This window comes from Amaranthus tricolor, chromosome 2 (assembly GCF_026212465.1).
Source record: "Amaranthus tricolor cultivar Red isolate AtriRed21 chromosome 2, ASM2621246v1, whole genome shotgun sequence".
In the NCBI taxonomy this organism is placed as follows: Eukaryota; Viridiplantae; Streptophyta; class Magnoliopsida; order Caryophyllales; family Amaranthaceae; genus Amaranthus; species Amaranthus tricolor.
The window spans coordinates 39,334,693-39,406,781 of NC_080048.1; the positions used below are offsets into that span (position 1 = coordinate 39,334,693).

The 72,089-nt window shown below is 32.6% G+C and overlaps 4 protein-coding genes across 7 annotated transcripts in view; 1 reads left to right on the forward strand and 3 right to left on the reverse strand.

Annotated features, from left to right (window-relative positions):
- Nucleotides 1-2,896: 2,896 nt before the first annotated feature.
- LOC130805972 (BEL1-like homeodomain protein 9) lies at nucleotides 2,897-10,886 on the reverse strand. The gene is made up of 6 exons (XM_057670837.1): nucleotides 10,586-10,886; nucleotides 10,067-10,145; nucleotides 9,147-9,967; nucleotides 4,703-5,103; nucleotides 4,550-4,610; nucleotides 2,897-3,957 (listed from the first exon to the last, which is right to left on the reverse strand). Exons 3-6 carry the CDS (start codon nucleotides 9,927-9,929, stop codon nucleotides 3,439-3,441), a joined length of 1,764 nt encoding a protein of 587 aa, XP_057526820.1. The 5' UTR covers nucleotides 9,930-9,967; nucleotides 10,067-10,145; nucleotides 10,586-10,886; the 3' UTR covers nucleotides 2,897-3,438.
- Nucleotides 10,887-16,807: 5,921 nt separating this feature from the next.
- On the reverse strand, nucleotides 16,808-21,862 carry LOC130805973 (protein LYK5-like). The gene is made up of 2 exons (XM_057670838.1): nucleotides 20,668-21,862; nucleotides 16,808-17,358 (listed from the first exon to the last, which is right to left on the reverse strand). Exons 1-2 carry the CDS (start codon nucleotides 21,717-21,719, stop codon nucleotides 16,929-16,931), a joined length of 1,482 nt encoding a protein of 493 aa, XP_057526821.1. The 5' UTR covers nucleotides 21,720-21,862; the 3' UTR covers nucleotides 16,808-16,928.
- Nucleotides 21,863-23,936: 2,074 nt separating this feature from the next.
- LOC130805974 (uncharacterized) lies at nucleotides 23,937-35,916 on the reverse strand. Of its 2 annotated transcripts, none has more exons than XM_057670839.1 (9): nucleotides 31,384-31,663; nucleotides 30,946-30,996; nucleotides 30,674-30,790; nucleotides 29,297-29,749; nucleotides 27,955-28,400; nucleotides 26,941-27,040; nucleotides 26,693-26,752; nucleotides 25,391-25,576; nucleotides 23,937-24,473 (listed from the first exon to the last, which is right to left on the reverse strand). In XM_057670839.1, exons 1-9 carry the CDS (start codon nucleotides 31,441-31,443, stop codon nucleotides 24,156-24,158), a joined length of 1,791 nt encoding a protein of 596 aa, XP_057526822.1. In that variant the 5' UTR covers nucleotides 31,444-31,663; the 3' UTR covers nucleotides 23,937-24,155. The 2 variants fall into 2 exon arrangements, with proteins under 2 accessions (XP_057526822.1, XP_057526823.1); XM_057670840.1 differs by lacking the exon at nucleotides 31,384-31,663 and adding an exon at nucleotides 35,637-35,916 and having other exon boundaries at nucleotides 23,995-24,473.
- An 11,281-nt stretch (nucleotides 35,917-47,197) lies between these two features.
- LOC130805975 (uncharacterized) overlaps nucleotides 47,198-72,089 on the forward strand; it is a 29,146-nt gene continuing 4,254 nt past the window's right edge. Inside the window, exons 1-15 of one of the 3 annotated variants that reach the window (XM_057670841.1) lie at nucleotides 47,198-47,630; nucleotides 47,792-48,279; nucleotides 48,353-48,848; nucleotides 51,704-51,779; nucleotides 55,816-55,952; nucleotides 60,129-60,307; nucleotides 60,566-60,696; nucleotides 60,819-61,094; nucleotides 61,221-61,361; nucleotides 66,339-66,590; nucleotides 67,706-67,846; nucleotides 67,931-68,224; nucleotides 68,783-68,962; nucleotides 69,779-70,694; nucleotides 70,785-70,993. In XM_057670841.1, coding sequence (XP_057526824.1) covers nucleotides 47,799-48,279; nucleotides 48,353-48,848; nucleotides 51,704-51,779; nucleotides 55,816-55,952; nucleotides 60,129-60,307; nucleotides 60,566-60,696; nucleotides 60,819-61,094; nucleotides 61,221-61,361; nucleotides 66,339-66,590; nucleotides 67,706-67,846; nucleotides 67,931-68,224; nucleotides 68,783-68,962; nucleotides 69,779-70,694; nucleotides 70,785-70,993 — 3,909 coding nt within the window. In that variant the 5' untranslated portion in view covers nucleotides 47,198-47,630; nucleotides 47,792-47,798. The remainder of the gene's footprint in view (nucleotides 47,631-47,791; nucleotides 48,280-48,352; nucleotides 48,849-51,703; nucleotides 51,780-55,815; nucleotides 55,953-60,128; nucleotides 60,308-60,565; nucleotides 60,697-60,818; nucleotides 61,095-61,220; nucleotides 61,362-66,338; nucleotides 66,591-67,705; nucleotides 67,847-67,930; nucleotides 68,225-68,782; nucleotides 68,963-69,778; nucleotides 70,695-70,784; nucleotides 70,994-72,089) is intronic. The other 2 variants (XM_057670843.1, XM_057670842.1) reach the window with 2 other exon arrangements.

Below are 72,089 nucleotides of genomic sequence, written 5' to 3' on the forward strand. Positions count from 1 at the left end.
TCATTATAGTGGTATGGAAAATATTGTTATTTGAGTATACTATTATATCTATTTAAATTTGTTATATTTTATTTTTAATTTATTACGTGTAGTTCAAAGCAAAAGTAAAAAAAGAATTAGCAAAATAATATATTGGTGTTTTTTATATATATTACTATGATAAGAATATAAATAATGACAACTAACTAACTTATGATTTATTAGGTTTAAATTTATCGATTCAAAACCAATTCGATCAACCAGTATGAATGGTGAACGTGTTAAGTAAAACAGTTGATAGATAATAATGAGTTTATTAAGTGATATTTAAGCATGCAAAAACCTAATAAGTAATGATTGCTTACTTAACAAAAATCATAATTCATAATGCATCTCCTTTATAAACCACTTCAAAAATGAACCATAATTATGCCTTACATCAGAACCCAATTTTCTAGCCTTTTTATTGACAATAATTAAATAATTTATTGTTTGAAGTGGAAATAATGTTAATGGAATTTACTATTTTGTGATGGATGAGCATTATCAAATCCAAAATAGTGTGTACATTTATATTCTAATTAAAACATAATAGTGATTAATTAATGCTAATATATGTTTATTTGAAAGGTAACATCAAAAATTCAATTTTACTTATCAATTTTTTTCCACCAGTCTACCTTGTAATCTCAAAATTAAAAAAAAAAGTACAAGAGTAAATACCTTTTATTTTGCAAATTATTTGTTTTCATTTACATCTTATTTTTATTGGGAAGAAAATCTCTTGACCCCTATCAAACATGTATAGTTAGTTGGGAAGAAATTCACAACCAACAGATAACTCAACCTCTTTAATAAACATATCAGATTGGGTCAATTAATTTACTTTTTTAGGTCTAAAAATCTCCAATCAAACGCATTTATTACTATATAACTATAATCTAGATACATATCAACTTAATATGTAGGATCAACTTTTGCAAGATCTAGTAATATATTACTCCCTTTGTTTCCTAATGTTCTTCTCATTTACTTTTTGCACAGTTTTCAAAATAAATTTTGAGCCTTAATATATCTAAATACGCATCATAAAAAACTATAAAAAATTATATAATAAAAAAGTATACATTAAGACGAATCTAACAAGATCTCACATGGATATATTTTACTCTCATTTATATATGTCTTAAAAATCTTAATTAAATTTTTCTCCAAAGTAAAATATTCTAAGCGGAAAGAACATTAGTAAACGAAAGGAATACTATGATGTAGGCCAAGTTCTTTTGACTTTTAAGTGATAAAACACTAATTTAATTTCATATTACATCATTAACATCCATTATTGTCCCCTCAAATGAACAAACATCTAATTATAGGAACAGGAGAACGCATTTTTGCCTTCTACTTCATCATGCTTCTCGATAGCAGCAAAAAAACATTCCAAAATATACGTCTTATGAAGCGAGTCGAATATACATCTTTATTAATATACTTTAAATTAAATTTATTATTATTTTATTTTCTCTTTTATATACTAGATTATCCTTAAGATTTTCGATCATATAAATTTCAAAAAATAAATTTTTAATTAAATAAATTTAAATATAATCTAGACAAATCCAAACCTGAAGTTTCTACCGTATAACAAGTTGCTAAATCCACTCAATCTTGTCTCATTTTGGTGGTGATCCCATCAGGAATCACCCATTAATTTTAAAAAATTTGTATATGATTACTCTTTCCATCACATGATGTCTAAAAAATTTATAGTTTTTATTTTGGTATTAAAACTAAACTAAATCGACTTATTAAAATATTTACACTTTTTATTTATGTAAAATTACATATAATATTTGTTACAATAAGTCAATCAGAAACAATCTTTTTATTAATCAGATCAATTAACAAATACAGGTGGGAGCCGGCTTAATGTGCAATCTAAGCTCCTCTATATAAGTATGCAACAAAATAGGAAAACCCAATATCTAAGTTTTGTAGCAAAACACAATAATGAAGCTTAAAGTATTAATATTGATAATCTTAATCTTCTACACCATGATCTTGTTTTCAGAAGGGAGAGTTATGATGGCTAATGATCAAGTAAATCACAAACCAAATATGTTGTTAGCAAGAGATGATAAGGAGGATAATCAAAATTTTGGGTATTTTGCAAGTAGTACACATAATCATCATGAGATCCCACGACAAGATTTTAATAACAACCCTCCTGGGGATGGAAAGTGAAGTTCGAAGAACCAAGATCATATCGTATTTAATGTCTCCTGTTCAAGCGCTTATATAGAAGCTATGAAGAAGAATGTAAGATATGTACTAACATATATAGGGTTCATGTCTTGGATTGTACATGAAGTTTGTTAATGTTTCAAGTCTGTCTTTTAGATTTTGCTATATTTTGACAGTTTAATAAATTTGATGTAGCAAATAAAGTTGGAGTTTCTCTTAAGCTTGAGTTTTTGGGATCAAACATTATTGAAAATTAAAGGGTTTTTTTGATATGTGATCAAAGTATCTACCATTTTTATGTTTTTCTATAATGACGAAAATAAAAGATGTTTTGTGTTTATATGATTATATTGTTATTTGATTTTTTTACGTTGAGTGAATTGGGATCGTAAAAAGTGAGTTCTTTTTTTTTAAAAAAAATCTAGTTTGTGATCCTAATTTAATTAATTTTTTTGGTGGAGTATATAACATGTTTTGGACTTAATCATCATTGAAATAGCATTATTTGACTCTAAAAGCTCTCACATAATTAAGTCAAATGATACAATTTCAATGAGACAGAAGGATATTTAACTTGGTATCAAAAGACAATATAACAAAAACTGATCACGAATTCGAATTCACTAATATCTACAATTCTAATTTGAAAGACTCCTATATAAGAGAACGTAATAGAATGATCTAAATGTACAACTATTATTCATTTAATCTTTTTCATAAAAGGGCAAGATGCGAACATTGACAACACAAGATTCGTATCTCTCGAAGTTTTTACATTCATCTTGACTTCTTGAAACGACCAAATTTCGAACTTGTCTAGTAATACAAGTACTAAACTCCTCATGAAATGACATACACATCTATAAATCATCACTAATCTGGAATTGAAGAAATGAATGATCTAAATGTAATCAACAAGCAGTTGTAAATAAAAGGCATTCTATTCCAAGGATACAATTACTCATCTGCTGAGTACTGACTACAACAAAATTTGAGTAACAACCTTGAAACTACATAGCGGAACCCTAAGTTCGAAAGCGAACAATCTAGCATGAACACATCATAACCATGTAATTATGATAGCTCTTACGAGCATTTGAAGTGTAAATACCACTTTCGGAACTCACAGTTTACTTCCGATATTATGAGATACTAACTTATCCACAACCATGCCTATTCGAGAACACACCATGTAAGGTTTTCTAAAAATCGATCTTAACCCGAAAAATCATGAATTACGTGACCGCCAAACGACATCCCTTGAGGTAGGAACTGGTGTTGCAGTTGTTGCTGAGAGGTCTCTGAACCGTGCCTTAGTCCTAGCGTGAGCGAGACAGCACCCAACCCACCAAGTTCAAGTCCTTGTCTTTGACAAGGCAAGAAACCGATGAATGAATTATCGATCTCGCTTGGAACATGATGATTTCCAATCCTAGAGCATTTTTGAAAGAATTGCTCGGTATTTGTTGTTTCGCCTCTAATTGGTCGTTCGAGGGATGTCGATGGTTCCATGCATTCTAACTGCTTACTATCACAAGCACCGATATTTACTGCTGGTTGGCAACCTGACTGATTACCGGCTGCTGCGTGATCTCTATTTTTCGCAATGACCGACATTACGGTATTGTTTGAGTGTGTTTCGGATCGTGAACCCCCCTTGGTTTCTAGCATGTGTATTTCTTCCACCATTGGTTTCCATAATCGCACTCGAGCATTGATGAACCAATTTGAGACCTGTATTCATTTTTGAAAGATCAAATATATATTTCTTAACGATGCAAGCAACCAACTTGATAAATTTGTTATCGGGCTTGTACACAACAGACCCACATAAGAGGATAGTTGGCTACCACATAGAGTCTTGCGTTCATTTGCAAACGCACTTAAGATTCTATATTATAATCATATTATTATCAAAAGTGTCTCAAACACGAATTGATGTAAATGGATCTTGCATATTTAGATATTCTTGTTCATTCTAAACACAAATTTAACATTCAATCTCAAAATTTGATACGTAAATTGTGCGACATTGTTTTCAAGTTCATACACTTGAGCATATGATAAATTTGGGCTTGAATACAAGGCCCAAACAAGAGACGAGTTGACTGCACACAAACCAGGAACCAATTGGTATCAAGAGGAGTAGCCCATCAAGTATATATGATGGCCAATCTCTCTCTAATTCTTCAATATGAGATCACAAGTGGGTTATTTTCCAACAGCATAAAACATCGAATAAATAAGGGATAACAAAAATAAAACGTCCAAGCGACACTACTAAAGCTTGTAAAATATTAACACAAAACGAAAATGATCCTCTCACCTGGTTTCGAGTTAAGCCCGTTTGGGTGGCAAGTAGCTGTTTGTCATTGTCCGTTGGGTAACTACAAGATTACGAAAGTACATGAGTTTTAATGACAAATTTTTTTCTATTATAAAGAGGACAACATTCGACTATACGAGGCATAAAACTCACGGGTGAAGGAAATGGTCGAAGAGCCAAGCTCTAAGAATAGAAACCGCACGCTCCGGAAGACCTCTTTGTGGCCTCCAAACATGGTTTTGGTGACCTCCATGAGCCATTTCACCAACAGAACCGGGTTTAACCTTTGCGAAATTTTGATCAAATCTCAAACTACTGCTATTACTACTATCCCCCTTCAGAAAGCTGGCAGAAGATGCAATGTCTTCACCCAATGCTCTCTTTATGAGCTTAATTTGGTCAGCAATTGCATTCTTGAGACACCTGAAATGCCTCGAGATAGTCTTGATTGATCGAGAAATATAAGGAGTCGCGTCACTGAGCCCCGGTACCGAATCAAATGCTGAAACCACCATCTGCATTTGTTGATGATATTGCTTGTGCCGTTTGCAAACCTTCACACATTATTTCAAAAGTATTAGGCAGTTTTCAAAGACATACTATTACTATAGGCAAATGTTACTACTCAAATGGACATCAAATTGGCATTATCGAACTGTCGAACAGCTATATTAGTGATTAATTCGTATGTAATTTGGTAAATTGTATCATCAATATCCATAGTAATCTTGATTCTTGTCTACCTCTATGCGCCTCTATCAATACAATATGTTCTCCCGCGGAAATAGATATCGGAGGTGTTTGGCAAATAGAGTTTGCAGCTAGTAGCTGATTACTAATTTGACCAACTGAATCTATTGATCGGTTTGACCGCCTAATTTTGAACCTTGTTCAAAAATAGCTTATTCATAACAATAAATTGTTTAAACCAACTAATTTACTAAATACTAGCGTTTGATAGTTTGGTCACCCAACATTTTTCTTGTTTAAAAATAAGCTAAATTTGTATAGTAAACCTTTTTGCAAAACACCCCATCTTCAGTTACGTTTTATTATCCTAATGTCTTTAAGTGGCTCCCCATAGCCAGGCTTTGGGGGTCGGAAATACAAATCATTTTCCTTGTTAGTGACAACAAAGAGGTTATTTGCAATCTACTCTTGTTAACAAAAAGCATGATATATCGAGTTATTTTAATATAAACCGCTATAAGACTAAACCAAAAAGCAATTAATCTTTTGCCCGATGGAAATAAGAGACGATAATAGATGTCTACAACTGATCTATGCTAATTTATTCACTTGTTTGATGTAACAAGTTGTCATAAATAATATCCTAATATCTTTAAGTGGCTCCCACGTAAGCAGCTTAAGGAGGCCAGAAATACGCATCTTTACCCTTGTTAGTGTCGAAAGTTCATTTCCTATCGACTCTGGTTAGCAAAGATCACATGCAACTTCACACAAACAAAAAACACGCCTATTTAACGAGTCATTTTGATATAGTCGCTATAATACGAAACCAAAAAACTATAAATCTTTTCCCTGAAGTCTATAACTGATTTATGCTAATTTATTTCAATGTTTGATCTAAAAAGTTCTCATAAATGTCACAAGCAAAGCTGTATGTCTTGTCACTGCAAGTTGATCATAAGTTATAAGATAGTCGTCCAAAGAGACAAAATATTTCACATCAATATTATAAAATCAGAATAGGCCACAAAAATAAAGCATGCATCAAAAGGTTTATATATGCTACATTGTTGAAAGATCTAAAGTGATTAGAACGGGCGAAATCGACCCATCAACCACATATGATGGACTAAAATATAAGTATAAGTATATCATCAAAAGTATTAAATAATTCCAAAGATTTAATGTTCCCGAGACATGTTTAAACCAAAATGACCCACAAATGTATAATTAAGGCAAAAACTAAAGCCCATGTTATCATCCAGAACTTTTTAAAGTTGAAAGCATGTTATAGAAACAGTATTACATTACAAGCTTTTCTCTACGATGTTAGGGATTGGGGCCTTCTCAAAATATATATAATCGTTTCTAAACTTATAACACGAAAACAAAGGAAGAGAATCTTTTTTTGCTTCTTTTGGCCGGAAAAGGGCGTGGGAAGAGGATTTTCAATACATCATCATACCCAGTGTATCCCGTTAATAAGAAATTATGATTAGGGTCTGGGGAGGAAAAAATGCGGTAACCCATACCACATAAAAGAGAATGTTGCCAAAGAGTCCCTCGGCTCGAGAAAGGACCTCAGAAAAATGAGATATGCTCAATCACTTTCAAGTTTAGAATATCGACCATAACGTGTATATATATATATATATATATATATATATATATATATATATATATATATATATATATATATGGATAATCTGAGTCAAAAAGCTATTTCAAGACTCCCTTTGAACATTTAGATAAACAAAAACTCTTGTGTGAGCGGTCTCATCGAGAAACATTCTTCACACATGGGTTAAATAGCCCAACTAAAATAATTATTAGCATATAGACTTCTTGTTTTAAGGTTGTCTTATTGAGAGAGTGTCTCTTAATTACAAGAGTAATTAGTAGATAAATTGAATTATATAACTTTAAAGGTTACTTGCTTAGCTCTAAAGCATAACTAAACAAGATTTTCAATACTTTATTAGATTTGAACTTGGGATATATTCCCACAATTATTAAAGGGACCAAATGTCTCTAATGAACTATTTTTATAACAACTTGGAATAGTTGATAAAATCCAAATAACACATAAATTATCAAGTCATATCAGTTATAAACATATTACCCAAAAAAAGCCTAACAAGTTTGTTTGATCTTGGATACTCTAAAAAAGAAGTTTGGAAGTGTATTAGTTAAACATATCTAATGGGACATCAATCAAGAGATTAATTCAAATAAACTACTTGCGAGATAGACAAGGGTGAAATTTCCAAATTAGGAAAGACTAAACACCGGGCTAACCTTCCACTAGAAATAGTACATTTCAATAATATTTACCCAACAAACGATTTTTATTACCACCATTTAATACTACAAATCAAATGAGCCCAAGGGTACTACACTACCTAGCGTACCGTTAGGGTAAATGCAATACACTCCAAATGAGGGTAATACACCCACATCACTCATGTAGTCCATTTTAATCATATCTCGACCATCATATTCTCCTTATATTAACCTCAATACCTTAATCATATTTACAACAACCTCAATACCTTCTATTAGTTCGACTTTCATTACCCTCGCAAAACATTACCTTAAATCAATGCGAGTATGTTATAGGTGATAACTTCAAAATAATAAATCGTTTTGATTTATATAATTAACATGACCATATATAATTCAACGAAAACATTCAAATGGTCATAGAACATAAAATGATTCTCTTAAAAGAAAAATACTATAAAACTTGGATATGAAACATATTGACATTACTAAGGCTAATATATGGATGACCTCTCATATAGTCGATTTCATATTTTAGAATTAACTGATTAAGACTTTGATATTATTAATGTGTATTCGGATTACACATATAAAGCTAAAAAAATGACGAATACATTTAAAAGTTTGAAAACTAATTAAACATATAAATCACTATAATTATATATATATGAGGTTAAAAACCATAATAACACGTCTAAACAATTGTTTTGAATTAATTATTTATCGATAAGACATGATTAGAAAATGAAATTTTAGAGCTTATATCTGAAAGGTCATTAAATAATGTTAGAAAGATACCAAAGTTGTAAAACAAGTATTTAAAGACGAAAGGATTGAGAGCAACACGAGTAACCCCTCCTAATAACTAGTCTTAATTACTCCAACAATTGAAAGTTGGCCAAATCTCATACGACAAACATACTAAGTTTTTTATTTCATTCGGTTGTCCCAATATCATCATGTGGCTCCTGTTGATAACGAGTTTGAAAGGGATGTATGTACACAACTTTAGAACAAAGAGCAAACATTTTGTAATCTCGTGTAAATAAAAAGTACATGTCATTGTACAATATTGGCAACTTTCAAAACCAAAAACAATATATAAGTTGTAACAATAAAGAACAAAGAGGAAGTAATGTAGCCTAAATAAAAGGCACCTTAATTTACGAGTCATTTTTACATTAGTCTCAACTTTCATAACCGAAAACTATAAACCATTAAAACGACAAGCAAAGAGGTCGTAATTGTTGGAAAATAACCCACATGTGATCCATATCGAAGTCCAAGCCTAGATTTATAAATAATCTTGCTTAAATAAAAAAGCACTAGATTTAGAGAGTCATTTTATCATAGTCTCAATTTTAAAAACCAATAACTATAAACCATTAGAACAAAGAGTAAAGAGGCTGTAAATCTTGTAATCTTTGTGAAGTGCAATTTAACGAGTATTTAACGAGTCATTTTAATTTAACGAGCCATTTTAATATAATCAGTTCGCTTCAACGAAAATAGACACAAATATACATACAAGTATGCACAAGAAAGATCAAAAATCCCATTTAGAATAAACCAAATGAATGAACATATGACAAAAAATAGTAAGGCAAGGAAAAAATGCACAAACCTCTTCTTGCATATTAAGAAGTGTTGCTTTCCTTTCATGGCAATCAGGCCTATAAGGTTCACAAGTTGAACTCCTACAACTCAAATCATTAGATCCATGGGTTTTCGAACCCGAGCCCGTATAGCAATTCCCAATATTTGGAACATTATGGCCATTCTCAGATCCATCATTCCCTCTCCATAACCCAGCAGCACTAAAGAACTCATCCAACAACACTTGAGCTGGTTTCAAAAACTTAGAACTCTTCAAAATCGCTGCGTAACCCGTAAAAGGCCCTAGTGGCCCGACATTTCGATCCATACTATGGATCGAAGTCGAACCACCACCCATATCCGGCACTTGACTAGTGCATTGTTTGGTAACAATAGATGAAATACCCGCGGGCTCAAACGGTTTCATATCCCGGGGATGGAGGTGGGGATCCGGATCCGGATCCCCATCCCCACCCTCTTGGTACCCACAAATTTGATTAGATGATAAAGATAAAGAAAGCCCACTTGAATCATTACCATGAGCAACAAAATTAGCCCAATTTGAAACATTATTTGGATAATCCATTTGAAAACTTGGTACCCAATTGGGATCACATGAATCGGAGCTAGATGGAGCAAAAAAACGGGTAGGGTGGATATTGGAAAACGGGTTAAAATTAAGCATTTCGGGTGGAAGTAAAAGTTGAGATGCGTTGTTATTGTCATCAAAATGTTGTTGAACTCTAAGTTTATCTCTTCTTCTTTGTTGTGCTACATGCAAATCTTGTATCAAATTATTACTCATTTCCATTTTTTTTCAATAATTCTTCTACTTATTTTATTTATTACCTGTAGAATCAACACACGAAAAGGTAAATATAATAATTATTTAAAAAAGAAAAGTTAAAAATTATTAATTTGCATGAAGAGAGGGGAAAAAAATATCACCTTTGGGAAGAAAATATGATTGGATTAAGAGATAATATGCTCCACATAGTACAGTTTCGTTGTCGGCAAGCTTTAGATCCTAAGACAACCACACAAATATTAGCATGATCATCTTGATCATATCATCAAAATAAAAAAAAATAAAAAGGGTTTTTTCAAAATAAAAATCTATCAGAAAAAGTGAAAAAAAACCCATAATGATGATCATGTCAAAAACCCTAAAATCAAAATTTCACATTTTTTTTTACAAAAACAAAAAAAGAAACTTTTTTTTCAATTTTCTTTTCTTTAGGGTTGATCTAGAAAATCCCATGTAAGTAAAATGAAAATCCAATCCAATGACAAGATCTTCTTAACTACCCACTTGTTTAATTTCAATGTATTTATATTATAATTAATATTTTTTTAGTGGATTAGAAAGACAAAAATCGTGGGTTAGTCTAGTGGTTAAGATCGAATGAAAGTATTCTCGTTCGATCAATTTTTTAATTAAAAAAATGAGAGAATAAAAATGAAAACCTGGAGATAAAGCTAGAAAGGATGAGAGGAAGGTGAAATTAATAATGGAGAAAATGAAGGAATAAGGAAGAAATGGTAATGGAAAGGTGAGAAGAAGAACCACACGTTAAGTAAAACAGTAGAGGAGAAGAAGTAGAAGAAGAAGAAGAAGATGAGGTATTAGTAGTCAGAGTTTGGCAGAGATGATAAGAGAAGAAAACAGATTAAAGGAAAGTGAAAGTGAAAGTGAGAGACAGCACACAATTGTTCTTACGCTAACTTTGCGTTTCTCTTCAATCTCCCACCAAATTTTTTATTTTGTATTACGTGGGTTCTTGTTTATGGTGTTTTATGGTTTTTTGGTTGATTTTTTAGTTAGGTTTTAGATTTCGATTTTTAGTTTGTTAGTTGGTCAAATAGTTAAAAGGAGTTTAGTTTTTGTTTTTTAAGCCAGTTGAAAAAAATATTTTAGTTAGTTTTTTTGGTTGGCTTTAGCTTATTAATTTATTTTTTCTCTAATAAACAGTCAGTATTCAATACCTAAATTTATTAAACATTTTTATAAACAATTGGTTTTTTTCAACTAGCTAAAAAGCCAACAAAAATAACTAACGATTTCAACTGATCATACAAGTTAATTAAAAAAACTATCGGCCAACAACCAGTTGTTAAACACCCCATACATAAATGAAAATTGTTGAAAATAATTATATTTTTTACACATGTGCTATGAGTAATTCTATATATTGATTATATTCTATTAATATCATTTTTATTATTTCTTTCGTTATGAAATATCTCTATGGTGATTTGTAATATTAGTTGTTGGAACTTATTTTATATTGTGGCTAATATGTAAGAAAATATATAATTAAGTGAAATTTTAAATTGTCTAAGTGCGTACTTTATAATATTAATTTTTAATAATTTTTAAATATACATAGTTTAATATATAAATAATTAAAATAAATACAAGAGATTGCATAAAAATTCGTCAGATTTAGAAAATTTAATAAAAAGATATATATTTGCTCTCAGCATATTTGTTTGGGAGGGAAGGGTAGTGGGATAGTACGGTTGTAAACTTGTAATGGTATACGGGAGGGATTGTGGTGGTCTGTGCTAGAAGCAAATATTTTTTGATCTATGTAAAGTTCAATTATTAAATTAAATATATTTTATGGAGAGTGTGAAAAATGTATAAATAATAATATGAGAAAAATATTTGCATATTTTAATATCAACAAAATTCTTATTGGATATTTTGATATTAACAATATTTGTTACATGGTTTTATATCATTGTGAGTTTTTTACCTTTTAATAGTTGTGACTTGCATGTTAATATTTATTTTTTAAATATTTTTGATATTAACAATTCATAGTACATCCACTCGGTTTTGATCTAATAAATTAATATTAGGAAAAATCTATTTTAAAAATTTTAGTTTTAAGCGTGTTTTTAATGTTTAAAATTTTCAACTTTGAGATATTATATAAAAATCAAAAAATGCAAATTATTCTAAAAATCTAAATTTGAAATATCTACAAGAATTTATGTTGAAATATTATTTGAAAATTTGAACTTTATAAATAATTATAAAACAAAAATATACATAGACTAATAAAATGATGTCACAAATTTGTTTTTACAACTTATAGATGTCATCTTACAAAGGCATACCAAAAATTAAAAAAAAATTAAAACTCTGCAATTTTAAAAATTATGATATTTTTATAAAAATTTTGTATCTTTAAACACTTCAAACATACTACGATATTAATATTAGGGCTCTCTACGGTTGAACATGTTAAACATACTCAAAACTTCATAATAAATAAATTTTTAAAATAAATATTCCTAAAATTGTGATTTCCAAAAACAAATATGTACAGTTGAGGGGTGTTTGGTAGTTATCTTTTACATTGGCTTTTAACTGTTAGTTTGTTATTTGGTTAAATAGCCAAAGAAAAGTAGTTGGTAAATGGCTTTAAGTCAAAATAAAAAGCTACTCCAGTTAGTTTTTTTATTGGCTTTTGCTTTGTTGATTAACTTTTTTTCTAATAAATAACCACAGTCAAACCTAAACATCTTCATAAATAGTTATCTTTTTCAGTTAGTTTAAAAGCCAACAAAAATAATCAATATATTCAACTGATCACACAAATCAACTAAAATAAGAGACAACCAATTACCAAACATGTTGAAGTTTTATAATTATAACCACCTAAATTAAGAGCTTTAAAATCAATTGTGTCTTAATAAGATAGCAAAATCAATGGTATTTATAGTACAAGTACAGAAATGATCCGTGATCTACTGCAAACTGCATGCTCTATTTCTCCCGCTACCATATAACAAAATCAATGAGTAATACTCAACTAGCTTTTCTTCCCAGATGCTTTTACTAAAGTCTAAAGCTAATATAACTCTCACTTTTTAATCATGGCTTTTCAAATTCATTATATTTATACTTCTATTTTTTACTACCTTTTTTTATCAACTTCATTTTTTAGTTTCCCTTTATTATAAATAATTGACTCTCTCATATTATAAAATATATTCTCTCTTATTCATCACAAGTGTTTAATTTATTTTTTTGGACATTATTCATTTTCTACTAATTTGTATTTTATTATTAAATTATAAGTTAAACATAGTCAAGTGTGATCTTGTTTGATTCGTCTCAATGCAAAGATTTTCCATAATTTTTAATTATGCATTAGATATATTAACAATTGAATAAGAGCATTGGATATAATGCATAAAGCAAATAAGACATTTTTGGTGAATAGAACAGAGTGTTTGAAACCTTAATTATTAACTTATACTTTTGGTTAAATTGATTTCTTAATATGGCACCAGAGTTAACGTGACAAGAAGTACTCCACTCACCACTCATTTAAAGTTAAACATTTCCCATTAAATATAAGAAGAGTATGTGTTGTTCACTTTTCTAACCCGAATAGACTCTCGTGTGAAAGGATATATTAGAGTATAAAAGATATCTTGAGATATAATCTTTAATTGAGTTGGTTTCTTGGCAGACTCATAATTAGTTGAATCCTCTAGTGCTAGTATACGTACAATTTAATAACTCATATTACAAAGCAAAATTATAAATTATATCTAAATTTAAATCAAGTTAATATCAATTTTGTACATAAAAATAATTTTTTGACCCTAAAAAATTTAGAATCTTGGGCGATAGCCCGCTTTACTTTTTGTTAATCGAAAATCATGTAAATTGCAATAGCATGACATTCTTCGCATGTTAAGAAAACAAATATGAATAATAGTAGATGGGATTAAAAGTAAGAGAAATTAAATAAACACGTGTTTATAAGAATTAAAGAATGTGGTGAAACCATTACCAAAAATTAATTTGTACAGCGAAGTTAAAATGGGAAAAAAAAGTATTGCAATAGTTTGGAACATAGAAAGTATAATTCTTAAACAATGCAACAAAAATAAAGAATTTGACTTGGGCACTACGATAGTAAAAGAAAAAAGTGAGATTATTTTTGTGTGATGTTTAAGAATTATAATTTTATTTAAAAATTTAAAAATGATTAAATTTATAATTGAATTTGTCTCGACTTGAGGGAGTCTCTGACTATATTTTCTATTGTGGATATGAGTTACTGTCTTATTTTCTTCCCCAAATTCTAATTATAGATTTTATGAGTCAGATATATCGGAGATGTAATTGAATTATAATTTTTATTTTGATTTTTAGTTCTATTATAATCCTAATGAGCTAAAGCCTAGTGAAATAAACGTTGGGTAGAGTGGAAAGAGTACGGATAGGTGCATCCATCAGTAAAACAGAATTAACGTCACTCTAATGGCCTAATGCTTACTGTAGTCAGCACTAGAGTAAATACAGTGACCCAGGCCGATACTCTTTGCCTATAAATGTTAAAAATGGAACCGATAATATAATATTTATTCGATGTTGAAATTAAACTCATTTTTAATCGACTTTAAAATAAATTTAAAATTATGTAAACATTAAATCAATATGGATGAAAAATTCGATTTGAAATTAATTAGAAATATGTAATTAGAATTTGATCCGATAACCCAAATAAACATCTTTGCTCGTATCTTATACCAAAAAAGAAGAAAATTTATTTATTATGATCAATTAAAATGATATTTGATCCCTTCTAATTTACTTGCAATGTTTGTATTTTCGCGCAGTTTAATGTACTAATTCAACCTTTAATATTTTTAATTATGTAAATAAATTATAAAATTTTAATATTAATAATTTTTGTAATGAAACAAATAAAATAAAATCTGATAATTTGACTATGTTTTAACCTATAGATTAAAAATTAATACCAAATTAAATATAATAAATAAATAGTGTGATGCAACTAATTTAAAACGAAGGTAGTAAATAGAAAAATTCATTGATGGAGGAAGCATACACTATACACAATCTAAGTCCAGTTTTGACAGTCATCATATCTTTTGCTTACGTCTAGTAGCCATTACTGCTACTACAATTGGGTAACCCTAAAGCTGATCATTTCCACTTTCTCGTTCATAGTCTCTCTATCTCGTATAAAGTGTGTCTTTTTATGTTAATTAAAATACCATTTTTTATTCTGAACAAAAATTAATTTGAGATTTGCATAAATATTAAAGTAAGATAGAAATAAAAAAAAAAGTATTAATATCTAAAAATTTATGATAAAATAATAGAAAAATAAGGCAAAAAGGAGACTATCACGGAAAATTGTCCACAAGTATACAAATTAAATCAAAGAGGAACCATAGCAAAAAAAAGTTTACACATGTTTTAAAAATTAAAAATTGGAGTATTATTGATGAAGTATGCACCATACACAATCTAATTTATCTTGTTTCTTTTTTATTTGTCCACTTTACTTTTTGCATGTATTTTATAGTAAATTTTGAACCTCGACATCTCTTAATACGATTCATAAAATTTGTAAAAATTATATATGAAAATTCTTTGTATCAAGACGAATCTACAAGATTCCACGTAAACATATTTTGTCTTCAATATATACTTTAAATATTAAATTTAAATTTCTCTCTCCTATAGTAAAAAAACTTAAAATAGACAAAAAAAATTAAAGGGATTAATATTTTTACCAAAAGTGTAAATTTATTACCATATTAGATGCTTTTATACTATACAAATTAATATTTTTTGGGAATCTATAAATAGAAAATATAATATTCTAAAAGAAATAGAGGGAGTGGTATAATTTAAATTGAGTATTATGGAAACTTGTGCAATACACCAATGTTTGTTAGTATATAAAAGTATAAATAAATATAAATTTTAAATAGAGATGCTATTACATATTATCAGTATAAAATTATAATATTTCTTATAAAATGGATAAGTAATTTTAGAATATATATAGTGTTTTTAATGATAGAAAATCTTGTTGTTAATATAAATATTAATTAAAGTTTTCATACTTTTTAAAACAAATATGAGTTAATCTTCCAACAAAGTTATCATAATGATTCTTAAAGTGATATTCAAATTAATTTTTGATTATCATATATTTTTTGTCTCTTTGTGAAATATTTTTAGAAATTAAAATTTGAATTAAGAAACTTTTTTAATTAGCAAGTACTTTAACAATAAAAAAGTAAATATATATTCCAAGAATATTTAAAATAACATATCTAATTGTAATATCCTACTTATATATTAAAGAATAAGTTGATGTTAACTTTGATAAGAGTTATTTTATATGACAAATTTCTATGAGAATGCCATATAAAATTTTAGTCTTTCTATTAAATTATATGATATAATTTTTGTGAATAATTTCGTCCTCAACTTCATCTTCATCTGATATCTTGTAAATTTTTTTATAGTGAATCAGTTTAATTTCCAATTTTACCTGGCTATCAAATGCATCAGGTAAAAATGAGCCGTTGAGTTTTCAAAGAGACCCATTCAAAAGAATAATGAAATTTACTAAACTAAGAAGAGGAACAAGTTGTTTTATTGAATCGGGTTGGCGATTTGAAAAAATTTTAGAAGTAAATTAAATAAAAGGTGAAACTTTTAAAGAATAACCCAAAGTAAATTAAACAAAAGGTGAAACATTTAAAATAAATTTACGCTTTATTTTAATAATTATTTTTATCATCTGATTAAAAAAATCTATTAAACGCTTTATTTTAATAATTATTTTTATCATCTGATTAAAAAAACCAATTAAACTATGAAATAACTAATTAATAAACACAACATTTTAACATATCATACGGTAGTAAATAAACAATACGAAATTAGTACACTAAAATGTGTATCCTTGGAAGTTGGAAATAGAATAAGGAGTAAAAACAGGACTTATGTCTACCGAGGAGCAAACGACGCCGTAATATCGGTGGGAATTTTCAAGTTCTCACACCAAGAATGGGACTCTAAATACAACCGTGAAATTTTACCGGCGACTCGTCGCATATCAGGTCGTTTATTAGGGTCAATTTGCAAACAATCAACTGCCAAGCGAGTTAACTTATCCGCAACCTGAACGGGGTAAGAATCTTTGAGCCTTTTATCAATCCATTTTCGCAACATTCCTTCTCTTTCTAACCCCCCTTGCTCCACCATTGCTCTAGCCGAGTCAATGGCGGAGATTTTAGTGTACTCTTGCTTTGCTTTATTGTACTTGTACTTAACCGCCTCTTCGCCGGATAATAGCTCTATTAGCACCACTCCAAAGGCATACACATCTGATTTTCGGGTTCCTATTCCTGTCATTTGAAACTCTGGCGACATATACCTGTGTTTACAAGTATGTATTTGGTAAATTTATGTTTGGATGGAAGAAAATAAATAATAAAAATACGATGTACATAAATCTTCCAAAGTTGAAATAAATCTTCCAAATTCCTTTTAAATAGTCAAATTAGTAAAGTTGTTAGATTAGTCGTGTAAAATAAGTTCGTTAATAAGTCTAGTAATTTAGAGAAAAAAATAATAGAGTTTGCAACTAAACCAATAGCACTAAGAACAACTTCAAATTGGCTCAGACCAATCGAGTGGTTTATTTAGCACAATGACCTCGAATTATTAAGACTCTTGCCTAACCTTGTTCGTCCCAATTTTAATAGCCCATTAAAAAGATCTAGTTTTGTATAAACCATGTTCAATTGGTCATCCCTCCAAGTCAATGACAGGCTACATTATAACCACTCACAAAATTTAAGGATATTTGACACAAGTTGGCCATTTGTGCATTAATATAAAGGTTTATTAATAAGTGTTTGAAATTTCTTAGTTCACTTTAAATTCATAGCTCAAGTCAACCCACATAAAAAAATCCACAACCTCAAGTAACCACTTGTTAATAGCTACCTTTTAGATGTGGGATATACTCTTTCTTCACGTGAATTTTGCTATATTTTTCACTTTAGTTTATCCTATTATTCACGTATTTACTGTATTTTTATTTTTATCACAACTTAAATATTTTTTTTAATATCCTTCCACACATTTAAATTATCTTCATCTCATTTACATACTTTTCTCAATTACTCATATAAGACATTAATTTTTATCTATTTTCTATGAAATTCCCACAACATTAATTTCAAAAATATAGTAGATGGCTCATTTGTATAAAAATTTGAAATAGATAAGATTATTTGTCAAAAAAAAGCACACAATAAGACACGGATGAACTTATTTTCATTTATAAGCGCCTCCATCCCCAAAACTCAAATTCGGTACAGTTTGCAGTTATTAACTAAAAACTGATAAAAAAAAGTCAAAATACCTGTTCCCATTACTAACTCTCTAACTGCGAACAGAGGGTTGACCTTGTTTGACCAGGTCTCTTCTGTTCGTAGTTAGTAAGTGGGAACAGGCGGTTTAACTTTTTTTGACTTGTTTGACCAGGTCTCCTCTGTCAACAGTCTGTTCGCACTTATTAACTATGAACATCCTCTTTAGTTTTTTTTGGATCAAAACACTTGTTCACAGTTAGAAAGTGCGAATAGCCCCCTATTCTTAGATTTGGGAATTAAGTGCTTATAAATGAAAATAAATTCATATGTGTCTTATTGTGTGTTTTTTTGATAAATAATCATATTTATTTCAAATTTTACATTTGTATCCATTTGTTTTGTCAAATAGGAGTAGCCCAATATGATTGATCATAACAAGTAGGAGTAGGACTATAGGAATAGCATCCTCACTCTCTCCGTCTCTAAGAAAACATTAGAATTGTATATTAAGACAAAGATTAAAAAATTGTAATATGAATAATATCAAATGAAAAATTGAAGCGGCATACGACGTGTTTACGGTTATCTTTTATCATTGTAAACATGAAACAAATACAAAAAGTGCAATGAATACCGTAAGAATAAGAAAAAGAACAAAGATGTGTGAAGCACCAACAATGACTATAATCTTCTAATAATTGGAGCATTTGACTAATATTTTTCACACTCTGGGATTTTGAAACTTCACCATCAAATCAATTTCAGATCAAATTTTTTATTGGTTAAATCAAGTCTTACGTTTCCAATTTTTTAAATATGTATTTAGTTAGTATAACAAAAACATTTAAATTCTAAACTTACTAATTTTATTATAAAAATACTAAAAATTGCAAAACAATTACTATGATTATCAATCAATTCAAAATCTCAAGAAACACGGATGTCACAATTATTTTATTTTTTTCTGCAAAAAAAGTTAAACTTATAACTTTAAAATCACCCTTGTGCTACACATTCGACTCTCACCATTTATAAAAATAATTAATTCTTTTTCTCTAGTGTATTTGAATAAGAAAAAGTTATTTTCCAACTAAATCTTAATCCTATGTGTAACATTATGAAATAAGTACTACATAATTATAAATTAAAAGATTCAAACAAGAACTTAGAACTTTGATATTATTTTATCGCTTGACTTTAATCAAAAGTATCATAAAAAATATAAATCACATGATTTAAACAAAATATAAATTTAGCCGCATTCCTTCCCTCTCTAAACTATGCCATAGTTTTTTTACAGACCGAATGCATTGAGTATGATGATGATGAAACAAAATTTTACGTAACAAATATATTTTTTCTTCACATTATCAGCAATATATGAAATAAGGTTGAAAGATAAATGAATATTAATTAAAGTGAAGTACTACTTAGAAAGGAGATAGTATATTTAAATATCTACCCTCAAATCAAACCAATAGAACTAATGGTGCTTGATAATTAACTGTTGGTTTTTTAGTTGGCTTATTTGACTAATTAAAAATATTGACTGCTTTTCTAGCGTTTCAAACAAGCTGAAAAAGACTAGCTGTTTGTGGAGATGTGCGATAAGTTTAGATATTGATTGTCCTTTGTTTATTAAAGAAAAAATAGGTCAACAAACCAAAAATTAACTGGAGTAGCTTTTCATTTTAGCTTGAAATGGTGGCTTAAAAACCATTTACCAAAAACTTTTTTTAATTTATTTGACCAACCAATAAGGAAAAGGAAAAATTGTTAAAATAATTTCTACTTTTTACATTTTCTTGTGAATAACCCTTACATTTGATTATTCATGAAAAATTTGAACTTTTCACCTTAGTTGCATACACGCCCACCGAAATGGTGTTGTTCTTTTAGCCTTATGTATGCTGCAGTTCTTCATCATTATTTTCAAATTTGGGTTCATCATTTTTCAATAGCGAATTTATTTTAAAAAAAAATAAATAAAGTAAAGGAATAAAATGAATTTTCTCTTAAATTTGGGTTTAATAATGGAAAAATGGAGTAAAAAGAAGGAAGAAGATGGCATAATAAGAAGGAAATAAATAGGTTAGAAACGACTCTATCACATAGTGTAGCCAGTCACATTTTCGGAAGGGTTGTTGTGAGCAAATAAGACAAAAAGTTCGGATTATTCATGAATAATAAAAAGAAAAAGTAAGGATTATTCACAAAAGGAAGGAACGGAGACTTGTCAGTTATTTTCCAATTACAATAAAGTTCGATTCTCACGTGTGAACAAAGATAGAAAAAATATCTGTAAGAACAAACGAGAAGAAAGAAGGAAAAGTGAAGAAAGAAAGAAAGAAAAGTGTTCGTACCCTGTAGTGCCGTTGAATTGAACACTGTTCGATCGGGTCAAATTCTTCCCAGATGAAGCTAATTTCGCCGTTTTTTCCTCATCTTCATCAATTATTTCTTCAACCTTCTTCTCACATTCAACACTTTCTCTCTCCTCCGTCGGTTCACCACAAAGCTCCGCAGTACCAAAATGACATATCTTAGCATTAAACGACGGTTCTGTAACAATAATGCTACTCGATTTTATATGATTATGAACAAATTTCACATCTAATCCGGAATTATTATGAATATAATCTAATCCATTTGCTAAATCTGAAGCAATCTGCATCCTAGACATCCATGTATTAAGAACAGTAAATTCTGGGTTGTTCTTATTTCGAAGCAAATCAGATAAACTAGCTCCATTAATGAAATCATAAACAAGGTAAATGTAATTTCCAGAAATCGAAGCTCCGAGAAGATTAACAATAGCTATGTGATGAGACTTACAGATGGATGAGAGTTTTTGTCGAACACTTGATGGGCGTAAAACACCCCTAGAATGATGCGATTTTCTCTGGAAAATCAGTACCGATTTCCCGTGTAATTCACAACGCCAACATCTGGAAGAATTGGAGTAAGTTTTGGATAAGAAATTGTTGGTAGCTAATCGAATTTCAGAGATATCATACAAATGAGGATTATCAGGAAGAGAACTACGAAGACTAGATAAAGAATGGCGACTAGAATGAGATGTGTTAGAAGATGAAGTTGTATTTGAAGAAAGCTTGTTTGGGGTTGTTAATGGCGGATCAAAAGAGGTTGAAGTGGTGGGTATGGGATGATTACGATGGTTATGGTGATTTGAGGGAGATGGGGATGGTGGAACAACATTTAGTGACATTTTATCTTTGCACATAAGAAATTTAGGGTTTTGTTGGGGGACTTGGGTCGAATTATTTGGAATTTGTTGTTGATCAGAGGGATTGACAAGATTTTTTAATTGATTTTTGGGAGAATTTTGGGGGTTTTGTTTGTGGGTTGCGTAGACATGTTGAGGAGTTGTTCTAGTAGGAGTATTATTGTTCATTGTTATCAGAGGGTTAGGCCAATTAGGGGCAAGTCAATGTTTCTTCTACTAATTCGGATTATGAGATGGAATAAGTTTTTTTTTTAAATAATGCAAAACATAAAGATAGAATTGTAATTTAAATTTTTCTTAAATAGTATGTAAAAGATAAGATAGAATTGTACTCCATATCTAGTAAGTAATAGTGTAATACTCCAATTAATAGGAGCACTACATAAAAATGTTGGTAATATCTTATTTTATTTGTCGTTTTTAACAAATACTTATTACTTACAACCAAGTTTAATTTAGCATCATTTATCATTTTATGATATTTTTCATATTGTGGCTATTGCCTATTATACGAGAAAAAAATAATCATGTAGGATCTTGCTTTATTCGTCACGTCGCATATTTTCATAGTATCAAATTTTTATAATTTTGAGTTGTGTATAACTCTAGATAAAATTAATCGAACAAATGCATTGGTTTGCATAAAAGTTGTCTGGGTGCAAGTAAAAAAAATCAGAGGAAATAGTTGCTAGCCGGAGTTGTTGGTTATAATTGTTGACTGATTAGACATGTTGAAAATATAAGCCAATATTTTAAATCAAATATTTAAGTCAATAGTTATAAAATATTCAATAAAAAATATGTATTTATAGTTTATTAGAGGATATGTTGGTAAGAAATTATTTAAAATTCGGTTGAAAATTTTTTTTAATCTAATATAAAATACTCTCCTTGATATCAACTTAATTGTTTAACAACTAATTAACAAAAGTATCAAAATAGAGAATAAGGTTTATATGAGTACTAGATAAAATTTACTCCATATAGCATCTCGGCATGTGAATGTTGACTTTTGACCATCATACCTAATGTTTCGGTAAAAAAATTGGAAGCAATCGTAAAATACGGTACTTGGCGATTGTTGTGATTGGTTATACGGTGTGCTCCAAAAGTTTCTGCAACATAACACCAAAAATCCGAAGGTGATTCTGAGGGCATAGCCCTTAGCGCCCAAATTAGTACCGGTATATTAGACCTGATCATGGGCGGCCCAATCCGATTTGATGAGGGTTTGGGTACCAAAATATGGCCCGATGGACGGATTTGGGCAAAAAATAAGTGGGCCGAATTTTTTTGGGACGGGTTTGGGATTGACGTTTGGCCCGAGGCTCGGCTCAGCCCGAAAAGGTGCTTGTTCATGATTTGCATTTTGAATTTATTTTACATTATGTATAATATGTAACAATTGTATTTGTTTATTTCAATTATTTGTAATTTGTGTTTTAAATTATGTATAATATGTAACAATTGTATTTGTTTATTTCAATTATTTGTAATTTGTGTTTTTAATTATGCATAAATAATATATAACATAGGCCCGCAAGCCCGCATATTATGGGTTTGGGCATGAACTTTTAGGCCCACACTTCGGCCCCGCCCGCATCAACGGGTTGTTTTTTCCACCCGGCCCGGCCCGGTGTTTGATCAGGTATACGGTATATGTAGCGATATATTTTTCAGTGAGTAAATTTTTTGAAATTTTATACAATTTAAAAAATTATGATATTTTTTTAATATTTGGTATTTTTAAACATTTAACATAATACAATATAGTACGTATTTTAATATTATATTTTCTAATTTTTTGGGCAGCTAGTCTCTTGAGAGTTGAGAGACACATCTCAAGTTCAGCCCTTTAAAGATTAACGTCTATTTACCGTATTCGTAATGCCTACTTACATTATCCTTAATGTTTACTTATCATATCCTTAATGCCTCCTTTTAGTATCTTAATTGTCTACTTACATCATTTTTAATGCCTACTTACAATATTTTAAAAAATATATAATGGATTAGCTCAATAGAGATGGTATCTCAAAAAAACCGTTTCTTACAAAAATTTATTGTTTTTTAAGACTATACGATCAAACATGTTGAGAAGCTCCATTGTGAGTGCGTTTGAGAGGCAAAGTATCAATTATCTTTACTAACCCCTTAAGGGGTGTGCATATAGTGATGCTTAGGATTAGGGTGTGAATATCCTCGTACTCTAGCTCTAATTCGAATCCATCAATTTTATAGAGATTCGACGAGTCAAAAAAAAATTAAACCCAGATAAGCAAATATATTGGATTAGGGTCGAGTCCAAAATTCGTTGACATCCCTACACCAATGTCAACAAGACGGGCCTAAAAGGTCAGATATACAACTTTACTCTTGTAAGTAATAGCAAAAAACTGTTTTCAATTGATGAACATCATCTGCAACATTACTTAATTAACAAGTGACACAATTGAATAAGTTCTTTCACATTAGGCTGAATAAAGCAAATGACTAGGTGAAAATCGAACCTAAAATCAATTCTGAAAAAATAATATTTAATTTGCTCTCTAACTTAGACTAGATTCAATTCTTATTTGATCGACAAAGTACAATTACATACAATTACACTTGCAACAAATATTGACACTCAAAATCATAAGGCATTTTATCAACATTAATAAGATTAGATACTTTGCCACTATTACTAATATCCTTGAAACAATCCACAATTGATTTCCTAAGAGAACCAGATGTTGGCAATTGATGACAAACCCATTCAACTAAAGAATCCATATCTTTCCCAAAATCATGCATGTTTTGTATGAGTAATTCAGGTAACCAAATCTTCTTTGATGTTGTTACAGATATTGATGCTTGCAGATAGTCTTGCTTAGATTTCTCTAATTCTGATGTTACTCCTTCAGCTGTGTATATTCTTACCTACACATTATATGGATATTAATTTAGAATGTTTTAGAAGTTTGTTGCTTATTTAGACATAAGGGTGTTTGGCAAGTCCGCTGGTTGTTGGCTCGTTTGATTCACTGATAGGATTGACTTTGTTTATTAGCTTTTGATCAAGCTATTTAAGCAAGCCATTTGGAGATGTTAGTTAAAAAATAGCTTTTGATGATTTGTTGTTTAATCGAGAAAAATTTGGTCAAAAAACCAAAAGTTAGTAAAAAAACTACGCATAATAGTCATACTCAAATGTTGTTGGTTGGTTTGACTAGGTTTTATATTGGCTGATTTGCTAGCTTCGAAATAAGTTTTTAGGGCCGCTGTTGTGAAGGTGTTTGGAAAATTTAACGGTGTTAGTTGTTGGCTTTTCTTAGTTAATTTATTTGGGTCTTAGTTATTTTTGTTGGCTTTTAAACTAGTTGGGTAAGTCAATTGTGTAAATAGATATATTGTAAAATTGGGCATCAACCGTTGGTTCTTTGATGGTGAAAAGGTGGGGTAGCCAAAAACATAAAAATAGCCAACTAGAGCCGTTTTCTCAATTTCGCTTAAAATTCAATTTTTTCCATATTTGGTTTTTTGAGATACCAATAAGCCAATAATCAACTTAAAAGTCATTTAGCAAACACCTTTTTGTTAGTTATTGACAATGTGAAAAAGAAAAACCAAAAGCTAAGAAATAACTATTTTTTGATTTTGGCTTAAAACTATTTATTAAACATTTGCTTTTATTATTTAAAAACTCATAAAAGTTAATATAGAATATATAACACATATCACGGCTTTAAATTAAGGGTTTAAGCCCCAATGTGTTATATGCTCTATCAATTAGTGCACGGCCACCAAAAGCATTGGCATGGCCGTGAGCTAAAGTTGATGGAAGTGTCCCGACTTACAGCAGGGGAAGAGCGAGTTCCGCAACATAGAGTGAAAATGACATTAGGATTCAGGATCTGGAGACCGAATAGTTGATGGATAATGGCTTCTTTTCCATCTTTGGACGATAATATTGTTGGTTTTCTTAGAATACAACGCTCTATAGCTTGTGCATTCACTACTTTTCCTCCTACATTTAGAGTTGCCTGTATTTGAATCAATATTAGAGTATGTGCTATAATTAGTAAGTTTCATAAATGGCATACAATACATCTAACTAAGGGTTGTGCAACAAAGTAGGGCACACTAAGAGCATGTGATTGTGACCCAAGCTGTTCAAAAAGGTCAAACACGTTGATTTACTAAACTTGTCGGACTATTAACATGTTCATTTCGATAATTAGCGAATTTGTATGGATGATAGAAAGTTGGAGCTTGGAAAATTTTAAAAGAGGTCGAGAAAGATCGAAGATGGTTTGGAGGATAGGAATGGAAAATGATACGAAGGTTTCAGAATTACGAAATGAGATGGTAGAAAATCAGATTGAATGTAGTAGAAAAATCTGTGTGGACGACCATTGAAACTGATGTATTAATTCATTTAGTCAACTCTAATATTTTGAAAATAAAACTCTGACATTATTGTTGTTTAAAAAATTAGAAACGAATTTTGGACAAGACATCTTGTTGACCCCAATCGATCCGTGAAAACTCTTAAACCTAGACCAACATTTCATGATAACAATACACCTCCGTCCCAACCCAAACCCATACCATTGAATTAACAAGTCCAATCTCACTTAGAAAAATTCTTTCACCCGTTTGAGTTTGCTATAAAAATAAAAGAAAAAATTACGTAGAATAATCCAATATTTTCATGATTTTTCTACAATAATACCATTTATTTACTAACCATGAATAATTTTAATTTTGAAGGGTATTTTCCTAAAGAAAACCCGATAACCGAATAATTGTTATAGCAAGTTTTATTTTTTTTTTTAAAAGACAAATTAGAAAAAAATGTCAAAAAAATGTGAAAAAAATATTTAAAAAATTTTTGATTTTTTCAATTATTCAGAATTTTTTATGTGAATTTTCAAAAAAAAAAATTTCAAATTTTACATTAATTTTCAATTTATTTTTTTTGGTGAATTATATACTATAGCAGGTCATCGGGTTACCCAAACTTACTCTAGGCAAATACCCCTAAAGTTGGGATTCATGTTAATTAATAGATAAGATTATTATAGGAAAATGATGAAAAGCTTGAATTATTCTAAGTAATTTTTCCAAAATAAAACTAATATTTCGTAATTAAGTACCTTATTTAATAAGTTAAGCAACTTTTCTGGGCTGGAAGGCACGCTGTACTTGAGAAATCCCTGCAGCATATTGTCACGAATCAATCAATTAATCAGAATCAATCATTTGGACTAATTAAGTTTGATTCCCTTTACACAAAATACTGAAGAACTAATATATGATACATGTAAAAAAAGGACTTGGGATATAAAGAATGGATCAAATGAACGTAGGAGTATTAATTTGCATTGTAAAAGGCAAAACTTACATGCATTATACAGGCATTGTAAATGTTGATCCAGAAAGCAAGTTTCTGTTGTTCTGTTAAGGATCCTAGATCCACTTTTTGAAGACTGTTGAATAAGCCTCTGTTCCAAAACAATATGATGAATTTAGAACAAAGAAGATAAAAAAGAATCTAACTGTTCTTTTGAGGGTTTGTCGCTCATTGCCGGTCCCAAACCCGGATACAAAGGAGGGTGAGCATTTTGTTAGTGACAACCAGTTCAGTAATATTTAGTCACATCTCATGAACATAAATCAAAAATTAACCCCAAGTTTTTTGAATCAAGACTCTGACATTGTTTTTGTTCTGAAGATTATAAAGAATCTAACGACAATTCTTTAACTCAATGACATTAAATTCCTATCCAACTAGCTATGGTTTTAGGGTCAAATGTACACAACTTGCCCCTTATATTGTTATTGATGATAAAGAAGCTGTTTTCAAATGAATATTAGTATCATATATTATTTGCGACTTAATATTATAATGGACTCAAAGTATTTACAATGTTTTTGTTTCTAAGTTATAATGGATTATAGTAAAATGGCTTGTTATATCATTTATACTTCTTATTTGAAGATAAAGTATCATAGGAGCAAAATTGTGTATATCCGAAGAACTCCTAAACTCCGCCTAAGTTGAAACCCCTTTGACATTGAAATTTGACATATTTATGTTGCTTCTATGCAAAGAATAAATGAATTAGTGAAAAATACTTCCTAAAAAGGTGATTTAAGAAAAAGTATAAGTAAATTTTTTTAGTTTAAAACCATGAATCAAAATCATGAATCAGGTTATTTGATTAGAAACGATTTATTAATATTGAATTTGAACTGTTTATTTAACATATAGCATATCATAGATGAATGACAATACAGTTGGGACGGCATTAGCACACATGTAGAATTGTGTATTGGACCCACCCTGTAGGTTGTATATATCTTTCTACAGAAATTCAAAAAGCTTGATTAGGGATAAGTGAGAATTTTGACATACCTTAGCTTGTGGAACAAGGGGATTGAGCTAGAATTGGAGACATATTTAGGGTCTAAGCAACTTGAAGAGAACACGACTAAGTTCTTGTAAGGGCCAATGTCTCTCGGAATAGCCCCTTCGATGTCGAAAACACCATACGGATCTTGTTGTTTAGACTCTTTTATAAGGCTTGTTGATAAACTCATTCCAGTTTCAGTCCTAAAACTTAAGGAAGAATACATGGATCTGGATATGGGTCCTGATTTCTCCAACTCACTTTGCCTTGATATCCTAATTAATCTCACATAAATGAGTATTAAACATTTCATTATGTTTTCTGATAATTTGTTGGGTTGCCATTTTGTTCCATTATTACTACACTCTTCTTGTACTGGAGCTAGTTTTGTTGTTGATACTGATTTCTGGGGTGGATCCGTGGATCTGATTTCCCCACTCCTTTCTTTTGGCTGTTTCAACATTAATCACAATCATACATTAATCAATACAATAATTACAATTAGTCCATGAATATATGCAAGGGAGTACATGGAGTTTTCATTGAATTCAGGCCTTTTCTAGGATTGGGAGAGAGAGGTGTACGCTCCAAGCACTAACATAAAAATTAAGAATTTTATTTTATGCATGGAATTTTCATTGATTTCAAAGCATTATCTGGGGTAAGGCGAGAGAGGTGTGCGCTCTAAGCACTAACATAAAAATTAAGAATTTAACTTTATACATAGAATTTTTTTTTAATTTCAGGGTCTTATCTAGAGTAGGACGAGAAAGGCATGCGCACAGAGCATTAACATAAAAATTAAGAGTTTCATTTTATACATGGAGAAAAAGAGTGAAGTATATTGATGTCTATAGTATATATACACTATTGTTATGAAATTCGTCCTTAGGACACCACAATCTAAAATTAAGCGAATTAATGTGTTTGTATAGTATACCTGATCCTTAGGAAGGAGAACGAACAAAACTAATAACAACTCAAGACAATAAAGAAATAGTAGTTTAGGTTTGAGTGTGGTTCTAATGTTTTTAAACCCGCTTTAGACTTGGCACAAGCCTGACCTACACCTTAATAATCAATTTCAAATCTATTGTAAATCTTCTTAGATTTATTTTAGACATAGACCAACCCATAACTTATTTTAGATCATAAAATTGTAACAATAAGCGCAAAGAATTATAGGGCCACACATTTTTAAATTCTAAACCCATTAAATATGGTGAGTTTAAATACACACCCAATATAAATGAATAAATAAGGGTTCAGATTCGGTGAGAACTAACTCAAACTCGACTCATGACCATTTCTAATCGAAAAGTGTGTAAAGTTTATGAGGATATATACCTTAAAAGGAGTGGGATCCCTGAAGGTTCGCAAGGGTGAAGCAGAGGGCTTCAAACTCCCACTTTTCTTACTAACTCTTTGATCATGAACTCCACTTTGTTTAGGTTGTTGTATGTATGGTGATAAATTCCCTTCTCTTATAATAGGACTTGCAGTATTTTTCTCGTTAATTGTGAAATCATTAAGACCATAACCACCATTTATGGCTTTACTAATAAAATGTAAAGCTCTTGTTTCATAACCAACTCGATTATCATTATTATTTTTGTTATTGTTACGTGTCTGATTGGTTTTTACTAAACGTGTGCTTTGTAATTGTAACGATTGCTTTAATTTAATGTCCTTGGATGATTCATGCTCGATTTTGACATCTTTTCGAAGCTGATCGATTTGAGTTTCAAGTCCATCAATCTCATCTTCTATCATTACCAATTCGGCTAAGAGCTCTTTCATCTAGTTGTATACAAGAAAACAATCAACTCATGAGTATATACTCATCTAATAGTTTTTGTCACATAATGCAATTAAAAGGTAATACAAGGGTTAAAATAAGAGCATTTAGTTTATTTGATTTTGGATTATAACATATTAATAGAGTATAAGACATAGTTTCGGGGTATAATAATTAAAAGAAAAAGCTCATAATTGTAGCTCTAAGATATATTACATACTCTATCACGTCTAATCAATCACCCTCATGAAAAATTTTGGGTAAGAAATTTGGATGCATTATTTGCCCTCATTGTATTTGACCTTTAATATCCCACTTTAATAAAGGGAGTGTATGAGATTCGAACTCGTAACCTTTTAACAACATTGACTTTTAATACCATAGAATATATATTTTATCTGAGAGAGGTGACTAAAAATTGATGTTGATGGTTATTGCCTCATAATACCTAAAATACTCTTATCACAAGCCATAGTTAAAAGATTTAGAAAAAAGAGATATAGATATCACGTGCTTGCACAAGATATTTTCTATAATTGTCAATTGAAAAATAATGGCAAAATTGTGTATATATGACTTTTTAAACTTTGGCGGCCGAATGAAAGTCTAGATGGGAGCTAGTTAATAAAATTGTGATAATCAAATATTATTGTATATTCTTCCTCTATTCTATTATATTTTATTACATTTTATTTTTTATCCAATTCATAGATTATTTTGATTCTCATTATCTTAAGCATAATAATTAAAATTATGAAAAGTTAAAGTAAATTGCATTACTATATCATTTTTCTTAATTACACATTAACAGCAACATATATAAAATAAATTTAAATTGAACAATATCTAAATTTTAATATATAAGTATTTCGAGACAAGCGTAATATATGTAAATTGACACGAATGAGACTGAAAAAGGAACTTACTCTAGGAGGGAGGTGATCCGGGATGTGGAATGGCATGCCAGCCTTGCGATTATAAACTTGTTGTAAAACTTCACGTATTTTCTCTTCATGTCTCAACATATTTTGCAGCGTCGACACCTAAAATCATTTTCGGTTAGTATCACCTAAAAATATAGATGGTATCATGGGAAATTCATGTAGTGATGCATTACAATTTACCATCCATTTAAGCTTTGTGATGCCAATACAAAAACAAATAAGTTCTAACTAAACAAATTTCAATCCAAACATACCTCTCTTTGTAACTCTTGTATTTTGTGCCGGCCACCAACATTTTTCTTACCCTAAATAAGCCCAAAAACAGAACTTTTATTTTTGCAATAAGATTAGATTAATCATACATACTAATGAAAAATAAAGATAAAAACATAGGAGTAATAATATTATGCTGTGATAATTATCACATAATCAATCCGTAGATCTTTTGTGTGGACACGTCCATAGGGCGCTGAATGATTCGATTCAACAAATCCACGAGTATGAGCGCTCATTTGATGAGGTTCATTTATTCCAAAATTATATGGTAATAGAAGGATTACCCACCAAACATTATATGCAAATCCACGCCAAACTATTTACTATTCTAATGATGTAAAAACTTTCCTTACATGTGAAACATTTCCTACTAGTATTACATAATGGAGTAGGAAAATTTTTAAAAAAAAACATACTCCATTATTTTCAGGTATAACAGAAAGCAAGTGTGCAGCAGTAGCCAAGGAAGAAGACATGGGTTCCGAGCGGCGTAGAAGCCAAAAATGAGTATGTATTAAAGACCAAAAAGTACCCAAAACTCAAAGAGAGTACCTAAATAATAAGGGTATATTCTATTTTAAGTAACTACAAGGATCAACATTATTATTATTATGATTAATAAGTTTGGATGTTGTTGTTGGAAGATTGATATGATCTTGTTTAAGTTTATAAATATTAAGATGAGAATGAAAGGATAGAAATGGAGAAGATGAAGAATACCTATCAAAGTGGGTAGAATATGACTTTAGGGTTTGATGATATGAAATGGAGTGCATGGGAGTTTTTCTTTTTTTTACTTGTCTTAGCTTGCACTTGCAGTTTGGTAGTTACTAATCTTTTTTCTTAAGATTTTATACTCTTCTATTATTTATCCACATCCTCAAATCAGTTGCAATTAAGCTAATCATACTTTCTAATAGAGTTGTTCATGGTCAGGTTATCCGCTAGGCTTGATTCATTGACCTCAAAAAATGGGTGGACTTAGACAACATTTTTATATAAAAATTTAAATTTGAATGGGTAATACTCGTCCGCGTGTCAAGATAAATAGGCAGATAACGGCACAAAAATAATACACACAGACACAGGTAAACCCACCCACAAGCTTATTTTATAAACATACATTTTTTATTTTTTTTATTTTAAAAATATATAAAAAGATATAATACTCTAAAAGCCTAGAATCTAAATCCATTTTCAGATACTTTGAAAGTCTAATATTTTGAAAATTTAAGGTTTTACTTTTAATTTTAAAATACCAAAACTAAAACCTAAAAGAAACTAGACATTACTTTTTAGTCCTATTTCATATTTTGAACAATGTGTTGTATTATTTTTAGTAATGTTAAGACTTAAATATAGACTTTGTATTTGTGATTAAATTTCTTGTATGAAATGTTTGTTTGGATTTTTAAGATTGTTTTTTATATATTTGTCATGCCATTTACATGCGGATCCTGCTCGCTAAAAAAAGGGCGAGTAGCGACAAAAAATTAGGATAGCAATGTCAAGTAGGCTTTTCAAAATTTGAACCCACAAACAAATTTTTATAAGCATATCCAATCTGCTACCGGCCTAAATCCACTTAAAAACACCTCTACTTTTTAATAACTTCTAAGTTCTAAGCACTACTATACCCTCTTCCAACTACGATGTTATTGGACATGTTTCAGATTATAATGCTATTTTGTGCTTATAATGATGAAAATGGATTAAAATGCCTGGTCCACCATCTTTATTCTTTACCAATTGTAGTCCACTTCAACAAAAAATCTAATTGACCACACTTGATTATCAAATACTATTAAAAAATATGGTCGTTTTTAAAGGTAAAGTTGCATACAATTAATTAGGATAATTTTATCTTTAAAAATACTCCAGTTCTTGCCAAGGGTGTCGAGCTATCCGTTTGCTTTAGAAAAACAAATACTACACATTCTTTTAATCAGCTTAGTTGGGTGCTGCTGGTTCCTTCAACAAGAATTCAATAACAAAGTAGAAAAAACTTCGCATAAAATGACTTTCCACCTGTAATCTAATACACTTATTTGAAACCAACCACTCAGACAAACGACGTCAAGGATTAGATATACTTTTGAAGAACAGGAAAATAAACTGCATGAGAAAGAATTAATGCAGCAGTTTCTTTGAAACGGAGTATACAACAAGTAATTTTATCTTTGATAGGCTAAGAGAAAGAAAAGGCTCAAGGATGTGGCAGTAAAAATGGAACCTAAGACCTCACTTGGAAAAAGAGACAAGACTCGATATGTATTTGTTGTGCCAAGAACCAAATTACAATGCGATGAAGTGATTTCCATCACCTAATTGCTCAAGCATTGGCATGTACTATAGAGGGTAGAAACGGTTAGCTTCATAGCAATGCAACTAGCAAAAATACCTATCACAATCCCACAATCTAAATACTTCAATCTTCTGCTAACCTTCCAATGCCTATACCAGTATTTCTCTCTATTTCAGCTTTGTTTTTGTCATCTTAAACTCTTCATTGATCCTTTTAATGTCATTTTCTAAAACAAATACCTTAAAATGCATAATTTTTGCCTCCATACTTAATTTATCTTTTTCATCAATGAGCTTATTTGCAAGTTCTCTTTACCAATCAACCATATTTTCATCATTCCATTTGAATTCATTGTATCCCATCCATTTACTATTTGGGTCATAATAATTACAAGCCATGAATCTTCTTTCGGGATTTTCCCTTGTCCATATGAAAATGATGTTATATTAGAGTTCAAACGACGTGTTTCAAACTCTAATATCGCCAAGATCGAGAGTATGAAGTCTTGTGATTAAAATATTACACTTTCAATGAAAACAATGTTTATAAGAGAAAATAATGCAATAAAAATGACACAATAATTTACAAGGTTTCATCCAATTTTGGCTACTTCCTTGGAGGTGTGTAGTATCTCGCTTATATTATCACAAAGAAGTTAAAAAAACTCTCAAATTGGAGAATTACAATAGAGAAGAGATATAGGCTGTGTTTAGGCTTAGGATATTTTGTGGATTTCTTCTATGAGCATATGAGCTTCCTATTTATAGGGATAAATACATTAATGAGTCATACACACTTTAAAGCTAAGAATTATTACATAATAAGCTACTCCAAGAACTTCAAGGATCGAAAAACAAATCCAATGCAAGGACTGACCAAGGTGCTCGTTCGAGCCCTGATCTTGCTCGTTCGAGCACCCTTCAGTAGCAACTTCCTGACAGTTTATTGCACAGTGCTCGTTCGAGCACTTCCTTCTTGAGAGCTTCTATTAGCTTATGATCATTATGCTTGTTTAAGGCACTTAGGATATTTCATTTGCCTCGTTCAAGGCAGATTACAGAGAACTAAATAACCTCATTAATCTCATCATTCATCATTGCTTAATTATCATCATATGTTTAACACTCTTCAACACCCTTATAACTTCAAGCATTAAATCACACTTAAACACCATCATAAAGTTCCCTCTTAATGTGCATACTCAAGGCACACACTTTAACACACATTAATCCACCCATGGGATTCCATCTCTATGCTCACATAATGCATAGAATTTATTTGGCGCACGTCACCAATCACACTAGCACCATGAAACCCTCTTTGCACATAGAACACCACAAAGACATAAATCTTCATTCCAATTACATGTAGATTGTGACGCCATTTGATAAAAAGAGGCAAGTAGATGAACAATTTTACAGCATAGATGAAGGATAATTTTCAAATCTTGAGCACAAAGGGTTTTAATGGGGAAGAAGGAACATGATGAAGAAGTTGTTTCAATCGAAATTTGGGTCTATAGTGCAAGGTTTGAATGAAACTGGAGTGGGATTTAAACGAGTAGTCACGTGAGAGAAAAAACAAAAAAATTTGGATGGAAACACATTAATATGTAATCTTTGATAAAAAAAAATTGTAAATAGTTTTTGAGAAGAAAAAAAAAAATGTTCCCAGTATTTTATGGCAATTTTCTATTTATTTTTCCTTAAAATTTAATTCGATAGAAAATTTGCACTATTTTCTTAATAATTTTCACCGTAAAGATTTAAATTATAATTGAAATGAAAGCTTTTATCTCAATATAAAACAAGATGAGAAAAGTTAAAAAAAAAACAGAAGAATGGACACAACGATTTATGAGGTATCTTAAATACCTCCCCTCAAATGCCCCACATCGATCATTTTATTGATCGTTCCAAGTTCCAAACTCCAAACTATTTCCTTCCATTCTCCATATCCTTAAAGTCCTTCTCCAAAGTACAAGTTAATTAGCTAAGGCATGTTCAATTAAGTAATCAAATTCCTCATCATAATTAAGAGTTTTATCGCTTACACTAAATAATTTACAGTTCATTGAAACTTCAAAGCCTAAATAATTTACTTCATAATACTGCGTTTCAAGAACTAAATTTGACTAATAAGTATTACATCTACACGAATCAGTAACAATTCACAAAATTAGTAACGAGTATACCTTACGTGAGTGCAAATAGATACTGCAACTCCAATTCATCAAGAAATCGAAAGCGGATTTCCAATCAACAATTTGAAAAATATGCATTCGTAAGTCGCAACAAATCAAAACTTTCACAAAATTAATTTAACAAACATTTATAAGTAAATTAGTGAAGAAAGTAAACTGACAAGTTTATGGTGCAAAAACTGAATTCATGGATTCCCTGGAATCGAAATTTCAATGGTATTAGCAAGTCCATCATCAAACCCTTGATTTGCGCCCGCACAAAAATCAATAAAAAATGGGTAATCAAGAAACCTACACCACTATTTTGTTTCCTCATCATCATTATTCTGAAAAAATAACGGATCAATGAATTCGGATTAGGGTCAGTTAGAGGTCTTAGAATCCCAAATTTCGAGTTGTAAAAAAATGAGGGAGAATTTAATTTGGAATTTTTGGGGGAACATTTGAAATTGAAGAAAAGAGGCGGCTACAAGGAGGTCACGAACAGACGATCGTTTTAGCGCGTGGAAGTGGAAGAAACTAAGAAAGCGTTAGATTTTCGAGATGTTTGATAAATGATTATTGGATCTATTCCCAGATTAATGCTAAAAAACGGATTAATTCCCACTTTGTATTTTTTGGGAAATTATTTCCCACAATACCGTCCACGTGGAAAATTTTTTTTTTTTTTATTTTTTCAGACAAAACCGCCACTTGAGATGGCGGTTTGCCTTAAGCACAAAAACGCCACATGAAGTGGCGGTTTGGTGAAGGCAAACCGCCATCTCAGGTGGCGGTTTGGTCCAGGTAAACCGCCACTTCATGTGGCGGTTTGCTTGTGGCCTGATTTTTTTTTTTTTTTCTTTCATTTTAAAATATTGAACGCAACATGCATTAAAGTAGTTCAATACCATCAATTCCATAATAATCAATTACGAACCGGCTTGTTCTAAAAAAAATAAATATGAAAATAATACAAAGATATATTACAATTATGGAAACTCATACAAGAAGTTCAAGTCATATAAGAAGTTCAAGTCATATAAGAATATACAAAGTTTGTTAAACTACAACCCCCGGCCCCTTTTGTTTTGCGCACCGGTGGATGATGATGGTGTGAACTCGTCAACCTCCGCAATGACATTAAGAGCAGGAGCTCGTCGTTGACTAGCACACTGATATGTGATAATCCTTTGCTGAGGCGATGGATGTGGAGGAGGAGTGTTGATGGAAGACGGGGGAACGAACGGCGACATAGTAGCGGATGTCGATGGCGATCTGGAAGACCGACCTCGAGTAGATGAACGCTGGTGGCCTCTTGTGGACCGAGAACTGGATCCTCCGGAAGAGCTACCTCGATGGGCTGAACTCCTTGGAGAAGGAGTGTGGAATGCGTCATCTACCTCGCCAATGACGGGTGGAGTCGGTATGAGGTACTCATAACCCGCCTGACTCAATGCATCGGTCAACGACGCGTTAATGGAGCCTAAGGTCTGAGAACATAGCCGATACCCCACGTCAACTGGCGATGTAGCGGCCCCTTGAATCGTGTCATTACATTGTATGAGCACCGATCGGATGCGCTCAGCCTGTTTGTTATCATTATATTGTTAAAAGAGTTACTTAAAACTATTACTATTTGTTATGAGTGTTGAAAGAAAACGTACCAGAAACGTAGATGTCGGATGGTAATGTGATCCTGGCTGCGCAAATGCGGTGTTCGTTAGGCGTAATATCGAGATGCGCCTGTACCAACTCATGTACATAGCAGAGCTATGACCTGTGAAGTTATCTCCTCCAACCAATGTAGATGCTCGGTCGTTCCACGCATCTACATGCGATCTATGTCGTACGAGGTAGTTCTTGTCCCCAGTCCTCCGATCGATCGCATGTAGTTGAGGTTGGGTGTCACAGGCTTGCGGGATTACTTGCTCCAAACCGAATTGACGCATGACACGATCCGGTAGATGTAGCTCGACGATGTCAAAGCAAATAAGAGGACAACGCGATCTCCAAATCTCGTGGCCCGATGTACATATGTGCGGTAAAGCTTCCATCTTAGCCGCTGTGTAAGGCTGCCATGTCATCTGTAATAGAAATCAATATGCTTAGTAATGTATACAATTTATTCATAACTAATACAAATAGTAAATGTTACTAACCTGCTCGTCCCGTTGTCGATCTAGTGCGTCCCTGTAGTAGACGAGAGTATGTGGGGAGTGGGATCTCGAAAGATATACGCGAAGCCAGCTGCAAACAAATAAACATTGATTAACATTTTCATCTATCATAAAATAGTGAAATTATGAATTTGAATAGTGAATTGAGTGTTGCTACCTTACTGCCAATGGATCCACCCCGCGCTGATGCTGTGACCCTAATATCGGTTCAAAATCATCCGCGTCATCTTCCTGATCATTTTGCCCATCCGGTCGAACCGTCCGAATAATTGGCCTCCCTATATGAATGTGCTCCCATGACCATATCTGTAATAACATCAAGCATCCACCAATGTCCTTGGCACCCTTACGAGATGCTCGACATAAGTTACGATACAGATACGCCAGGGTAGCACTTCCCCAACTGTACTCATCTACGCGCTCCAAATCTCCCAGTAGAGGGAGACAGATCAGCTGTACCGAGTCGCCGCTCTTGTCTGGAAACAAGATGCATCCAAACAGGTACAAGATGTAAGCGCGGGCATGTCTGTCAACCGTCACATCATCTGCATCATCCTCAAGCGCGCTAAAATGCTGTCGGAGCCAAGTCAGCTTCAATGACGATCCAACGATGATCTTGGGCTGGGTGGGGTCTTGAGGGTTTTCCGGCCTAACCCCTAGCAGCTCATGTACTAATGCTGGCCAATTTCCCTCCCCATGACCAATGACTGCTTGTCCTTCAACCGGTAGTCCCATGATAACTGCCACATCTTGCAACGTGATCGTTGCCTCGCCAACTGTGAGGTGGAATGTATGTGTCTCTGGCCTCCACCTCTCCACCAATGCAGTGATAAGAGCTCGATCGAGCTCCAAGCCCCCGCCCAACAACCGGTGAATGTATCTGAAACCAGCTAGCTCGACTACGTCTAACACCCTGTCATCCACCTCCCACCGTAACGTACTCGCTTGGTAGTGCTGACGAGTAACCAATTGGGCAGTGGAGCCCTCCCACGCAGCTACGCTCCTATGGGTCGCCTGAAGCGTAAGCACTGATGGATCAACTGGGCCCGGCATCACCATGATCGCTGTTACATACATAAGTGTTATAATAATCATATAAATATTATTAGATGCAACATATTATTAAAAAAAAAAACATACTTTCTATTGTTAGAAATCGCCCATGCTTTTGTTACATACCTTGGAAGCTCCTCAAAGGACTTATCCCAATCCCCAAACACTTTTGTTATAGCCTTATTTTTGGCCAACCAAGCTCTCTTATATGTTATTACAAATCCGTATTTATTTTTTACAAAATTAACGATTGACTTCACCTTAAACGCTGGATCAACTCTAATCATATCCACGATAAGATCAGCAACAAATTCAGAAGTAAGGAGGGGATGGTCATCACTGTAATGTACTGAGCAATCTTGATTATGGGCCTTGTATCGCACAATCTTAAATGAACCCGTTGCGGTTATAACAGCTCGCATCCTCCATTCACAACCTATATCCTCCGCATTAGTGCATTGGACAACGTACTTTGAAGGCTCCGACTCAATTACACGGAAGTTTCTATTGTTAGAAATCGCCCATGCTTTAACATTCTTCTTAAGGTGGTCTAAGGAGCTAAACTCTTGCCCTATCCTAAAGTCTCAATTTTCATTCATGGAGTTGTCATCGTTCCAGGTCATCCATGCATCAATCAATCTTTGATCAACCTCATCAATTCTAAGCCAATCTTGAGATGGAGCACCATCTCTAATCGCTGCATCTAGAGCTTCTCTTCTTTCATCATCCTCTTCTGAATCAGAATCAATATGCTCATCCTCCTGATCTAAAGAGTCAACCTCGTTCGCATTAAGCCTACCCAAGTGACTCGTGGAAAAGGTGTTCATTACACCACCACCAATGCCACGTGAATGAGTTGGAGAGGTAAACTCATCCAAGTGCTCACTAGCGTAATTCGGGTTACTTAACATTTCTGTGAATGTATCATGGCGTACACTAGGACCTGATTCTGGAAGTTCCATGCTAGTCATGACTTCCCTCGCATTATCCAAATTTGCAACCAATTCAACATAAACCTCCATTGCCGTTCCAGGGGCTTGTGATGCCGCATAAGCAAGAGCACTTATGCTTTCATCATTCTTCATAGGGACTAACACATTTTTCCCAGTCACCGGGTATTTCATCTCCATTTTTAACATATAAGAGTTGCGATCACAACCAATTACATCATACACTTTGCTAACAAACACCTCAAAAGTCGTATTTTGACGATGGATAAACATCACTGTATTTAATCCTCCATTATATCCAACATCGGATCCAGTATAACTTACTTCCCCACCCCAATACACTATAACGGGATAATGATCCATATTCTGCAAGTACAAACATATTTTTCATTTGATTTCACATACACTTAATTGTTGAATGTAAGTAAGGGAAGTGTAAATTTGAATACAAGAATTTGTGATATTAAGGTATTACAACACTTGTTAGAAAGTTCATTTCACCCCTAATAGCTAAAAATAGCATGAATATATACAAAAACCATTAAACTAACCCTACAAAGTAATAAACTTTCATTGAAGCATTTCATCAAACACTTTATATGCATACAAAACAAATCTTAAAATTCAACTACAAATGTGTAAAACGTAAGCATAAATCATGAAAACAATAGAATGTAACAAACATTTAACGTTTTTATAACTTCAATTCAAAACAATAATGAACAAAATAAACAATTTGCATATTGAACAAAAATTAGGGTTTTATTCATACCTTAAATGAGGATGAAAATAAACTAGTACACAAGGAGAAGATGGGAATGTAGTTGATTAGTTTAGTGGAATGAGAGTAATTGTAAATTTAAAGTAAATGAGAGTGAAGAAATTTTTTTTTTTTAGGGTTATACCGGCAAGAAGCAAGAAGAGCAAAATGAATTGTGAAAAATGTCGAAGGAAGCTGCTGTTTTGTATTGATACCAAACCGCCACTTCAAGTGGCGGTTTACTCCACATATTAATTTTATTTTTATTTTTTTAAAAAAAAATTCACTTAACCAAACCGCCATCTCAGATGGCGTTTTACTTCAGATGCATGAATAAAACCGTCATTTCATGTAGCGGTTTTATTAAAAAAAAAAAAAAAAAATTTCTCAAAGCAATCCTACGTGGACGGTAAACTTGGAAATACTTTCCCATTTTAAGGAAAGTGGAAATTTTTTTTTATTTTGGCTATAGATTGGGAATAGATTCATGATTATTCAGTTCTGTCGTGTTGGGCATTGGTAGTGGAATAGTGACATTTTTATTTTCCACATTTAATCAGCTAAAAGTATTATGTTTTCTATTTCTTGAATTGTTTTAATAATATTTACGGGAATTAAAAATAGAATTTTTTAGATGGATAATATATTATTTTATTGAATAGTAAAAATTGGAACTATAAACATTAAAAAATATTAAGATGAAATTTGTGAAAAAAATAGAGTGAATAGAATTATAATAAAATATTTAAATAAAGTTAGTGGAAAATATAAGAAACTTAAACAATATTAAAATATTAAAATTAAATTATTGAAAATATATGGAGATCTTAAGTTTTGAAAAAAATTAACGAATATTAAATTTGGAGTTATCTCAAATTTTCGTTTGCAGATTTCTTATTCCTAAGTTTTGAACTCACAAGTTCTTTTAACTAACTTTTTTTGTAAAGAGATAATAGTGTTAAACAATAATATGAAAATATTTATAAGAAAAATAAATTTAAAGGCATTTTCATAATTTCATTATAATAAAAGTGGCAACACAATTAGAGAGATCATAGATGACAACATTTAAGAATTGTATTTTTTTATGATAATAAGATTTGAAAAAAATACATTGTAAGCAAATAATATTGGACAAATAATCTTCCTATAATACTGAAAACAATCTTATCTAAACAAAAAAATAGCTGATAATAATAATTCGGTTTAGTTACCAAAGAATAGTTATTTAGCTTTTTCATATTTTTTGAGACAGCATATTATTCTTAACATCTATTATTATAGGTAACATTTATTTATTTTATTTTTATTGTTAAATTACTAAAATACCCATTATCCTAATCCTACTTAGTTGTCATGGAAAGATTGAAAAAAATGAGATTATTTATCTACTTAATTTCAAATATAAGATTGGGGAAAACTTATGTCCCAAAATAAGCTTCCGTACATCCAATCCTAGCTTCGGGTAGAGTCGCTGTTAGTAACAGCGAAAGTGAAAAAAAAAAAATTAAAAGCCCAAAGTCGCTGTTACTAACAGCGACTAAAAAAAAAAAGAAAATATATATATATATATATATATTTTTTTTTATAAATTTAAGTCGCTGTTAGTAGTGACCTTAACATTAAATTTTGAATTTAACCTAACTATGAGTAGTATTTTGGATCTGAAATACGATGATAGCAAGAGACAAGACACTTTAAGAGATAATTGTCAACACTGATCAGTATGATGTATAAGCAGAGTACTTGTAAGTATAAAATAAGGGAATTCAAAGCCAATAAAGATTGTAGGAGTTATGAACCATAGAAGCTCCTTAATTTAGACCTTTAATACCTAAAGAGAAGGAAATTGACATTGCTACTCCTATAAAATGTACTTTAAAACCCCTCAAAAGACCTCAATCAGGTTGACAGGATAAAAAAAGAAAACGGGAAGGATAAAGAAAATGTAGGGCAAGGCAGTGCGATGAGCGCTAGAGAGGATGGTGGCTATCAGAGCTAGAAGCAATCAACAGAGTACAGTCAGGGGAAGGGAAGATTGGTAGAGGTATCGGTGTATGTAATTGTTACAAAGATTCAACAACCATAATTGGCCATGGCCACAAATCTAAGTGTCAGATTCGGATAGAAAAAAAAGAAACTCATACTCTTTTTTTATTACTACTAACAGCGACTTAAATTAAATTTTTTTTTTTTTTTTTTTAGTCGCTGTTAGTAACAGCGACTTTGGGCTTTTAATTTTTTATTTTTTTTTAGGTCGCTGTTACTAACAGCGACTTTGGGCTTTTAATTTTTTTTTTTTTTTAACTTTCGCTGTTACTAACAGCGACTCTACCCGAAGTTAGGATTGGATGTACGGAAGCTTATTTTGGGACATAAGTTTTTCCCAATCTTATATTTGGAATTAAATAGATAAATAATCTCATTTTTTTCAAATTTTCATTAATCCTCTAGCTATTCCTATAAATACTTCACAGTAACTATTCCATGTAATTCATCCTATAATCCGTTAGTCTTGCTAGCTCTTATTCAGTTGTCATTCATTTCTTGATTTTTATTTTTCGGTCTGACTTGAGCGTTGGAGGGACTTTCCTAAAAATCACCTTCGAGCAAGGCTAACGTTATATTGCAAGATTTGAAGTCTCTTCTCATATAGGATTGTAAGCACTTCCAGTGTACCAACAGTTATCCCCAATAACTCATCACATTCAGGTATTTCAAGTGTTTTTTGCACTTCTAAGTTTTATCACCGAAACATCTCTACTTGTGCATGATTAAAAAATATGAAAAGTTGATATTAATAATTCTTATATTGAAATTAATTAAACTTTATATCACTTTACTATGAGCATGTTCTCTTCAACATATTTTTTTGACTTTTTTTATTCTAATTGAAATTAGATCAAACCAGATCATATCAAATTGCATCAAAACTATTCCGATCAGATCACAATAAATCAAATCTTCAAATCATATTTGAAAAATTCATATCATATCAAACTGAATTAGACCAAATCAAATCTTATCACTCCTTAGTAAATTCAAATCAAACTCAATCAGATCAAACAAAAAAAACATGTCCATTGCTTTAACTTATAGAGTAAAAATAAAATACAAATATTAGAGTCTTAATGAATAGTTGCCAAAAAGTAAATACGATAAGTAGACAAAATCAAAGAAATATAATATAATAACAATATTCTCGGTATATGATAAATACAAAACTAATTTATAATATAACAATTAGGAAAAAAATGGCATGTCAATCTTAGTCAAATATATCGAAAATTAAGGGTCCAAATAAACCAACTCAATTAAGAGTATAGAAATAAAGTAATGAGCAAGATTAGCTATGTCAAATTCAAAATCAATTGTGATACTTACCATATTAATTTCTGATTAGATTTTTGCTTTTCTTGTGTTAAATTACCATAAAATTGTTTGATAAACGAATTTTAAGCCGATTGAAAAATTAGCTTTCAAGTCAAACCTACTTATAGCAGTTATTTCATTATCTTTTAACTTAGCTTTTCTCTAATAAACAATCAAAAATCAACAAATAATTTTAATCAAAATATGTCTTTACCATTTTAGAGAATTATAATTTACACAGGATAATACGTACAATAATATTAGTAGAATTTCAAATTATACTTTCCATATATAAAATTACCTAATTAATAATAAATATTATTGACTGCCATCTTTGGATACATTTGACCGACAATTCACGTTAATACATGTCTAAATTGAAACTCTAAACGACTAAAATTGTTGATTTAATATCAAAAGCATCAATGTGAACATTAAAAATGATGTGTATAACATTAAATATTTAATAGTGGATAATTTAAGTACGCACATATAATGTTTCAATTTAGTTAGTTAAACTTTTTATTTCAATTCACAATGAAATGTCTACATGAGAATTTGTGAAATTTAAAGTTAGGGCTGGCAAAAGCTGACCCGACCTGCTAACCTGATTTGAAACCGATCCAAAATTAACGGGTTTGGGTTTAGATTTTTTACCCAATTAATTAAATGGGTCAACCCGACCTGATCTGTTTATTAAATGGGTTAGGTTCAGGTTGAATATTTAAACCCGAAAAAAACTTGTTTAACCCATTTATTAAATGGGTCAATCAAGTTAGGTCGACCCATATTATCTGATATTAACCCATTGATATTTAACCTAAAACTTCATATTTAATTCTTTACACTTTATTGATTACTCATTAGTCATTCCATTTTCATAAAAGTAAAACCCATTTCGGCATTTCCCCTTCCCTGTTCTTTTCCCTATTCTTTAATGTTTTGGGTTTGTTCTGATTTTGCTATTCAAGAACCTTAAGCCTCTTTGCCTCTGATTTTTCTATTCTCTAATGGTCTGATCTTGATTTTGCTATTCAAGAACTTTGAAGCATGTTTATTATGAAATGTGAATGTTTATGTGTTTAATTTTTAAATTTTGAAAAAATGGGTCACATGACCTGAAGTATATGGGTCAAATGACCTGAAATATATGGGTTCAATGACCTGAAATATATGGGTTTAATGACCTGAAAAACCGAATAACATCAAACAAAAAAAAAACCAAGTTAAATGGGTATTTAGCATGTTGACCCGACCTGCTACAGATCAGGTCGGGGTTTCAATTTCTGATCCATTTAATTAAACAGGTCAGATTCAGGTTAAAGGTCTATTGACCCATTTATATATGACCCGAACCTAAAAATGATCTAACCCGATCTGTTTGACATCCCTAGCTCTCGCCAGTTTAGTGAATCTGGATACAACTTCAAACTGACTTACAAGTTGACAAATTTAGTCATTATTACGCAATGTTATGTATGTTTCTCAATGTTAGTGATATTTGACTTTTTGTACAAATTTCCAAGTGTAATTTCAGCTTTAATGTAAATTAATACACTTTAAAAAAAATTATGGAAATTATTTATGAGAATTCTATGTATCGAGACAAATTCAATAAGATTGCTCCATATAAAGCATGTTTAACTCTAGAGTTTTTAGCAAATGGACTCCTTTGAAAAAAAAAATTTACCTTACTTATATGATTAGTCTATCAATCCTCTTTAAAATTCAACATGCGTTATCATACTTACCCCCATTTTAAGAATGCAATGTTCTAATTTCACATTAGTTAAAGGATCTTCCCTTGTCAGGTGCATTAAAAAAGCTATCAAACACGGTGGTAGAGTTGCTCTAATATTATTTGTAACACATCAATCCTATCAAGCTGCACTTAACACATTATTAGTCACAATCGCAAAGTTGCTCTGATACTATTTGTAACACCTCAACTTATAAAGCCGCCGATGACTACCAACATAGATTTACAACAGGCCACCCAAACCAACTAAAGTCTTTTCAGAGCAATTTGGTCTCATTCGCGTGCATCCGAGAAAACTTATCAAGAACTCCTTTGACAAGATATTGCAGCTTCTTAACATGGATAATCTATCATTCCTTTTAAAACCGTAACATGGGTAATCATAAGAGTATTTCATACATTGCCTCCAAAAAAACCGAGGGAGTCAAACTCTGTAAAAATTATCAATAAAAGAATTGTCCAAGATCGTGCCATTGTAAGATAGGTCCATATAAAAACCAACTTTAAAAAAATACTGTATTTTATATTAAAAGAGTGAGTGCTTTAATATTTTAAGTGAATCTTATAATTAATTAAGCCGGACTATTTAGTTTAAATTTAATACTATATAAGACCGTGGTAAACAAGAATTCGTCTTAAATATCTTAAATAATAATTTATGTTGTGAATACCTTCACCATCATCATATTTTGTATATAATACTCATAAAAGTTATGATCGGGGCCTAATAAAAGATGAAAGACGACAAACTATACCCATATAGGCTAACAACATGCCCAATGAAACGTAAAGCAATTATTAAGGTCACAACGATAAACAAAGCATATGCAACATAGATGTAGGCGCAAACGATTATCCAAGGTCTACAAATACGGCATCTCTTCCTAGTTTTATCAATAGTCAAGTCGTCAGAGGGGTGTCGTTCATGTCATTCCAAATTTGATCCTCTCATGGACACCACAACTTTTATTTTCTTGAACCTTGATATCTCCAACTCTTATCACACGTGTATGTGTGGGCTTTATTTGCACATGTCCAAACCACCTCAATCTACTTTTAGTCTTTTACACATCTTTGTAGAGATCGATGTAACCCTTAGCTCCTCCGTAAAACTTGATTCCTAATTTTTATCCATACATCTATAACATTCACGTCAAAGGTGCACACATGTATTTCTAGGCCTATACAATCAGGTAGGTCAAACTACAATTCATAAAAATCATTTTTTAATCTATCAAAATATTAATTGCTACTATTAAATAACACCTTAGTGACTGTTTCCCCTCTCATCTAAGGGTGAGCATAATTGAATATCCGATCCGTAACATGTAGTTGGATCGGATATCCGAATCCAAATCTGATATTCGATGTCAATTAGGGTTAATTAAAAAATTCCAATAAGATATCCGAAATATTTGATATTCGAGATCTGAATTTAGTCAAAATAATTTATTGAAATATAGTTTTATTCTTATGATTACTGAATATCTAAATTACTTATAAAATGAGGATATCAGATATCCGATTTTTTGAATCGGATATCAAATCCAAATTATAGTTTCAAATCGGATATCCTAAAATCCGAATCGCATATCAGATCAAATTATCGGATAACTACCTACTTTATCAATCCACCTTAAATGTAATGCATTAATCTTCGTTAATCCCGGCATAATTTTGAATCATATACTCAAACTTATTAATTTCGCAATAGAAAGTTTCTAATTTCGTTCCCATTTTAACCCGATTTTCAAGTTTTAACTTCAAAATCTAAGTTCCAAAGTTCCACACAACAACCCTATTCAGTTGATGACAAAAATATGTAATGTAGTATGATTCTGATTAGAATAATTTTATAAGGAAAATTCATGGTGATTAATTGATTCTTATGGATTCAGGAGGACATTTATTTCCTGATGCAGGATTTCGAAGAAGAAACCTAAAAAGTCGAGTTTTAAAACCCTAGAATGAACATTGCGGTTCAGGGGTTAAAGTTTTTTCGTGTTTAAGTTATCTTCAAAATTTGGAGCATCAAAAAAACCTTATTTGGCACTGAATTTGGCAATATTTGTGTTTACGCGGTGCGAATTAGTTGAGCAGAGGTAATTTAATTTCTACATTTTAGCATTTTCAAATTCAGTAGATTTGAAAACCCTATTGTAGAATATCCATGCATTCTTAGATTTCCTGCTTTTTTAGTTTGAATTTTGAATTGCTTGGAATGAACTATAATTGAATGCTTCAAATTGGGTTTGTTTGTAAGTTAAAGGATGGTGAATAATACACGTTCTAAGGAAGGTGAAGTGGGTAATTCAAAGAAAACGTTAGGTTGGAGAAATGTATCATCAGCTCCTGTTTCAGATGGTTCTGGGTTGAGGAGGTCCACTAGGTGTTCGAGCCCTGGTAAAGTCAGGAAGTCTGAGAGACTAGGAAAGAAGACACCGCCATCGACCCCTTCTTCGAAGAAGAAAAATGGGGGTATGATCCCGCCACGAAATTCCAATAAGGCTCCTTCTCCTAGTCATAAAAGGAAAGTGGAGAAGGAGACGGGGAAGAGTAAACGATTGAAACAACATGATATGGTAGATGAGAAGGATAAGGAAAGGAAGACTTTGAAAGAGAATGCTGAGGATGCTACAGGACAAGGTATGGAAAGTTCTGGTGATGAAGTTGGTACTAAGAGGAAGAAGAGGTTAGATGCTCGTCGTTATAGAGAAATGTTTAAGCCGTTGAAGAAGTTTATACCACTAGGTGAGTTTGTTTATTATGTTGTTTTCTAATTTTAGCTACAAGCTTGTCCTAATGCACTCTTATTAATATGTAGAATTAGATGCTCAAGCTGAGATTTCCTCAAATTCTACAGCTGAATCTAAAGAAGGGGTTTGCAAAGGTGAAGGTGAAAGAGAAAGCAAAGGTGAAAGCGAAGGCCAGAGTGAAAGAGAAGGCGAAGGTGAAAGTGAAGGCGGAAGCGAAGGCAAGGGCGAAAGCCAAGGTGAAGGTGAAGGTGAAGGTGAAGGCGAGGGTGAAGAAGAGGAAGAAGACAAGGGCAAGTGTGAAGGCGAAGGTGGAGAAGGTTTGCAGGTTTCTGGGGATGACAATATCTTATTTCATTCGGCTGACAAAATATGTGACAAAAGTGAAGAGGTGGTAATGAATGGTGCAGAGAAACTTCATGAAGATAATGGTTCGGCATGTAATCAGAATGAAACTCCTCTTGCTGGAAATGAAGGTGCGGGAACTTGCCTATTGACTGCTCCACCCATACCTTGCGAAACGATTGATTTGGCAGATGCATGTGCTAAATGTCTGAAAAAGCGAAGGTAATGATGTCAATGTTCTGAATTATTATTGAAATTTAGCAACTGTACTTATCTGATTTAAGTTTTAAACTGCAGCTACGATGTTTTGTTTTTTCCAATTTACCAGGATTATCAAGTAAAAGAAGTTTTAATTACTGTTCTTTACCTGCATTCTTGCTGTACTCGTTCATTTGACAAACCATGCTGTCTACAAGATTAAACACAGTGATGTTTAAGTGACATGGATTTAGTGAAATTATGCCCTTGCATAATAGATTTTACTTTTCCCTTTTCAATGAAAGAAGTCATTATTAAAACTATTATCCAGTACTATGCTTTGAATAGCTTTGGACTTTTGCTCATAGGTTTCTTAAAACAATTTTTTCTCTCTCTTTTTATTTTCATTTGTGCAGCATCTTCTGTCGTTCAATTTTATTTGCCTCTTTTGGTGCTCAGGGGTCTTACGGTACAAAATCTTTGTTCTTTCTGTCTTCCTTTCTTTGTATCCATTTATACAATTGTATATAAGATTTTGTTAGACTTTCTTTTGTGTTAGTGTCGATTTTATGACGGTGAACTTTTGCTTGAAGGGGTGTTTATAAATTATAATGGAGCAGATACGTTGTTTGAGGTTCGCTTTGGTACATGGAGTGGGTACCACAAGACAATTGACCGTCTAGTGTTGTTAGATTAGCCTAACAATGTGCCATTTTACCAATTTACATCTACGACTTATAATTCATTGGGGAATTTATTGAATTAAGGGACCTTTGAAGCTTGATTCAGAGGGCAATTGTGGTACTGGTGCATATACTAAAGTCTAGTCAAGTTGGAGGATGGTTGTACAAGATAATTTTAAGATAAGGCTATTATAGGATTTTCATTGAAAACTTTATGATTTAGGCTACGATTAGTGATATAATGAAATTAATCGAACCAACTCTAAACTGACGTGGTTGAAGGATTTTTTTGAAAAATCAATATGTAGAGCATTGTTACTTGGAATTGAGTTCGGTTTGGTATGAGGGACGAGAACAGAAACATAGAAGCAACCTAGAAAGAGTCGGGATCAATTGGATAGGGGATGCATTATCGTAGAAAATAAATTTAATATCAGAAGAAAGTATTAAAAAATTTTCAAAGCAACCCGTTTTAAATTTTTAGGTTCTATCTCTTTTATTTTCTCTCTTCTTTGTCCTCTCTCCTATTGTAATGAAGGCTGTAAACCTTTAACAGTATGAGTTGAAGGTCCGCCAAACGAGGACTATACCTCGAGCGATTTGGGTCGCTTTTGGCTGCTGATCAGGGATTGCCACTCTGGGATCGTGGAATGGGGTTATGTCCTACCCTCATTCCTATGATGTATAGAAAATATTTACAGCCACTGGGAATGAGTATATAAATCCAAAGAGCTTGTGACTAGTGGTGGTGTTTGAAGAATAGACTATGAAAGAATTCTTATATCAGAAGCAGGGGTGAGCTATTTGAAGTTGGAACCTTATTTTTTGATGCATTGTGTACTGAAAAGAATTTCTATGATAATCTTGTTGAGAAGCTTATGGAAAAGGCATGAATAGCAATGAGTATTCTTCTTTGAAATGGTATTAGGTGGTGTTTTGAAGGACTTGGGAAAGTCTGTTTTCCCTTCTTTAGAACCCCATGACTTTTATCAAGCTTAGTAGCGCTGATGGCCATTAAATAATTCTTTATATGCGCATAAGGAAATGTCTGAATAAGTTTCACCTATTTTATATTTCTATTCGATAAAGCAATTATCTAAATCCCTTGACATTTCTCTGCGATCACAAATCCTCATGATGGCCTTATAATCGTTGGACTTCGTAGCTAGTTATAGAACCTTATTATATTTAAAAAGGTTTAATAATGACACTTGGTTGGTAGTTGGTATCTTATGGATAGAAGAAGTAAGCTAATCATTATTTTGATGGATGTTGATCTTTCAAGATGGACTTCTTGCAAAGTGTCACAGGCTTTGACGCAGTCTTTAAGTATCTGATGTGTTTGCTCTTCTCTCCCTCTTTAGTCGTTTTATGTTAATTTTTTGCGTTTTATCTATTTCATGACAATATTATTATTTTTGATGTTGCTTGTTTCACAGTACTGTGACTAGACTTGCCTGCCTAAGTTGCCTTTTACATGTACTGAAATACATGAAAATCTCAGATCATTGTTATTTGTCAGTGCCATAGGGCTTTGAGAGGTTGATTGTAATTGTTTCGGAGCCCTTTGAGTAGCATATCTTCAGAATTTGAAATGTGAAAAAGATACTATGCAAAGATCCCAAAATTATTTCTTCATACTTACCTTGAAAGTTGTTTCACCACGTCAATTGTTTGTGAAATCCACATTTTATTATAGTAGTAGGCTAGTAGCCTCAAGAAGCGAAGAAAACCCTTGGAAACCTGGTTCATCGTTTTTTATTTTCTTTGTGTGGAAGTTTTTTAGGGAACATTTTCCTTTGAATCGTGAAATTTACAGAATCCTCTTTAGACTCCTATTAATAAAGTATTTTCTTTTCATTTCTTACGACCTTTCCCTTGTAATTTTGTTTGTACTTTTTACTCTAGCCACACAAATCTAGGATGTAATTTTCCTATAGAAAGAGTAGACAATCCTAAGGAAAGATTCTTATATGGAGGAACAAATGCAAGAACAAATGAAAGGGCTAGCAGGAATACATGTTTGTGTATCCTTACCATATATGAAGGAACCAAGCTTTGTGATATAGGCTACAACTATGTTAGCTTATGGTCGTTTATTTTGATGAACATTGAATTTGTATATCATTATTATTTTGCAAGCTAGACTATGCGTTTCCCTTTTTCTAAATGACTGTCTCTTTCTTCTTTTTGCAGTCTGGATTTTGATTCTCCAGAGCAAGAGCTTTGCTGTTGTTTTGCGAGCTTTGTAAATGAGATGGATGATTCCAAGGTTAACTTTTATGTTTTCTTATGCTTATTGAAATCTTCTCTGATTATATCTTTTGGCTCCTTTTTTGCTAGAGCTACAGTTTGTTTAGATAATTAAGTTCATACAAGGTTACATTAGGGCTTCCTAGTTGAAGATTTTTTGAATATTTGCTGTGTTTTACGAAATCCTTTGAATAATCATATTTAGGAATGAGTTGGCTTTGTTATCTAGTTGCTACATGGGTCTAAATTAAAGTATTCATACTTTAAAACTTTTTTTACATTTTAAATGTTTCATTAGTATTACAATGGGTCTATGGTTGTAGATAAGTTTAAATTAAGTCTAAATAAATATAGAAATACGCTTAGAACAAATTTAAATTGATTTAGGATTGTATAATAGGTTGGATCTAGAATGGGTTTGTTAAATGGGTCAAGAAAGAGGGTTTGGGTCTAAAAGACTTTAGACCAACACCAAGACCCATTGAATTTTTTGGATCCAAAATCGGATCTAGATCCGCTGGTTCTCAAAACGCTAGACCTAGAACCTAAAAATAGGAGTGGTTCTGGAGGAGGTTTAGTAGGGTCTTGGACCCTTTTTGGGGTATAAAGTGTATTGTTCGGTATTTTAATAAGTGACTTGAGGTGGAGTGTTGTATTAAATGACTAAATTGGCGTCCAACGTCAACAATGAATTATTTTTTGATACAATTCCTAAACTTCCCGTTTCTAATTTGCATGATCGCATCCCCAATATTTTCAATAAACTTCAACAGTATACGGTTTATTAAAGGAGATTCTTTTTTTCGCAATTTTGAGAAAAAATATATTGAGAAATGAATTTGAAGTTTTGAGGGTATTTTTGCAATTATACATTTTATCTCTCTTTTAGGTTTCTCCATGAGTGGGAAAGGTAATGCTCATGAGTTCTTCAACATTTGACCATATAATCTATGAGTAGCTGTTAAAATTTAAAATTGGGTTTCCTTGTATAAACCCTAGATAAATTCTATAAAAAAGAAAGTAAAAAAGATTAACTAAAGATGTGTAATTTTCACCTAATATTACAATGAATATTGATAGTAATCTATTAATTATTTAAAATTATAATTTAGTAGTTTCTAGATGGAAACAAAATTATAATGTAAGAGAGAGAAAGTTTAAGCAGACGACAAATGTTGGTTTAATAAGAGAAAGAACGATGAAGGAGGTAGTGGAAGGAGAATCAGTGGGATATTATATATTACAGTTTTTGGGATAAACTTTTACCCATTTAATTATTTGCTTGCAATCCAGCCCACTTAAATATCCATGTTCTAGCCCTAATCCAAGTAGACTCGAAGAAGCTTTTCAGATCTTGAATGGCCACACAAAATCAAGCCATGACCATCTTCAACATTATTTTGTAATTACAGTTTCATTGATGATGATGCTTGATCTTAAGGCGATGCGTAATTATTGTCATAGTCTTAGTTTTGAAAAGCGCGCCTTGCTTTGCGCTTTGCTCAAACGTCTTGACTAGTTGAGGCAAAATCCATTGCATGAGGCATGTGTGTTGGATTGGATAATTAACTTAAGTTTGATTGTTTGAAAAAGAAATAGAACTTTAAATCCAAATTCACTTGAATGTGAAGTTCGAGAAACATTTTTCTTCCGTAAAAAATTGAGTAGAAAACATGTGAATAAGAATATAATTTTGTGTATTCTTTATATTCTCATGATAATAGTTATATGCTAAAGTATTGTTTACTGCAATGACAATGGATGTTTTCAAACTTTTTGCTATTATAATATGAATGTCATGTTATAAGTATTATTAGCCCTTTTAGCGAAAAAGTGTGCGTCACCTACAAAAAGCTTGCGCCTTCACCTTGCACTTTGTGCCTAGTCTCTAAGGACCTTTTGCACCTTTGTGCGCTCGAGCTTTTAAAACTAAGGGCATATTTTAGTAATGCATAACTATCCTGCATTGGGATTAATTTGGAAATGGCTCATGTATTTCGATTGATAAACTAATCTGCGTGCCATATTTTGCATTATGGTAGTCGTATGGTTCTATTTTCTGTTTCTTGTATTCGTTGTGTTGGGGGTTGAGTTTTCCATGACTGACAGTGGATAATATGCTGTGGCATGGTGGACAATTATGTTTATGGTTTGGTGGTGGTTGAGGCTAAAGCTGTAGTATACACAGTGGTTAGTGGTTTATGGTAATTTTTAAGGATGATAGTGAAGATGGTTGGGGACTAATGGTCAATAATGGTCACGGGGCGGTTCTGATGTAGCAGAAGATAGGAGAATTTGGGTTGCAGTGGCTTAGAGTGAACTAGTAATAGGGTTTTGGGGTTAAATTTTTCAGTTTAAGTGGAGAAAGATAATGAAAAAAATGGTGAAAAAAACCTCAGGTCCTTAACCCTTTCTTTATCACTTTTCACCAAAGGCTCCTTTATTCACAAAGTAAAAATTGAGTTACTAGAAACTCATAAAGTAAAGAATGTTTTGTAAAGTGATTTAAAGTGGGACGTTGCTAGAAAGCACTCCTTAACGCCCGTTGGTACTTAAAGTTGCGAATGGTATCGAAAGTATATTGTAATTTAGAAGGTTACAAAATTAATTTTTATGTGTTATCACTTGGGAAGTTGGTAATAGATCGCAATGGAAAACTGTAAAGAAAAAACATGTTTGAAGATGAGAGCTTCACTACCCTGAGAATGATAGAAAATTTCATTAAAATTAATACTAAATCTAAATCCTATTACTCCCCCTTTCACACCATTAACCAAATCCGGGGGGGGGGGGGGGGGGGGGTTGTAATAGAAATGATGTTTCATGTTTTTAATCTCTAGATGTGATGAACTGTTACTGGGCTGTTACTAAAGGTTTACAACTGAACACTGAATAAGTTGATCTCAACTTAATATCTCTGATGTGAGATGGTAGTAGCCATTAAACGTGAAGGATGATGGCAACCTATGATGCTTGGACCCTCCATTTTCGCCGGCTCACCGGTGTTAGGTGAGGATACCGGTGCTGGATACGCGCCTGGTGCACTGGATTGCAGCTTCAGTAAAAAAACCCATTCAACCATTGTTTTTCTTCTGTTTTAGAGGTGAAAATGAAGAACAAATGAAGAAAAAAATATGAAAGGAGGGATAGAGAAGATGAAGCGTCAGTGAAGAAGATAAGGGTTAGTAAGGGAAGAAGTCAAGCTTCTTTTAGCTTCTTAGGGAAGCTTAGTTTTATTTCTACTTTTTACTTTTCTATACATTTTACTATTTTACTTTTTTACCTTTTTAAACTTTTTACGTTTTTTTTACCTTTTCTTTATTAGATTATTATTTTTATATGGAAGAAGTAGTACCGTAGTCTGGTACTAAAAATAATAAAAATAATCTAGTTGTCCCCTTTTGTTTCTCCACTCATAATAATAATAATTAAATTAATTTTTTTTTACAATCTTGATAAAACTAATAATAATATTGATTATTTATATTTTAGGCCATTTTAAGTATATGTATGCTATATAAGATTTTTTAAAATTATTTTGCAGTATCCCCGTACCCGTATCCAATATTGGGACTGTGTTCGCATATCCTAGAATTCTAAAATTGTCCTACCGGATTGGATCCACACGTGTATTCGATACCTGTGCCCAAGTCCAAGTAACATAGATAGCAACATGATGTAAGCTTGTGTTGGATGATAAAATTGAGGTTGGGGAGAAAATTTATGTAATTTTGGTAAAAAAAAAAGTGCTTTCAAAAGTTTATTAACTTGTTTTTTCCCCTCCATTATTTTTGATAGAAACCTTGCAATTCTTTTGTTGTAGAGTATGTCCTCCTTTGCTCAAATAGATGTGGAATTGTAGATGGGCTGTTGTTAGTCTTTTCTTGTATTATTATTATTTTTTTAACAAACAATGTTCCTTGTGTTAACTGCATTTGTTACTTTTCATTTTCCGTTATGCTTCGAAAGTAGCTGCTTATTTGGGACATATGTTGATTGTTGGTTCCTCTTTTGATCTCGTTCTTTGTTTCTGTTCTTCTGATACAATCAATTAGGATAAAGGGAAATGTGAGACCCGTGTGACTACTACAGAGTGTGCTGAGGAACATGTTCAAAATATTAGACAAGGTGATTCTCTTTCTGATGTTCAGGGGGTGATTTGTGATTCATGCAAACTTGGTGGAAAGCTCTTGTGGGTAACTCTCTCCTGCATGTTCCTTACTTAAAATTTGTCTTTTTTGTTACGTAATTATTCTTTTTGATTTTATTGTGGCCTGTGAGTCAATGTGGACTTCAACCTATCATCTTGTTTCATCTGTGATAAGTTATGAATTTTGAGCTACAGACTTAATTTCTCCCTAAATTTGTTTTGTACTTTTTCTCTGATACTGTATGTGGTTAGGTTTTGTGCCGAGTATACACATGCTATTTTTGTTTGAATTGCAATTTTTTGTGCTCCGTCAAGTATTCGATTCCTTGGGTAATTTGTAATTCATATTGCTTTTGTGAGGAAATGTTTCTCTATCACTCATGTGCAATGATTTGTTAATGTTATTTTATTGTTTTTTGTTTGTCCTCTTCATATTACATATACTTGAGTAGAACTTAGAACCAACATAGATTGCAGTAATAGAGATCCTCATCTTGTCTTAGCTTTAATTTTGATTTTGAAATAACTAATTTACTATGAATAAGAGATTATGTATTGTTCGCCTTTGACTGTTAGAAGAGTGAGGACGAAAGGAAATCTTGAAAATGTATTAGCATTTATTACCTACCCAATATGCTTAACTTTCCACGCCTAAGTGGTTAAAGGTTACATGAAAAGTAAAATGTTTAGGTTATGCGTGGATAGAGAGAGTTAAAGTTAAGGCCCATTTGACAGAGTGAGGAGAAAGGTAAGAAATCGAGAAGAATGGAAGATAAGGAAAGGAATTTAGACTCGTATTTTAATTTATGTTTACTATGATAGTAAATGAACCTTGAAATTTGAAACCCCCTTCTCGACCACACATTTCCCTCACCAAAGCACCAACTCATAGTGTAAAATTGCGGTAACGGTCGCGATCGCGGTAACAAAACGTTGATGCGGTTATCGAAATGCCTAAATATTGGTCAAATCACAAGATATCCCTTGATACAACTCAAAACATGATTTTTTTTATACCAAAGCTCGAAATATAGGTTTAGTGTTTGAAAAACCGTTACAACCTGGCCGATGCGATGCGATGAGGCCTTATTTTTACACTATGCACCAGCCTTGCCATCAGGATAAGCCACAATATGTTACATTATCTGTTTCTGTATTCACCACAAATGTTAGTGGTGCTGTTTCCTATAATGATTTGTGTATGCCAAAGCCGTCATGATCACTTAAATTTGGAGATCTTATAGACTGATTCAACCAACTGAAGCCACAATTTGTGGTTTCCATGGGCTTTGTTTCTCTCTCTTGCTCCGCTTTTGGTAGGATTTTGACTATTATTTAGGTGTGCTTGGGTTAGATTTAGATGTGTCAAAATGCTCTGAGTGCATGTTTAAGGTCGATCACGTGAAGGGTTTTTTTAAATATTTTTTTTGTCGTTAATTTTTTTTTCAAAAAAAATTTTTATTTTTGTTTTAATAAGAAAATATTTTTCTATAAAAAGCAATCAATCTATCGTTTATAAGTCTACAACCATGAAATATTGACTCAAAATACCAAAATTAACTAGAAATGTAGAGGGTCCTAACTAAAAATGATGATTTGAAGTACATGAAGTGGTCAGTATAGAAGTAAACGGGTCAAACGGTCGGATTCGGGCTGGTTTGATCCAATTTTTCTGGTATATTTGAGTTGGGTCTAAATTTTCTGGTTATAACCCACTACTTTCTGTTTAGGTTTCGAGTTAATTTTGGGCGTTGGGTCATAATTAATAGGTTTAGTTAGAATTCTAAGATGGGCAGTGAATTTTGAAAATATGGTAGGTTGGTGTGGGTATGGTGGCCATGGTGTGTGCTCACATGTTGGCGGGTATCTAGCGTGCAATGTTTAGTCTTAGTTATAAAAACCCTCATACCAAATACCCCCATAAGATTTCATTGTGATTGAAATAGGAGAACTTTTGATGTGATGGATAGTCAAATTGCTTGGGCCTTGGTTGTATGTGGTGAGCCTCACATGAGCTAGGACAAGGAGACCGCTTTTGGTTTACAAGACCCGACTTTACGAAAATTATAATTTGAAGAAGTAACTTTTTTTGGGTTTACAAATTACAACACCTTTGCCTTAGGCGTGGCACAGTCCTAGCACCCTTTTGGTGTGCTTCACCCATTTCCCATTTTAAACAAAGACCAGACTTATAAAGGAAATGGGATGTTTCTACTTTCTATAAGGAAATCCCCCAAAAAGTAGGAAGTTTAGTATGTGTTTGAGGTTTTGTTATTTGCATTTTCATGATCCAAAGCTTGAAAAGTATTACTCTAACCATGTAACGTTTTTGGTAGCTGAATTTGCTATTTAGGTCTTGGAAAGTCCCTTTGTACAAATGATTGCCAAGACTTATGTAGGTGGTTGGTTTGTTGAACTCTTATTCTAACAGTATAGAAAGGAGAGACAATCTGGAGAAGGAAACAAAATTGCAGAGATGCTAACACCGTGATGGGGATATTCGAAGGAGAGAGGGTTGGGGAAGGCAGAGTTTTAGTGAGGGGCCTTCTATCTTTTTCCCTGTTTCCTTTTTTGCAGAGTTGGTTTCTCAAACATTTAATTGTGAAGTTTCCTTTGCTTTTCCTCACTTCACTATCTGTTATCGGTTATTTAAATAAGGGGAATACACCCCTTTCCCGTGTTTTCCGTTCCTGTCATTTTAAACATTTATTACTTGTTCATGAATGTGTCGATCGTTGAATAATACCCTAGATCTTGCTGCCAAAAGCTATTTAGATTTACTGACCATAAATAGCTTTGTGTAACCTTAATGCGTGTCGTAGTCATTGTTGATATACAAGGTCCTTCTAACATTACTTGTAGGTGTTGTCTATTGATCCATCTACTCATATCACACCCATATGTGTTGAAATCTTGGGGACCATTATAGCCAACTTACCTAGTAGGCTGCCCTTGATTTGCTCGTGATTTTGTTGAGCCAATAAATTGCCCATCACCAATTAAACCATCTTTACTTGCATTTCGTGAAGGTTCCAACTTGTATTTTACAATGATTGGGTTAAGCTTCCAATCATGCGGGCAATGGGCTGCTGTTTGGTGGACTGTCGTTTGGCCAGCAATATTCATGCTCCAAATATTCAATACTTACATTGTTTTAAATAAATGAGCACTTCATTTATATCAGGCCTGTGCACATGGATTTGTCAAAGAAGAGTTGAAGAAGAATCACACTAATAAGTTTCCATCATTTGTATCAGCCCTACGCACGAGTATCCTACTAGATTTGTATGTTAGTTCTTCATGCTCTTCTTTTCATTTGGTTAACAAATTGATCTTTAACCTTGATCAGCTGGATAGATGCAGTCGGCTTTAGAATTTAGGGAAGCTATAATTCATATATTTTTTGGACAATAATATTCAAAATCCTAAGGGTATGGCGTATGTTGATTATTTCCCCTATAAAAGTTAGAGCTTTGGTGTGGACATGGGCATTTGGCGGATTTAATACTAATGGCACACTCCTCAAGTAAAGGTTCTGTTTTTGTTTAAATTTTATTTTAATTGTGAAAAGGCACATTTCCTATGGGGAGGTTGTTGACTTGTTTGGGGAGTTTTAGCTGTCTTTTAAACATCCAGGATAAGTAACTTTTGTGGAATTTTGTGGTAGTTTTGTTAGAACAAAACTTGCTTTTCTATTAATGAGGTTCTTTGTGGGTCAAATTTCTATTTTGGCATCATTGTGGGCTATGGCAGCTGAGTGCTTCAAGAGCTGCTCACTTGGGGTGGTTAGAAGTAATTAGGTTTTTCTGTACCTTGTTTTCTTGTTTGGAGGATATCTTGTCCTCTTTGCTACTGGTAGTCTGGTATACTAATACTTCCCTAAAAAAATATGTTCACCTTTTTTTCATTTTGTTGATGAACTAAAAGATGCCTTTCTTTTTGTTTGCATGAGTCCTTTATTTTTTGCGCTAAGCCTAGAATTAATCCCAATCTTGATATTTCATACTCAATTATTGATGAACTATGTGACTTGATTTTTCTTGTGGTAGATTTCATGTCATCAAACCTAATGTGCTGTCGTAAATAAGCATTTACTTTTTTTGGGGAAAGCCCTCCTTTTAAAAAAATATTGGAGACTACTGATGATTCTAAATATTAGTATAAGATGCTGTGTTGTCTCTTTTTATGTATTCTAATTTTGCTTTTGCCTAATTCTAGGCACTGTGGTGGAAAAGGGTGCAGAAGAAGTTATCATTCATCATGTTTGAAAGATCTATATATTCCAAATTGGTACTGCACTGAGTGCACTAAGAAAAAGCTGGCCCTTGATGCGCATTCTGTGTCACAAGGTGTCGAATTGATTTTGGATGTTAGAGAAGTGCAGCTATTGGCTGAAGGTACTGATCAAATGATTTCGTTAGGTCATTCTATGTATTATGGACACGTATTATTGGCATAATGCATTCACTTTTAAAAAAATGATATAAACGATTGTGTTTTATTTGTCTTTTAGATCTTTTTATAATTAAAATATTAAATTGCTTACCTTGAAAGTTAGAGACATAAACAGCTGAAATATGTTTCTTGAGCCTTTTTTTTTTTTTTTTAATTTACTTAGAAGACAGATGCTTCACATTATTGTATGTTTGTTCAAGGTAATCAGAAGCAAAAGCAGTGCTTGATCAAATATAAAGGTCTTGCCCATATTCATAACCGCTGGATACCAGAAATGCAGTTGCTTCATGAAGCCCCAGAAGTTCATGCGATGCTTGGAAAACCGAAAGAGGTATCCTTGACATCTCTTGGCTGTCGGCTGCTAATGTTGGTGATATGTGATTCAGAGCTGGATGTTCTTGTGCATACTATTTGTCTCTTTTAACAAAGTTTTACTTTCTCAATGACATGAAGTGGAATCCAAATTGGGTTGTGCCTCATCGTCTACTGCAGAGAAGATCAGTAATTATCGATGATTACCATAGTAGGCCGACTGATCAGGAGGTTAGCCTCAATACAAACAGCCGGCACGAATGGCTTGTAAAATGGCACAATCTTGATTATGATCAAGTGAGTTGGGAATCAGAAGATTATTCATGTTTCAAGAATCCTGAAGGTCAAAGGTTGATTCAAGAATATACAACCCGCCATAACAGGGCAAAGATGACACTGTTGCCTGGATGCAACGAGGTTTGTGGTTTACACATCTTATAATATGGTTCAATGTATCAAATTTAAATTGCCGATAGTGTTTTCTTTTCATAAGTAGGGCATTAGTTTTCAAAAGCTTTAGATTTGGTTGTCTTCTTTCTGTAGGTTCTTGAAAAACGAAAGGTAGCTAATGTGAAACATGGCAGATATACAGTTGGGGGAGTTGACAGTTTCTATCAGAACTCGGTCAATAAGCTCCGTGAATTTCACCATAAGGGACACAATGCAGTTTTACTAGAGGAGCAGGTATGCCTGAGGTTTATAATGTTACTGTTCTATCTTGATTTCTTCTGTTTCTGTAATTCTTGTTGATTGACATGTAATATGGTATTGGCTTTTGTGCATTTTCTTGTTGTAAATCTGAATTTCAAATGTCAATGCTCTGGATTTCCTTATACTGATTATGATGTTACTGGAGCAGTAGATCTCATTTATTAGTTTCTGGACTTTTGGACTTCCTGAAATTTTTGACAATTTTTTTTGTAAGCTGTGGACTTAGGCTAGAGGAAAGTGTAGTAAAATTCTTTAGTACCTTATAAGGTATAAGCGTAATATTAAAAGGTATAAGCGTTATTTTAATAGGTGCCAAGCGCGCAAGGGTGTTGGATCCTAAACGCAATGCACAAGCGCAAACTTTGTAGGGAGGCACATGTTTTTGTTAAAAAGCCTATAGTACATTTTAAAATCATATTTGATACTTAAATACAATAAGAGTCTCATATTATTATTGTATTAAAGATTGAAAAAAATTAGTATCATTGCATTAAGCCGCGTATATACTGTAAAATGACACGAGTATTGAAACCCACTTTCTAAGGCATTACCTAACTGTTCTCTATCAAGTTTTTATAACATCGAACAAAGAGGAAAGGAAAAGAAAATACAAGCATGAAGTAGACATATAATGGAAGAAAAGAAAAATTAAAAGAAGAGAGAACTAGAAGAATAATGAATCTTGAAGAAAAGAGAAGAATTATCCAAATAGAAGAAGAGAAATAAAAATAAATTATTGCTTGTGGAAGGTTTGAGGATTTGAGAGAGAAGTCTGCTAACTTTTAGGCTTTAAAGAAATCCTTGTTTTTCCTTTTTTTTCTTTGTTTGGTAACAAGGGAAAATTCCTTTATTTTTTTCTCTTCAAATAAGACAACTTTTTTGCCTAATTCTTTTAATAATGATACTATCAATTATGTTTGGTCCATATTTTTCCTTTGGTCGAATCCTTTTTCTCTTCAAAGAACCAAAAGCGATAAAAACGCACAAAAGTGTGTCCTTACGTATGTCATTGAGCACGAGAAGCAATTTTCCAGAGCCTCGCTTGGAAGCTTGACTATGTGCTCTTGAGGCACACTTTTTAAAACTAAGGATATAAGCAATTATGTTTGGTCCATATTGTAACACACCGATTCCATCGAATTGTCGGGGTCTACCCATGGAGGTTGTAGACTGGTCCTACAGACCAATACTAGTCCTTTCAGCGCACTTTAGCCTTATTCGTGCGTACCTGGGAAAACTTCGGAGGAGGTCACCCATCCTAAGATCGCTCTCCACCAAGCATGATTTACCGTGAAATTCTTAGGAAATGAACTCCCTTGAAAAAAATACACCTTGTTAATATGAGTAGTTTATCAATCTTTTTTAAAGCTCAATCCAAGGTATCACACCCACCCCCACTCAAGAATGAACACGTCCTTATTACACCTTCATTTCAGGATCTTTTCCCCCGCAAGGTGCACCGAACACACTATCAACCACGGTTGTGGGAATGCTCTGATGCTCTTGTAACACCCCGAGCTCATCAAACCGCCAGTGACTACCTATCAAACCAACACAATTCATTCCAGCGCACTTTGGCTTCACACGTGGGCTTGGCTTTTAAAAAGCACGCCTGAGGTGTACCTAGGCGTGAGGCGCCCCAATGCGACCAAAAAACGCCTCAAAGACTTAAGGGCAACGCAGTGCAAAGGCGAGGGTGAGGGGTGCGCCTCATGCGCCTCCCGTATGTTACCTTCTATTTTTGCTTTTTTCTTTTAGTTTCAGGTATTAAAATATTTATCTTTGCTTGATTTACTTTATTACCCTTAAAGAAATAGTTGTTCATTTGAATATAAAAGAGAAAAAAGCCCCTTTCTATCCCTAGCCAAAGTAGATGAAGATAGCAGGAGCATTGGTCGTCTCTTTCAAGTGCGTCGCCATTCTTCTTCTGCTTTCTTCTTTGTTCTATTTTGTCTCTATTCTTCTTATTTCTTTCTGATTTCGAATGCTTCTATCTCTTTATGTTTTTCTTCCTTTCTCTCGTTTCTTCATATTTTATTTTATAATGCTTGGATTTCTTTTTTCTATTTTTCTTTTTTTTTCTTTTTATACTTCTACTCCTATCTTTTATTACAATGATGATTCATTTAATCTCTAAGTTGTTTTACATATTAGTCAAAAGAATAATGAATAAGTAGTGTTTATCTGACTTGTATGTTGTAATAATATGAACTTCATGTTGTTTTAACTAATAAATATGTTTTCAAATTTACTTTGGAGCCTTTTAGAGAAATTTTGCGCCTCGCATATGAAAAGCCCATGCCTTCGCCTTTCGCCTTGAAAAAAAAGGCCTTTTGCGCCTTGGTGCGCCTCGCGCCTCTTCAATCTAAGCTCGTGGGCACCCTGGAAAACTTCCTAAAAGGTCACCCATCCTACGATTGCTCTTCACCAAGCACATTTAACTGCATAGCTTTTAGAAAATGAGCTCCTTTGAAAAGAAGATGCACCTTGTTAATATCGGTAGTCTATCAATCCTTTTTAAAGTTCAATTCGGGGTATCACACATATGGTTAGGAATATCGGAAAAACATCCAGATCAAGAGGGCTATATGACTTTTTGTTGATTTTGATTGCCTGATGAAGCATGAACATTGTATTTACTTTTCTATCCGAGGTCGTCTTGTAAGATTTAAGCAATTATTTTTGGTCCATATGGTTGAGGATATTGGAAAAGCATTTTGGTCAAAAGGGCTATCTTTTATCTTTTGTGCAGAGTATATGAAGCTAATATGTTTGTAATTTTTAGTTATACTAGTGTGATTTTGATTAGTGTCTGGATACTTCAACACTGAACTTATATGATGTTGGAATCATCAATGGCTCTCCTTGTACTTTTAAAAAGCACGCCTAGGTGCTTAGAGCATTGAGCCACTATAAAATTCACTTTTACTGGACCATTTCTGAAGGTGAGGAAAGGCGTGCACTTCTAGCAGCTGGTGTAGAAGCACCAGACATGTTCTGTTTTCAGGAGATAAAATTTGAAATGAAACTTATTCGATTGTGTTGTAAATAATAATTTTTTTTGCAATTACGTTGTCAAAACATAACCAGCACCACTTTTAATGGTTTTGTAAATTTTGTTTTTGAAAACGCATGTCCCTCACGGCTTCACCATTACTACCTGTCGCTCTTTCTGCTCCTCTCAAACCTTTCCTTTACATCTCTGCATATTCTTTCTTGGCAGTCGTTGGTGATCCACTGATGTGCATTTTCTGTTTGGACTTTGGATAGTTGGTGGTTATTTGCTGTTGTTTATGTGGCAATTGTAGATCCTTGTATCAAGGACCAAAATTTGTGGGAACTAGGTCAACTTTATGGTTTTTGGCCTTATTTTTAAAAAGTGCAAGACGCACAAAGGTGCAAAAGATCCTTTGAGCCTTAGCGCTGAGCGAAGGGGTGAGCTTTTTTAGCGAGACACCCTTTTTCCCTAAAAAGCTTAAAAATTAATTTTGAAATACATATATATTTATATTACTTAAAAATAACATTCATATTTTAGTATCAACAAACTTGAAAACATTCATTATCTATGCTGTAATCACCACTTTATCACATAACTATCATAATGAGAATATGAAGAATACCCAAAATTATTTTGTTCTTTTTCACGTGCCTTTTGTTTTTATAAAGAAGCAATGGTTTCTTGAACTTCATTTTTCAATTAAATTTGGGTTTCAAGTGTTATTTCTTTTTCAAACAAACAACATAAGTTAATTTCCCCTCCAACTAGGAAGCGCACCGGTGGACAAGTCGCTAAGTGCATCGAGGCGCCCAAGGCGAACGACTCTTGGAGTGGGCTTTGACTCACCTAGAGGAGACGCTTTGAGCCTAAGGTCAAGGCGCAAAGCTAGGCACGCTTTTTAAAACTAAGCTTCCGGCTGGTGACTATAGTATCAATCTAGCACTGACCACTAATCACTTTATTTGCTATACATTCTTCTTTAGTTTAATTTTGTACTTTGGAAACACACATTTACCACTCTTGATTATTCCTTGTTTAGGTCCTTTTTGTACCCTCTTCTGATTGAACAAATGTACTAATAATTTTCCATTTTTTCGTGTCGTATATGAATTACTGCGACATCTTTAGAAACATGCAGTTACCACTAAGAAATTAATCCTTTTCTCCCCCTTTTTTGTTATTACTTATTCTTCTCCTCTGTTCTTGTTTGCTCTTGTGATTGAACAATGTACCACTACTTTTCAATTCTTTCAGCCGTATGTTAGTGCTACTGCTAGTCTGCTACACCTAGTCACTTACATATTGCCTTGTCATTCTTAAATCCAACCCGTATCCGACCTGAAATCTGTGGTTATGATTAGGCCAGGTTAGGTCATGTTCGTGTGCTATATAACCGGGTTGTAAAACCACTTGACCCGAACCTAACCCGTTTCATTAATCACTACTCTGACACTTCTCAAATACTAACACCCAAAGCTAGTACGTCACTGTTAGGAATGACTCCGTTGTCAATATTTTTACATAATTTGCAGTCTTTTCTTGATGGAAGCTAGATCTGAAAATTGAGCCATTGAGTTACTTGGATAATGTTAAGGGATGCACATTTAACCTTTAAAGGGGAAGGTGTCTGATCGTCCGCCTTTAGCCATTTCCCTTCATCCATCAATGCCACATCATTGTTGGCTTATTGGAGATGGGAGGATTTTGATGAAATTCCCATGGAGGGTGCCTTTTTGGTGGTTGTTCTATGTGTTTTAAATTCTTGCTGTCGTGTTCTATAAGTTTTTTCAGCCGTAAGAATCGTTATGATGCACTGAAATGTTTGCTGAAGGCTTTGTTCTACTGCTGGTTTAATTTTCCTATCACTACTTGTTCATTTTACCTTGGAATCCTTGAAGTCTCACTCATGATTTTTGGAGTTTATTACCTTTCTGATTTGTTTTATGCAGGATCGAATTGTGAAAGTGATACATTTTATTTCTTCATTAGTGACAAATGTCCATCGGCCTTTTCTGATCATTACTTCTCACGCATCTCTGTCTTCCTGGGAGGATGAGTTTGTGCACTTGGCATCGTCTATCAATGTTGTGGTTTATGGTGGAAGTGCGAATGCACGTAATATAATAAGAAGTCTGGAGTTCTATGAAGGTGACCAAGTGATGTTCCAAGTACTTTTATCTAGTCCTGAAGCTATTGCCGAGGTATGTGGTTATGTGTAATTGTATGTATTCATCCAAGAGGAGTTTTTAAAGGTGATTTCAAGGCTGATCCAAGAATACATATATAGAGTAATATAAGGATTCTAGATCTTTTCAATAAGTAAATTGGTCTTTATCGTTTGTTTTTTCCCCCTCTTGGCTTACATTTTTGAGGTTGAGACATCAATCCTAAATTGTTGTCTTTCAAGTGTTTATGATTTCCTATATCATGAGTACATCCCATTACTCTAATCCTTACTAACAAAGAGTTTATTTTCCTATATCATGACTACATCCCGTTACTCAAATCTTTACCAACAAAGTGTTTTTGATGTACGCAATCTTGTCGTTACCAACAAAGAGTTTATTTCCTTATATCATGACCTTTTGTCATGTCTTAGCTAGCTTAGGAGTTGTTTGCTTGTAATGCAAATTGATCATGGTTATTGTATTTATGTGCGTTTCCCTGCTCGTATTTAAATTTGCATGGGCTCTACTGAAGTATCATGTGTCTTTCTTAGCTTAGGAGTTGTTTGCTTGTAATGCAAATTGATTATGGTTGTTTTATTGATATGCCTTTCTCTTCTCGTATCTAAATTTGCATGGGCTCTACTGAAGTATCTTCAAGTTTGAATGTTTGCATAAATTCCTTTGCTGTGCACTACATTTCAGCAACTTAATTTTGCTTTCGAAATTTTGTAGTTATCTGTTTATGGGATAGATGATAGTTGCTATTGCACCATTTCTTCCTTAATTTTCTTCTTTAAAATGATGTTGCAAACAGTTTTTCTGCATCATTCTCAGTTATGCAATATGGTCAATTTGTCGTCATAAAGTGTCTGGTAATGGGATATAGACATCAATAGTTTGGGGAAACTGTTATTTGGTTCACAGCTATGTAGCAATGACTAATATGATATGTTTCTAAGCTCTTTTTGTTTGTGAGTTCTATCATTGCTTTGTCATTTTGGACTTGGAGGTTAGAATGTAAGATGGATCTAATCTATTTGTGATTGAGTTGAGATTTGTTACTTAGTAGGTTTTATTTGTTATAATATTTTCCATGTATCTTGGTGGAATTATATAATAAGATATTAAGGATGATGATATTCATACAGGATGTTGAGGAGTTGATAGGCATTGAATGGGAAGCTGTAATTGTTGATGACTGCCAGCAGTCCTCTATAATGGCTTATTCTGGTTGTATCAGGAATTTGACTACTGGTTGGAGATTACTCTCTATAAATGCACAATTGGAGGTACATTTAATTTTTTTCTGAAAACAGAGCTAAAATTGGATTCTATCTCCATTCATTTTGCTGATAATAGTGTTGATTTTACAGGACAATGCTGATGAGTATATCAAAATTTTGTCTTTGCTGGGGCCTGGTTGTAGTTTCAGTCAAATTACCGAACCAGCTGCCAATTTGAATGGAGATTTTGATGATTTGAAGGATAAATTGTCATCTTCCATTATTTTTGCAAGGTTTATTGAATACTGGGTTCCTGTAGAGATCTCCAATCTCCAGCTTGAACAGTACTGTTATTCTATATTTTCAAAATCATCTGAACTTCGCACATTTTCAAAGAATGATCCAATGGGCTCCCTACGTGAAATTCTTATTTCATTACGGAAGGTTAGATATCACAAGACATGAGTATTTACTTTAATGTTATGTTGATGTGCTTATTTATAATAGTCATTTTTACAATAAAGTATTAAATTATGATATATTTAGCCCTAAGGGCTATGTGTAAGAATTACATATTAATTATATTACAAAAAATGGTCTAAGTTGGTAATTTATGATAACAAGCCAATTGGTGTATTTGTTGCTTAATATTTCTTATAGCTGTTTGTACATAGCCCTTGGGCTATGTATTCTATTTTCCTGGAGCAATTTGTTCATTGTACCACGCCTTATATAAGAAAGTATTATGTGGTCTTTGCCATCGAGTGTCAACCAAAATTAACACCTTTGCTATTACAAAGGTAAGGTTGTGTACATCTTTCTCCCTTGCTTTAGTGGCATGAGGCTTTGTAAAAATGTTGTTGATATGCAAGTTACCTTAATACATCTGAAGGTTTGGTCTGTTATACAGTCACACCTGCTCTGTCTGGGGTTTAGAGAGGAGGGTCCATATGTATGTTGTAACAGTCTAACGGATCTTGACTTGAAGTTTTTAATTTTCAGTGCTGTGACCATCCTTATATTGTGGATCCAAAATTGCAATTATCTCTAACTGAAGGTCTTTCCGGTGGTGCTGATGCTGTGATGGATTTGGGTATTAGAGCTAGTGGCAAGCTACATCTTCTTGAAAAACTCCTCTCGGAGTTGAAGAATCAAGAAAGGAAAGTTCTTATCCTTTTCCAGGTACGTTACTTTGTCAATTATATGATATTTTGCTGTATTGCAATTCAATTGTTTGCAGATTATGCTTTATTCCCCATAAGATACCTCTGGTATTTTACAATTTTTGATTATAAACTACAGACTGGATCCGCTAAACTAAATTGTTTTCTTGTAAAACTGGTAGCTCAAAGAGAGATCAAGTGGATGGAATTGTTATGTGAAGTTCTAATGTAATAGCCTATATGGAAATAGTCTTAGTTTATATAGCATGTTATATGGCACAAAGTTGGTGGATGAATACTCCTCCTATAAGATTGCCCCATAGGAAGAGGATTGATTGTTTGAAACACATTGGCAATAAGTAGGGTAAGACAAGTGGGAGGAAAGTGAGATATAGAGAAAATTGGTGATCTGACATTCAAAAGTATTTTAACAATCAAAGGGACACCCAAAAGTGGTATTTGGAGCAAACACTTGGGGATGAAAGGCGTAGTAATAGCTATGCAAGTGTTTCTGGAATTATTATCCAAGGGAATTATATGTTGGTTATACCTGAAATGTCTTCTTAAAAAAATGAATTGCATTGCAAGTGTTGAAAAGTTTACATGAAAGCTACTCGTGTATGAGAACATGAGGACTAAATCTCAACATCTATTTTTCAATAGGAAGTATTCTATTTTATTTCTTAAGTAAATTTCTATTGATATAAGTAAACCTTTTTAAGCATTAGTTCATATTTAAGCCTTTTAACTTTATTAGTTCAAAAAATTTACTTTTGAACATATATGATTTATGTATAGTCTTCTCATCTGGGTGATATTTTTTGGCATTTGGTAGCAAACAGGTGGTTCTGGAAGAGACATCACAGGAAATATTCTTGATGATTTTCTTAGTTGGCGATTCGGTTCAGACTCTTATGAACATGTTGAAAGTGGATTAGTCCCTTCCAAAAAGCAGACTGCTTGCAACCAATTCAACAGTTTGAAAGAGAGATTCTTTCTTTTACTGGAGACACGAGCTTGCAGTCCATCCATTAAACTGTCATTGGTAGATGCTGTTATTATATTTGACAGTGATTGGAATCCTCTTAATGATCTAAAGGCACTACAAAAGATCAATATAGATTCAAAGCTTGAGCAGATCAAAGTCTTTCGCTTGTATTGTCCGTATACTGTTGAAGAGAAAGTTCTTATCCTTGCAAAGAATGATGTGATACTTGACAGCACTCTGCAAAATATTAGTCCAAGTTCTAGTCACACTCTCTTGATGTGGGGTTCCTCGTACTTGTTTTCAAGGCTAGATGAGTTTCATCATGAGAGTTTTACTTACTGCAAAGACAAAATTGCATATGGATCTAAAGTTTTGGCTGATGTTAGTCAAGAGATCACCTATCTTTTCAAAAATCATAAAAGGCCAACCAAGTATATATCAGTAGCTCGTCAGAGTGCTGGAAGTTATCTCAAGTGTATACCCTTGATTGGAGAGAAGAAAATTGAGCTAGATGAAGGAATCCGATCACAAGATTTTTGGACAAATCTATTTGAAGGAAAGAAACTTCAGTGGAGGTTTCTTCCAGGTTCACCCCAGAGGAATAGAAAGCGCGTTCATTACTTTGAGGAGTTACCATCAGAAGCTCAAAATGATGAAGCAACAAAGAGACGTAAAAAGATGGATAGCACTAAGGTAGATTCTTCTTCTTGGCAAGCTGAGTCAAGGCTAGAAAATAAAAATTCTGGGAGCAAGGAACATCATGGTATGGGTTTTCTTATTGCTATGGTGGACTTTTAACTTCAATCTTTTTAACTTTTCTTCTACAAAATTTGAATGTTAATCTTTACTGTAGAAAAATCTGGAACGGCTCCTACCAGTAACTCAGGAACATTGCCAAACACAAACCCTGATCCTCAAAAAGACATTGGTTTGTCTGATCTCACCAATGGTACTGATGTTGCTGAGCTTGATGAGGTTAAAAATGTGCATAACGAACAAAGGGGTCTTTTTGAATTTTTAAAGCCAATTATGACACGCCTTTGTGAAGTTCTGCTGCTTAAGGTATGCGTTAAATAAAATAATTTCTGATTCAATTGGAATATGGTTGATTGAATGGATATTGATAACATAATGAATAACTTTAAAGCATGTAATCCTTTCTTTGGCCCATAGTGATAGGCATATGTTCTCAATCATTTTCTATTTGCTGGGAAGAACACTTATGACAACCTTTTCTGATTCATTGCTAAATCCCTATTTTGATAGCCTTGAGTAAATCCAGCTCTCTTTTCCTCTCTTAATATTCATATTACTTGTTCCCAAAAGCGTCCCAATGTGCAATGCTAACTCCTCTTGGCATATATCTAAAAAGCCACCCTTGATTATCCAGATCCCAACTTTGTACTAGACATAATATCTCAATAGAAGAATCAAGCATACATAATCCTAGCTAAACTTCCTTTTAAGGTTGGTTTTCCATACCAGAAAACTTTGCTACTATTTGTAACATAGTGAAAAGTATCTTTAATTTATTAGAATCAAAAATTGTTGTCGAAGTGTATTAGATGGACGATTGGAGTTCTTTTGAATCATTTAAATACGAGATCATCAAATCCTGACTGTCTCCGAGACGAAAAGACAACATCCCAGAGGCTCCATTTATCAAGTCTAAGTGATGAACTGATGATATGGATTTTAGATAGACATGATGTAGTAGCCAAATCTCTTGTTTTCTAGAATGATATCAAGAATGTTTCATCGATCAACTAACACTATCATATGCTCTCCCATATTTAAACTGGAAACACCTTAATTGTGTGATACAGTGAATCTCATCAGCAACCTTTGGCCACATGGTCCTCACCCAACATGTATCTTCCTCTTCTATGAACACTGAACTGCACAATGGTCCAAGTATTAAAATATTGAGGAAATACAATATTATAGAGTGGAGCAGGTTCTAGTTTGCATGAGTCTGGATCCGGTTGGATGTTTATGCTGTTATAGTCTTATATCAAACTTAATGATATTGATTTCTATATCATGGATATACTTGGATGTTTGTTTACTATGACTATACTCAACATGTTTTCTAATCGTATAGGTTTGTGCAATCTACCTGTATATGACTATTAATTCATATTTCAACTGAATTACT

Bases quoted from the DNA above. Each gene is read 5' to 3' on its own strand.
- LOC130805974 (XM_057670839.1), bottom strand. From the start codon at position 31,443: ATGTCTTCTTCCTTGGCTACTGCTGCACACTTGCTTTCTGTTATACCT. The intron at 29,750-30,673 runs GTAAGTTCCTTT...GTATACAACTAG, and splicing joins CGGATCACCTCCCTCCTAGA to ATGAAAGAGCTCTTAGCCGA. The intron at 28,401-29,296 runs GTATATATCCTC...ATGTTGAAACAG, and splicing joins GGGATCCCACTCCTTTTAAG to CCAAAAGAAAGGAGTGGGGA.
- LOC130805973 (XM_057670838.1), bottom strand. From the start codon at position 21,719: ATGAACAATAATACTCCTACTAGAACAACTCCTCAACATGTCTACGCA. The intron at 17,359-20,667 runs GTACGAACACTT...TTGTAAACACAG, and splicing joins CAATTCAACGGCACTACAGG to GTATATGTCGCCAGAGTTTC.
- LOC130805972 (XM_057670837.1), bottom strand. From the start codon at position 9,929: ATGGAAATGAGTAATAATTTGATACAAGATTTGCATGTAGCACAACAA. The intron at 4,611-4,702 runs GTGAGTTTTATG...GTAATCTTGTAG, and splicing joins TTCGACCATTTCCTTCACCC to TTACCCAACGGACAATGACA. The intron at 3,958-4,549 runs GTGAGAGGATCA...AAATGAATACAG, and splicing joins CGGGCTTAACTCGAAACCAG to GTCTCAAATTGGTTCATCAA.